General features: G+C 42.4%; 1 protein-coding gene across 1 annotated transcript; it reads right to left on the reverse strand.

Annotated features, from left to right (window-relative positions):
* Positions 1–24,617: 24,617 nt before the first annotated feature.
* On the reverse strand, positions 24,618–59,667 carry mdfi (MyoD family inhibitor). The gene is made up of 5 exons (XM_086198948.1): positions 59,272–59,667; positions 57,139–57,307; positions 40,421–40,552; positions 28,931–29,311; positions 24,618–28,175 (listed from the first exon to the last, which is right to left on the reverse strand). Exons 2-5 carry the CDS (start codon positions 57,254–57,256, stop codon positions 27,922–27,924), a joined length of 885 nt encoding a protein of 294 aa, XP_086055074.1. The 5' UTR covers positions 57,257–57,307; positions 59,272–59,667; the 3' UTR covers positions 24,618–27,921.
* Positions 59,668–67,297: the final 7,630 nt, after the last annotated feature.

The following is a 67,297-nucleotide window of genomic DNA, read 5'->3' on the forward strand; positions in this document are numbered from 1 at the left end:
GGGATGTTAAGTGCCGTTTGACACCAAAGACGAAGGTGACTACGGGAAGGTAGCTATCTGAGAGGTTTCCCAGTGTGTGTGTGTGTGTGTGTGTGTGTGTGTGTGTGTGTGTGTGTGTGTGTGTGTGTGCGCGCGTGCGTGCATGTGTGTATGTGCACGTGTTCGCGTGTATGTGTGTGCGTGCTTGTGCCTGCGTGTGTGTCAGGATGAGGTTGTGTAATGAATTAGAGAGACGTAGGTCCGATTAAAATGACTGGTAATTTCTCCGGGGAGATGAGAGCCTGAAGCTGCATGAATCAAAGCACCGCCATGCAGGATGACTCACCAACAGCATCTCCTCTACCTGTAGATGGTGGTCTGGTTAACAGAGTGGATAGTGAGGTAAAGACAAGTGATGGGGGGTGGTGGTGGTGGAGTTGGGCTGAGGGGGGGTCAGATTACAGGACTGGAACGGATGATGCAGGATATGTGCTATCCAAAAAGAGAAATAATGATTGAAAGATTGCTATTAGTAAGGAAAAGAGCTATTATGAAGAAATATTGTAAGATAGGGGTGGGGGGTGCAGGGTGGGGTGGAGAGTGTAAGGAGAGGTCTCAAGCATCACGAGTTTCAATCTGTTCTCACCATTCCCACCCCTATCTCTGGCCTCATTGCAGGTGACAGCAGCATGGCTAAATCACCTCCCGCTGGCAGTCAAATTAAACAGGGCATATAGCCAGAGAGAGAGAGCGACAGTGAGACAGAGAGAGACAGTGTGTGTGCGTGTGTGTGTGTGTGTGTGTGTGTGTGTGTGTGTGTGTGTGTGTGTGTGTTGAGGTGGGGTTGAGGGGGCTGTGGGGGGGGGGGGGGGTGAAAAGAGTGTCCATGGTCACATTAATGCAATTTCTCTTTCGATCCCTCTGTTCCCTCAGCCCGGCCCTGGATAATGAGCTAGTGAACACCCCCCCCACCCCCCCCACTGGGCCTACCTGCTATGCACAAAAGGCTCTCGACGCTATTTTTGGAGCCCCTCTTCTCATTTATTTCCTTGATTTGGTGATGATAATAATCATTGTGGCTTGAGGTGCCATATTCAAATTAACTGCCATTCCTACGGTGCTATCGGCCCAGAATCACCCTGCCCGCAAAAAAAGTGTCTCCGCACCTCCTCTGTCTCCTCCCTCTCTCCCTCCCTCCCTTCTTTCCTTCCCTCGCCACTCCTGGAAGCAATACAATGCCCATTGAAGCAGCACCAACCCGATATGCTTTCTTGTTGAGCTTATTCAAATCAGGTGTTTGAAAACTAACCTTGTTTGCATTGTAATGTCGCGTGGCGGAGCAACGACAATTGACAACTTACTGATAGAGGCCTGTAAGAGGGCTGGGGTGCAGTTGTGCTGTGAATATACAATGAATTGGATTCCTGCCTGTAGTTATTCAGATCAGAGTGTAACATGATAGCTTACATGAGTGGGTTTGAATGGAGGTCTAACTAAATAAATTTGATTTAGAAAGGGTGTGTTTGGCAGATTGTGCCACTCACCAGGTGCTGCCACGGATAAAGCACACAGTTTATTGTACATAATGGGATGCAAGAATCTTTTTACATATACATGAATTCTATTAGGCATCACTTGCACTGGAGGGAGGCACAAAAGGCGGCAGCGAGAGGAGGTGAGGGAGCTGTTTCGCATCCATCAGTCTGATAAAGAGATTTGTATGCGTGAGTCTGTGTGTGAGTGTGTGTGTGTGTGTGTTCTGTTAAAAAAAAAGAGAGGGAAAAAAAAGGACATCATGCTGTCACTCTCACTCTCAGGCACAAAGAAAATAAAGTGTTTCTGTGAAACAAAAACACCTGGGGGATACCTGTCAGGGCTGAGATTCGTCTCAGTACAAAAACAAGTGTGTGTGCATGCATGCCGTTAAGTGCGTGCATAGCTTTAACCTGGGGTTGGCTGATATAAGAACATTTTTGTCAAAATATTTGTGTTAAGATTTGCAACAAAAAAAAAAGTTTCCAGAGTTAGTGGAAGAGCAATGATTTCTCCAATGGGTGACACATCCATATGTGGGCATCTGTGTGTTGCGCCGTCTTGAGTTTAGCAGCTGCTGTGGCTGATCTGGGCTGGTTGGAGCTAATGGCTGACTTGTTTTCTGGTCCAGCTGAGCTCTTAATTACATGATTGAGCTCATTATGGCCTAATTAAAATGGTAAAACACAGGGCAAAGTGAGCAGGGGGGGGGGGTGATTGAGAGAGTGAGCGAGATCAGCGCAGAAATTGAAGAAGAGAGACTAGCAGCACTCAATCTCTCCCTCTCTCTCTCTCTCTCTCTCTCTCTCTGTCTTAACCCAAAAAGCCCCCCCGCCCCCAGGCTATTTGGAATGGGCCACGAACCATAGCCATAATCACCAGGCCTACATTTCAATAACACATTTTATCATTTAACCTCTAGTTATACTCATCAAGGTGGCAGAGCATGTTCCATTCTGGGAATTGAGGGGGGGGGGGGGGGATTTGTGTCGATAAGAAAGTTAAACACAAAAACAAAATTACAAGCGTCTAATTACAAGAGCCTGAGGACGGGGGGGAAAAAGTTGACTAAGTTTGTATCAGAAACTAAGACACAAGAGAGAGGGAAGGAGGGGACGACGGGAGACAACGGCGAACAATGTTTTTGTTGTTCGGTTTTTAAGAGTATACTTTTGGGTCAATTAACAATAAAGATCAATTGATATCTACTTATCCTTTCTTCTGTGATTTTTAGCCTGCAGTAATGAGATAAATATTTATGAAGGCTGAAAGTCCCCTGCCTCTCCTCCTTGTGTCAAATGCTCAGTATGATCAAAGGCTAAGCCCAAAAACACGCGACACACTGAAAGCATAAAGGCTCTGTTGGCATTGTTTTTCTACTGTCCCATAGCTCAAACACAGAAAACTGAACATCACACCCCCCAAACACCCCCCCCCCCCACCCCATAAGGAAAAAAAAATCACAGTTAGGTTTGGGACCAGTGTGCTGTCGCTTTAAGATAAAATATTCTATCTTCTACATCATAATTATCTCCTTAAGGTAGAAATATTAGCATATCCACCAATCTTATTATCTGAGAAATTGGCTCATTAAGTCAGCTGCCTCCCCTTGCGCCCACCTTGTTCTCCATTGTCCATACTTCATCAGTGAGGGAGGCTGCTGAGGGGCATTCTGACTGACAGGAGGCACAGCGCACTCGGAGCGGCCCTCTGTGGGGACCAGGCCGGGCCAGGACACACTGATGGGACAGCACTCATAATGTTCTGTGAGAGAAGAAGAAGAAGAAGAAGAAGAAGAAGAAGAAGAAGAAGAAGAAGGAGAAGAAGAAGAAGAAGAAGGCATCTTTGCTGCTGGTGAAGTCACATCTCAGAACAAACTCTCCCTGGAGACCAGGAGGGGCCTGACGGCTGCTTCTGGGCTTCAGTGATGCTTTGTGGAAACAGAAGTTCAGAGCGTTTTGGTTGGCAATTTAGTGAAAAACTGATCAGCACTGCTTTCAGAAAGATAAAAGTTGCTGACATACTCCTGACCTTCAGGAGTTGTGCTTCATGTGGTTTGCTGTGAGAGAGAGTGTGACCCTGCCAGGCGATGGCAGCTAAACCCTGGACAGACACACTGTTCAAAGCCCAATTTATGGTCTTAAATGGCAAAGCATACATTTGCTTAGTAATCAGAAAGACAAGCTTTCCAAATTACATTTCCTGTGCTATTAGATATTAATGAGATGCTGGAGAATAGCCTTGGCCTCTAATCTGCAGGATTTAATCCCTAGAATGAAACCTGACACCCGTGGAGGCTAATGAAATCATCCTTTTAATCCAGGGAAATGTCCCCCATAAGCCCTCAGCTTTAGAGAACCACGGGACGCACAGCGAACTGTACAGCGGACAACACGGCCCGGGATAAGTTTGAGCTGTTTGGAGAAAAAGCTGGAGGTTGCAAAAGTATAGTGTAGCTGTGGTCTGTGATTAAAGACGAACCAATCTTTCTGACATTTCTCCAGAACAGAGATGGTTCATACAGCTCTCTCTCTCTCTCTCTCTCTCTTGCTCTCTTACTCTCTCTCTCTCTCTTGCTCTCTCTCTCTCTCTCTCTCTCTTGCTCTCTCTCTCTCTCTCTCTGTGGCTGTGTGGGATTGAGTTGTTAATTAGAATCGTGGCCAGGCCAAATGAATTCAGACCTTCTTCCTTCTGTAATGGTGCTGCAGACCCCAAGCTGTGGGCTTTAATTCTCCTCTCATCAGTCTGATGGAAAAATCACCTCACTGCCATTCAGTGCTGGCACTCATTAACCAAGCCAAAGAAAGGGTGATTGGCACAATGGACACTTTTATAATGTTTTTTCTTTTTCTTTCCTTCCCTTTTTTTAATGGAGCGCGCATACACACACACACACACACACACACACACACACACACACACACACACACACACACACACACACACACACACACACAGACACGTTCATGTAAACCTATTCTGCAACCAAAATGTGTGCATACTTTATCCCCCCCTTTTGTGCAAGAGTCCATTGTGTATGCTCCTTTTTTTTTTTCTAAATAAATGGATTTAAAAATAAAAACACAGGATCAATAGGCATTTATATAAACTGTGAGAGAGCGTGTGTGTGTGTGTGTGTGAGAGTGCCTAAATTCTTACCAGGGTGTGGTTGATCGGCTTGTGTGTATTAACAGGCCATGTGTGAGAGCACAGGGGTTGAGTTGCGATATGCTTAACAGCCAATTTACAAAGGTCAGGTGAGTGGGATCAAACGGGTGGGAAGATCACGCCTCACACTCCTAAATGAGAAACAATCATCGCTCCAAAGGTCACCCAGACACAACCAAGGATTAGAATAATAGAGTGGGCCTTCTGCTCCTCTTCCTGCTTCTTCGTCGTCACCCTGCTCTCCACAGGAGGCACAGTAGAATAAGACGCCTCCCTTCAGCTAATTCTCATTGTTGTCTCATCCTCATTTTTCCACGTTGCATCTCAGCCTCGGTCTGAAAAGGGATGAAGATAGAGACCTGCGAACAGATTTTATCATTAGTCAAGGAAAATTAATGTTTAATTTTTTTTTTTAAACAAAATGTGATTATTATTTGCTAGATGTATTACTGAAAGATCCATCAAAAAAGTGGAACAAATGTTTTGATCCATCAAAAAAGTGGAACAAATGTTCTGTATGTGTATGTCCTATGTATGTTCCACATATGCACCGAATTGTTTTTTGTTCGATTTATATAATGTTGCCTAATGTTTATGAAGATAAACATCCAGGAACATATACACATCATATCAAGGCTTGAAAAAAATGCATTTTATTGATTGATTTAAAAATTACGTCGAATCCATGCAATAAATCAGTTCTTTACATCAACTATTCATGAAAAATGTAAAAGGAATTAACCGCAGCAGGAAAAAGCTGCAGCAACATTGTCCAGCCTGCAGACAGGAGCTAAGACCCACATCGATGAAACAACAGGGGGCAGTATTGGGTCACACTAAACCCCCCAGCAGTATGTCCACCTTCCTCTCTCTCTGGCCACAGTCCAGTCTCTTCACCTCTCAGGATTAATTACACTTTTTCAATTAATGTTCTAATGAGAGCTGCTGGTGCAGAAGTCTGATAAGGCAGTTAGGAAGTGAATGAGACACACACACACACACACACACACACACACACACACACACTGAAGCTACAATGAATGATGAGACATAACAGACGCTGATGGAGTTGATACAGTGTCGACGGAACGCAGATGAACTTGAAAAAACGGAGGGATGGACGTACCAAAACAGTATAGCAGCGAGGAGGTGGGCTTTTATAGGATTGGAGTTAACTCTCCAGTAGTGTGTTTTGAAAAGGGTACTTGCTCTGGTGACACACACATCTGCAAACTGGGTTTCCATGGTAATGAACTGTTGCAGAACGGAGGACCTCACACACGAACTTTCCCGGCACGCACCAGGGGAGCTGTCAAGTATAAATTAGTGCCGTTGATGTGTCACAAGATGCCCCGAAGGTCATTAATTGGTCAGTGATTGGAGGTTGGCATGTCATTTATAGGAAGATAATTTGCATAAGGCAAGCAGAGTACTTCCCCTCAAAAGCGGTTTACAGATTCTATATGGTGAAGCCTATACTAACTAGGGCTTCTTCTTCTTCTTCATCTCCCAGCTTCTCTTTCTGATTGGCTGCAGCTTCAACACTGCAAGAGAAAGCATCTTATCTACTGCTGAAAAATGGAATACATTCAATTATTTTATCATTCATAGCCATAATGTCTTCAAGGGCAAATAGCTGACAACAATCCAATATAATATGTCACAATTTTATTTTATCCAAATGAAAATATCTGCATGCGTGAGAATCATTGTAATCCCTTCAAAAAAGAAACCGTGTTGAATATGCATGTTATCCTGGTAAGCACAAAACATTCATATTATCATCATAAAATAAGCCATACTTACGGAATAGGCCCATTTTGAATGGATGAAAAATGAAAATCAATGGAGATCTGATGAATCATAAAAGCGGGCATTGTTCAAGAACCAGAACCAGATTGAAGGTCAAGGAATAAAATGGACTTCTTGACAGGGTCCTTTTGAAAGTGTGGAGGCTGACTGTTGGTAGAGGATAAAGGAGAAGATACTGCGTGGTAGATGTGTGTGTGTGTGTGTGTGTGTGTGTGTGTGACACACACTCTCTCTTACACACACACACACACACACACACACACACACACACACACACACACACATATATATATGTATGTATATATGTATACATATACATATATAGATTGTTGTCAGCTATTTGCCCTTGAAGACATTATGGCTATGAATGATATATGAGTGAGAGGAACATTGGAGAATGTAGATTCTTTTTTAATAATAATAAAAACATTCTTAGTCTCACTAATCCCAGCAAAGCGTGACAATACGTTTTTTCACTCTTAAGAATAATAAGAATTAATAGTGTCTTGTCTGTGTGTGCATTACTTAGGAGTTTGTTAAATTAGAACACCATTTTCTCTCATGTACGCACATACTCCTCACCAAAGGAGGCTGTTGGAGATTGCTTTTCTCTTTACTGCTGCTGCCCCCCCACCCCTGTGCGCGCGCGCGCACACACACACACACACACACACACACACACACACACACACACACACACACACACACACACTTATTCAATCACTTTCTTTCTCCCTCTGTTTCATGTTCTTTCTCACTTTTACTCTCTCTGTCTCCGTCTCATTGCCCCATAACCACAGAGAGATGAGTTCAAGCCACCATTAAAGCGTTAAAAATTTAAATATATATATAAAAAAATCTTAACGCTCTTTTTAATTAAAAAGGATCCTAATAATCCACATCATATTATACGTCGCAGATTCATCGGTCAATTTAATAACAGTGAGGCTTTTGGATCTTAATATCTCTGCTACCAGGTTTCCTTCATAACTGAGAGCCCGTGTTAATTACAGCAGAGCCTAATGGTGGGGAATATTCAGGGCCTCTCCATGTTTTGATAAATGGCTTTCCACTAAGATTTATTCCTAATTATCTCATTTGTCTTTCTCCATTACTTTTTATAGCTTAAATTTATGAAGTCATTAAGATGTTAGTGGGCCTGATAATGATTAGGAGAAGGAATTGTATGAAAGTGAATTATATGAAAATGATTATGGCTAAAGGAGTGTTTAAAATGAGGGCTGCGGAAGCCTGGACTTGTGTGCGTATGAGGCTTTGTGTGTGTGTGTGTGTGTGTGTGTGTGTGTGTGTGTGTGTGTGTGTGTGAGAGAGAGAGAGAGAGAGAGAGAGAGAGAGAGAGAGAGAGAGGGAGAGAGGTACACGGCTTTGTTTGAAGGTGGTGCACACCATCACCATCCCCTCTCCCTACCACCACCACCACCACCACCACCGCTCCCTGTCCTGCTCGCCCGAATCTTCCACCTTACACCAGCAGAAATAACCACAATGAAGCGCCTTTGTCAGTCCTCTCTCTCTCTGCTGTGTCTCTCTTCCTCACAGGCCCCCATCAGCTCATATCTTGGCTCCATCCATCTGTCTGGTCTGTTAACACAGCCCAATGTTCTCTGAAAGTAATGAGAAATGATCTGTCTCGGACAGAGTCCCACAGAGAAAGAAGGAGAGACAGAGACGGACAGAGCGAGATGGGGAAGAAGTTTTTCTTCAACTAGCTTTTGTTTCATTTCATCTCATATCAACATAGAAGCCCACATGTGTCTTTGGGGGATTTTTTTTTTGGGAGCTATGATCATTTAGCGAGAACTCCCTGGTCTAATCTGTTTGATGATTCAGCTCAAACACAATGGGGATGTATAGCAGTCCGTTTCTCTGCCATCACGCACACACGCAAACGCACGCACATGCACACGCAAGCACACGCACAAACACACCATTTGGTCTAAAATATACCTGCCAGATGCCGTTCGGGTTGAAAAGACACCTTTACGGCAGACCTGCTGGGTTCTCCTCCTCTATAGCAGGCTGTTCTCTCACCCTCGTGTACCTCCTCTCCCTGACAGGCTGTGTGCCAGAGATCATAAGAGGCTGTGCAAGCCCTCTGCTTAATGAATAAGTTATTTGATTATTTAATCACCCAGATGAAGAGCGTCTTTAACATTGGTGTTAATTAGCCAACATCTGGGCCAGTCAGTGCGCCAGCCACACAGAAACACACACAGCAACATCAACACACACTCTCTTTTAGTTGTCACAATCTGCATCTTGTTATCGGCTGCCTTCCTGCCAGAGATGAGGGAGACCTGACCTAACATCTGCAGCTCTCCTTTGGTCTTCAATGCATGGATGTTTGCAATTACATTAATAACAATAATAAATGGGATATCAAGTGTAGGTATTGATGCTGAAGAACCATCCTAACTGGTAAAACCTATCCTCCTGCTCCACGCTTCCTCTTGGCTTTATACTCGTCTTACCCTTGTGCAATGCTGCCTCTTGCCATTAGGAGGAGCAATGTCTTCTCTTTTGACTTTGACACGCTTTAATTCCAGAGGTGCCTCATAGAAGTCCACGATGTTCTACCTTCACTCAACAACAGCTGCAGGGCACACAGCACCTGTTTCATCACCTGCCTGGGCAACAATATGGAATATAAAAGAGTCGGCCTCTTATTCTGACCTATGGAGACACGTCTTATAGTGTATCCTACATGGATTTCCATCAATAGATTTCATATGTAAAGCAAACTTGAAGGCTTGCTCTTGCTGTGTGTTTGTGAGGCAGGAAACAGGGGGTGAACCGATGAAAGACAGAAGACAGTGAAAGAGGGATGAAGAAGGAGGAGGAGAGAGTCTGATTAAGACCACTCCAGTGTTTGGGTGGTGCTGCTGCTTCACACCAGCAACAGCATTCATTGAACAAGGACTGGAGGTGCGTGTGTGTGTGTGTGTGTGTGTGTGTGTGTGTGTGTGTGTGTGTGTGTGTGTGTGTGTAAAGTGGTGGTGGGGGGGCTGAGAGAGGGATTTCCTTTAATTGCAATCATTCTGGCAGCACTGCAGGGATCTACATGCCATGCATACGAGAGGAGAGGAGGGGAGAAGAGAGGAGAGGGAAGGAAGGAAGAGCATCCTACTGGGTCTATACATTCTTTCATGGCTACCTATAGTATTAGATTAACTCAGAATACACACATTCATTCACACGTACATTTGAATAAGTATGGATAGTTTTGGAGGCCTGTTATTTTCTGAGTTGCCGCCTGGACCTGGTGTCTGTGTGACGCACATCACACACAAAAATCTGCAAGTCCAGCAAGATGTTTGGGCGTTATGAAGCAAATAATAATAATAATGACAACATACATGTAAGAGGAAGAAGAGCTGCTTTGTCTTTTTAGCACTTAATTAAAGTGACAAATGACTTTACACAGCCTCTCAGCAAAGTTGGGCATCATTTTGTTGTCCTGCATCCCACAGGCACTCAGGTACTCTGTGTGTACTCAATATCAGCACTGTGTTTGGTGGCAGCATCTTGACTTGTGTGTGTACGTGTTTGTATATATGCTTTCCGTGTGCCACCAAGGTTAATTGAGACACAAAGCTCATCTCTGCCCTGATGAGGGTCAGAGCACCGAGGCACATCTGCATTGCATTAATCTAACCCCAATTTATGCCGCCACACACTGTCAGTCAGCAACCCACACCCCCAACACGCACGCGTGCGCACACACACACACGCACACACACACACACATACAAACCCATTAATTTAGCATTTTTTTGTGTTGTCTTCGGCTGCTGTGATGCATGTCACGTAACACACACTCTTGGAGTCACCAGCAGCGACAGCACACACACACACACACACACACACACACACACACACACACACACACACACACACACACACACACATACATGCATGAAAAAAAACTTCTTCCTCTGTGTACTCAGAAAGGCAGCAACATTTCATACGGACTTGATGTCATTTACTGTGCAATCCGTATAAAATGAAATCAGGTACACTTCCCCAAACAACACACACACACACACACACACACACACACACACACATGGCACATCCATGTGGCCTCTATTATTCATGCATAAGTTTTTTGCAGAAGGTTGGCTTGACAGAAGCTAAACCCTGCAGCACCCGCAGAAGGAAGGCAAATTAACCAGCTTCACTCCAACACTGAGGGACCATTAAAGTCGAAATGCCTGATCTCCCTCGCCGGTTTTCCTCTCCATCCTCCCCCCTTGTTCCTCCCTCATTTCCTCACTCTCCAGCTAGAAAAGGTTAACCGTGAGAGGCTCTCAGAGACACTCCAGCAGACGCACAAGTGATCTTTCCTTTAATTGGCTTTTCCACTCACCTTCTCCTCCTCTCATCTCCTTAGCGGGTCGGCACTGTCCACCGCAAGGCCAGTTGGAGGAAACACACACACACACACACACACACACACACACACACACACACACACACACACACACACACATACACACACATACACACATCACGACAGAGAGGCAGACAGGCTGAACTGAGAACTTGATGCACAGGGTAAGGTGTGTGTGTGTGTGTGTGTGTGTGTGTGTGTGTGTGTGTGTGTGTGTGTGTGTGTGTGTGTGTGTGTGTGTGTGTGTGGACACCTTAAAATATTTCCATCCGACCAATCAAACTGCTGTTAGTAGTACAACAGTAGTAGTCCTGTGTAATTGAGCGATCTGTCTCTCAGGCCTCCATGATGTCCTCATCCAAGAAGGCGCTCTGCTGCCTGCTGACACATCTGGCTTACATGAAGAACAATGCTGGTATACAATTGCTGAAGCTTGACTACTTCAGATGCAATCCTCCACCTTTTACATGTTTTGGGCACTGCCATTTTCAAAGTCACCCCACTATATGAAGTAACAACAAACTCCGAGCTAACAAGCCTGTAGCAATGAAAATGGCAAAAATAAGGCAGGTCTGTTGGGTTCCTTCAGTCAGTAGTTGTAAAAAAACACACATCAAATCCGAACATATGAACAAGTTTTTCAAGACATCGCTGCATCCTGGGTTAGTATCACCCATGATGATTTTGATTGTCTTACAGGAATAGAAACAGATTGTTTTTTTCTACAATAGCAGTGATGTGATGACGGTTGGAGCCAATAGGTCTCCTGCATGATGAGTTGCCACAAAAACCGGCCATAGCAAGGACATTCATAAAATGAACATGGCGCTTTTCTTGTTTTTCTCTTAAATTCAATCTACAAACCACTGTTGTTTAAGCTGTACATGGAGGAGTATTGAGTATCTTTCAGGGAGACATCAAACCGGGTCAGAGTGATAAAAGAAAAGCATGTTACATTATTTTGGCACAAAGAATGCAATTGTTCAGAGAAGGGATTTGAGGTTACACTGAGCTACTGCCATTGAAAACAGAAATCAGAAATCTTCTCATCACATCTGGAAAAAGCATTTTAATTTGCTCTTCGAAACTCAACCTGTCAGCTATCAGATATTAATGGAAGAAAGAGAAGAACGCTGCCATGGCTGAAACATTCTTGCCTAAAATCAGAAGATGACTAGCCAAGATTTACACCATGGACTGACTTGTGCCAATTATTCTGATTCATCTTACTATACGTCCTGGCCCGGCCATTATCCACAGGGTGTGGTGTGTGAGAGGACATCATTACCAGCTGTCTTCAGAGCTGCCTCCGGCCCCTGTCTCTGCTGACACCACTCGATCTAACAGACCAGCCTGAAGAGATCCACAGCAACTGAGAACAGCCTCTTTATAACTGCAGACCACAAGTGGATTTCTACTCTCTGTCAGGCTGATAATGGAGTCGAGCCTGTGACTTGAGTCAGAAGTGCAAATGTCGAATCGCCATCTCAGTTGGAGGATGTACTGAGATGCTTTTAATCACAGTTGTGTTGAGACTGTGTGTAGGAGAGACCATACCAGAGTGAACTCTTAACTTTTGTGTTTTTGTTTCACTTACCGATCGTCTCAGTACCAGAACATGCAAGTCTATAGTCATAAAAGAAGGTTACTCTGAGCTAATGCTAGCATTGGCATGCTAATGTTTTCATAGTGACATTGTTTGGAGGGTTTCAGGCTTAACTGTCCATGTGCTCCTGTACTACTTGAAATACTTGTCGTACTTGCCTATTACAAGTTCCAGATTTTAATTGAGAATCATACTGCTTTAATTGTTGCACAGAGCACATCAAAGTTGTGTGGCAGTCATGATGATGCGTGGGTACAACAAAATGGAGTGATGAAACGTATTCACCGGGCATCAACAACAAGCTGCTCAAAAACAGCTCAGTCCTCAAGTATATCCGCACATATGAGTCTGACACATATGGACCGATAAATCTTTTGGAAAATAAACTACAGGTAACTCTAACTCGTCTAGATGGTTTACTGGTATTGAATTTTGTGGCTTTTTTCACTAGTTTGACATTTTCCCAAACGCAATCCTGCACCTGGTGCTGTGTTATCTCATGGGGATGAGCTGTTGCCTCCAAACCAGGAGGCTGTGAGTTTCACACTCACACACCTGTTGGTTTGCAGGTAAGAGTCACATCTTGGAGTCTGTGCATTTTAACAGTTAAGAAGGTGGTCAGTCACATATGTGGCAGCATAAAAGCCCTGCTTCTCTCCTTAGTCAATTACTGCCCGTAGATCATTGACATGAGCTGGGTAGATGCTCATAGCAACCCTAGCTCTGACTGCTGTGTGTTACATTCTCCTTCTGTTTGCATAGGAGTATCAAAACAGTCTTTTTGTCTTTAAATGAATTATTTCTGAGTATAGCACACCTGGGACTCAACTCAGTGTACCTCCACTGTGGAGCCCATGTTTTCATCCACACCACTTTATAGCAGGGGGATGGCCAGACAGTTATGAATGGTTGTATGTGGGGTTTGATTAAATTAGGGGACTGTGGGGCCTCGGCGTAGGTATGAGTTCTAGTGTCTCACTAGTTTCAGTTTTGCAGCTATATTGTCCTGAATTTGAGCCATAAAAATTTGTAATATCTCATAACAGTAAAATGAAAATGTTCTGTGTGTACAAGTTAAGAAATGAATGAATATATATGTACATACAGGGGCGGACTTACCATCAGGCAAAAATAGGTGGTTGCCTAGAGCCCCAAGTTCCTGAGGGCTCCATAAAACTCCTCGAACACTTATGGTTAGTACAGTTATTACTTACTTGCGCAAATCAGTTATGTTTTTGATTAAAATTCTTTTGCTAAAATGCCAGCAGAATGCTTATCGTATATCGTGTGCCCCTCCTTCAGTCTCCACTATATTGGATCAGTCCATCTTACTGCGCAGCAAAAAACGTATGAAAACAAACAGTGCGAAGAGGCAAGAAGAGAAGAGAAGAGAAAAAGAAGATGAAAAGAAGCTTCCCCAGTGGTGCTGAAAAGACGAAAAGAAGGAGGAAAGCAGAAAGCTGCTCTTAGAGTTACAGAAAGTAACTACCTTCTTCACTGCAGCAGCGGCTAGCAGCAGCGGCTAGCAGCAGCGGCTAGCAGCAGCGGCTAGCAGCAGCGGCTAGCAGCAGCGGCTAGCAGCAGCCCACAACCGGCAGCAAGTGCAACTACGACATGTTGGAGACGGTCCATAGTGTGGAGATGAACAACGAGTGAGGATCTTCTTTCCCCCTATATTGATAAGTATTCATTTATCCCAATGAACAGAGGACAGGGAACAGGGACAAAAGAAGAAAAAAGACAAGTACAAATGGGAGAGAAATGCAAAGACGATGAGAAAAAGACAGGAAGAGAAAAAGAAGAAGAAAGAAAAAAGGGGGAGAAAGACAAGTAAAAGGAGCAGAAGTAAAAAGGGCAGAGTGTGAAAAAGGGACAGGAAGAGAGGGACAAAAGGTAAAACAAATAATACATGTGTTGTATTCAGCTAAAATGTATGTAAATGTATAACTGACCTGTTGTTTTGAGTGTTGTCTTCTCATTTCAGTGGGCCCCATGCCTGACTTTGCCTCGGGCCCCAAATTTCTTAAATCCGCCGCTGCGCGCGCGCACGCACACACACACACACACACACACACACACACACACACACACACACACACACACACACACACATATATTTAATTATTATTATTAAGTTATGGCAACATGAAGTACATGTAGAAAGATGTAGCAGAACTACATGAAGTGTTTTGTTTCTTTCTCCCATATGAGCAGCAAAGACATTAGAGAGGTTTCACCTTTTCAAAGAGCAATGGTGGTGTTTCTGATGTGCTGCAGTTTGACAGCCGTCTCTTTTCGGGGGTGGACATGTTGCAGCAGGTGGGCAACGACACAAGAGCAACAAGCACTGGAGGGAAATGGGTTTTGAGGTTGTCATGGTAATGAGAGCGTTGTGACCCAAATAGTCTTTGGGCTATTACCCCAACCTACACGGCTGGCCGTCTCCTGACCCCTCCTCCCTCCACCCTCTCTGAGGTGTGGGTCGAGCATTTAGATCAACTGGACCAGATTTTTAATTATTTACTATCAGATCCAACCACTGTGCCGTTGTCAGATCCTTTTTTTATTCAGACACACACGCACAGACAATAGTCCGGCGCTCAGTCTGACATAGGACAGGAAATAAGTGTTTATGTGGACGAGGCACCCCTTCCTGTGAGTTCCCGGAGGTCCGCCAGCCCCCACCCCCACCCTATCCCGCTTCTATATGTGTTTTCAGGATTTCCCCCTCCCTCAATAGCTACAATTCCTTCTTCTTTTTCTCAGTTCATGCTTCTCTGACATTTTTGTCATCCTCTCCTGTTTTTTAATCCTCTCCATGTCACTCCCTCAATCTCTGTGCGTTTATTGGCTGTGGAAAACAATGGAGTTTTGTTAGTGGATTTCACCTTTATGGCTACTTTCACATTGGTGTTTTTTTCTTTCTCCGGATGACCCAATAAATGTGTTCACACTGTGTTTTTCACTGGCAGCACAGAGTCAAGTTCTACACTAGGTCATTGGTGAAGGAGACAGAACTGTGTTTATCAAAGCCGAATTGAGACGTAGAAGAAACTGGAGAGGTTGTTTAGAGCTTCGAGATGTTGACTTGTTACTGTGTGTGTGTGTGTGTGTGTGTGTGTGTGTGTGTGTGTGTGTGTGTGTGTGTGTGTGTGTGTGTGTGTGTGTGTGTGTGTGTGTGTGCGCGCATCAGGACAAGGCTCTGGTCTGTGTTCCCTGTTTGCTTAAGGTGGCATGAGTCAGCTTGACTAAAAAACAGGAGCCTGTTTTCGTGTGGCCTGCCAACTGCCTGTCTGACATTTAGCTAGTTTCTCTCTCTCTCTCTCTCACACACACACACACACACACACACACACACACACACACACTGCCACAAGTCAACATCACTCTGTGGTGCTAAACTGCCCCTCGGTTCTCTGTTGACCAAATTTTTGCTTCTTTTGCCTCTGTGATTTTCTGAGCTCATGTTTCCACCAAAAGTAATAACAAGTAAATACATTCTGTCTATATAAATATTTCATATGGAACCAGGTTTTTCAAGTAACACAAGAAATACCAGGTTATTAGGTCAGAATGAGACTCACTGTGAGATGTTATAAAGAGCTGGATGGATGCTGGGCGTGGAGAAAAGCAGTGATACTTGACATGCTGAGGCCATATTGATGGCTGCTGCTGTATGGTCGTGAGTTTGGTCTCATGGGGGGTTCTGGGATCAAGGGTGGGAGGATATGAGCTACACTGGCAGCATGAACTGCCCATGCCCCCCCAGACACGTTGCTTCAGTTGTGAGCAGCCAAAGGGGTAGGGCTGAACGTCAGAGATTGCATAATCAGACCCTTAAACCAGTGGGGGGCCATTACTCTCCTCTCAGTTCTGTCTGTCTGTTCTTTTTAGTTTATTTATCAGCTCAGCTCATCTTGTAGCACCAATCACTCCACTGGAACAACCTTGTTCCTCTATCAAACATTATTCAGTTATATCTCGAGATTTCTCTCATTTTTAAAATGAAACAGTGCCATCAAACAATATCAACAGACTGTCAAAAGGGCAAATTCTATTATGCCCAACAGGAATTTAGCATCACCATAAATTTCCCCCCAAAAATTTGTATTCTGGATTTAGGATTATTGCAGAAAATAATCTCAGTGGTAACGAAAAAAGCTATGAGATTTTCAAAGCAAATGCAATCCTAGGAAGCACAAACTGCGTGCTGCTACAAACAAACTACACCACTTGACTTCCACATCACCACAATTAGCTTTGTGCCTTCCTCCAATGCTCACAACAGTATCTTTATCCACTTGTTAGCAACGAAAGGCAAAAATAATGCGTGTATTTATGGACGTATGTTACACTGTAGAATAGAGCATTGAAACAAGTTAGTCTATCACCCAAAAACTCATCCAAAAAACCTCACTGATACTGAAATGACAGATCAGACTCTGAACAATGCTAATTCCTGGGTTTGGGATTAATTTCCACGTTGCTTTGTGGATTAAAACAAAACAAATGTGATCCTACAAACAAGTAGACTTCCATTGATGAAAAACTGATATAAATTCTGAGCAAATGTTATTTTATCACAACAACCATATATCTCACTGTGTTTCGTCAGTCAGTACACACACCATACATCATATATACTCCTGCACCATCAAGGAATCCACAGAAAGTCGTCTTTGAAAAACATAGTTTACGACTGCTTTGCTCTCCATGATTCACTTTACAGTATCCTGTTTTTTTAAACCTCTCTGAGAGCTAAACTTTACATTTGTGGATATCTACGGTATATATTCGTAAACTATGGCGTCATTAGGAACAAATGGGCTCGTTTCCTTGGTAATGGTTTGGGAGTTAGAAAACACTGAGATTGAAATCTTGGTGGTTTTGGTCTTTGATGACAAGGAGAAAACAGCTTTGTTGTGAAACGGTGGAGCTCGACGTGATCTAATGGTCGATCTTGATGAGAAACTTGATCTTGTTAGCAAATTAGAATTCTACATTCATGAGCCAAGACGGTTAAGCTGCGGCGCAAATTATTCTTCTCCCTGATGCATAAGACAGAACAGAACGGTTGTTTGAACGTTGTGCAATTTTATTGTCAGCGTTGTGCAACTTTTACTCCCTGCAGGATATAAGCGTCGTCCTTAAACGACTTCCTCCTCTTCATGCAGTATGTACCATTTTGGCCGCGGGCTATCAACACGTTATTCTGATGAATGTGAAAACAAGTTGAGAAAATTGCACTGATTAATTATCCATTATTACAATAAATTATAATGTCAGTTCTATGAGTTCTCCTGTTTTTATAAAGCTTTGTGTGAGTCATCAGCCTCAAAATATAAGACTTACAGCCAAAGTAGAGGAATACTCCGAATGGAGAGCTAGTGTTTCGGCAGTTGTAGTGCCAGCATTGGGTATCTGGCATCTCCCACCCACACAGATGAAAGCCAACTCTTAAGTGGCAGTGTCTGCTCTGTGTGCACCTCCCCTGTCTGACACAGGAGCTCCATTCTGAGAGAAAGAGAAGCGCCAACTGTGATTGAGCTGATGTGTGTGTGTATGTGTGTGTGTGTGTGCGTGTGTGTGTTTGCTAACATGGCATTCATTATGTATTCAGTTAGCAGATATATCTCCACCATCTTTCAATTTCTGCCTTTTTATTGTTTGCCTTTCTCTCCCTTTATACTGAATTCACAAGCAGCTGGGATGGATAAAGCATTTTAATGATCTCTTCTGCATTTGCTTTAAATTTGCCTTCAACTTGAGGTCAGGGTAAAGTTACCAGTGTGACCAGTGGAGTGGGAATGGCTTTTTACCCCAAATCATCCGCTTCAGTTATGTTCATCATTCCTGAACCAGAACACTGGAGTCTTTTTCACTCAATATTCCATGGCCTGGTTTCCAAAACTCTCTGGTGAGATAAATAATTGTCGTAATCCAACTAATATAGATAACTGTTATCCACTCTGGTCAAAGATGCAGAATAATCTCTCCTTTATTGGATTTTCATACAATATGAGATACTGATAAAGAAACAAATGAACCTCTGCGGGGAAATGACCAGGCTGACCCTAGATCAGCTTCTCAGATTGGTCAGGAAAACCTGCGACAGTGTCCGAGGTATGCATCGGTGACTTTACTCTGTGTTAGAGTGAGATCTTTAAGGTGATTCATTATCTAACAGATGCTCTCGTAGCACAGGGATCTAGCTGGCTAGATTAATCTATCTGTCATTGTCTTCTAAGGAAGATGTATGGTCATTGTTCAACAGAGCAGGAATGAAGTGGGGGGTGTACGAGCACTGGACATAGATATTAGTAATGAGAACATTAGTTGGAGCACATATCGGCAGTGAGGAGTTAGTCTGTCCTATATGGAGACGTTTAGTGCAAATCCTCCTTTTAAGACTAGACAGCAAAGCTTTAGCAGCTGCAGAAAGCTTCCCCCTAGTCTCTGCTCTCTCACACTAACTGACGTCAAACCGCACATCAGATGGTATGGGATACTTTTTTTTTAAGACTCACACTCGCAAATGGTCATCTATCCTCCGCCAAAGCTGTGTTCCACCCACTCTTACTGCTCAGGCCTACTGCTCTGCTTCCGTGAGACCAAAGCAGAAACAAACGTCTCAATTCTGCCAACTCTGCGTGTATATATGAGTGCGTGTGTGTGTGTGTGTGTGTGTGTGTGTGGGTGTGCGTATGCGCACATGTGTTTGTGTGTGTATGTCATGAAAGCCCATTGGGTTGTGGTTCGCTCAGTAGTCCTGCAGCAGCAGTAACTTGATACAGTAAACACACATTTTTGTTGCTGATCCAAGCTTGTGTGCTTGCCATGATTTTGGTTCAGTTCAACTTGTAAAAAGCTGCTGTGCACTGTTAAAGAGGGGAATGTGTAAATAGCATCTAATGAACAGAGTTCTATGATGGCTGTTTGCACTATAATGTTGCTGCTGAGTTCTGTATTTGTTGAACTTTCTCATGGAATCAAATCATAAATTCATGTAGTGCGTTTCAGAATTTTTATAGCTGAAAAATATTATCTGGACATCAGTTAATCTCTGTAACTGTAGACTCCAAAGTTTACAGCGCATTTGATGCCAAAGTAAAGTTTCTTAAACTCCTGCGTTCTTACTTTTATGTGACCTTGGAAGAAGAAACATTGTTTCTTAGAGGGATTCGCAGGAGCTGAATCATTCCCAGATGACACTGGACAAGAGGACCTGGACCAGGTCAACAGTCAGTCCTCGGATTACTGAGAAGGAAGAGTGGTAACTTGGTAGTCGTAAATAACGGCATTGGTACCACTTCCTTAAGTAGATTTGACAGCAATATCAGCTAACTTCCATTGTCTTCTTGTATTCAGTACCTACACAGACCTGCACGACAGCTCCAAAGACTTTCGTAGGTTGTTTTTTTTATGGTCAATTAGGTGGTGGCCCACTTTCTAACAAAGTCTTATTAATTGAGTTGCAGTAAAATCCAGCACATAAACACCTGAGTCTGTAATTCCATGTAAGTCGATGATGCGAGTGACAATGAAGCTATTGAGGTGTCACGTTCATACAAGTGGGACTTTACATCCACATTCACGTTCAACTTTGTCCATCGGCGAGACGGTAAATCAAAGACTAATTCTGAACAGGCGCGTGAATCAGGACATGCCTCCAGAGAGGGAACGCTTTTTATCTGCTAGAAGAGATCAAGTAATTAAAGATATGTTTACTTGTTGCTTCATTAGTCCTGATGAAGCTTTAAAGGTCCAAAGATAGAGCTGGAGATTACAACCCTCCCATGCGGACCTCCTTCGGCAAACACATGGGAGCGTGCAGGGTCATACTGAATCTGTATGTAAAAAAAAATAAAAAAAATAAAAAAAAAACGTTTGCCAGAAGCAGCAACCAGTTATTGGAATCAGAAGAACCACATCACTTCATTAGCCTACGACTGTTCAAACATGAAGGATGAAATAATTGGAAAGTCGTACATGAGTGAAGACAGCAGAGATTAAAAAGAAAGCGAGAGGGGAGGATCACTTCACACACGCATACCAGCCAGTAATCAACCAGGGAATATTCACCCGTCTCATCTGAAGGATGGGCACATCCATCTGCAGGGAAACTACTTCTTATCTGCTTGTTTTCTGAATAGACTTGGAATCAAAAGCCTCCTAACCTCTGATCAGCGCCTGATTTTGTGACCCGCCGTTTTTCCCTCGTCGGTTTGTTCCACGTTTACATCCTCTGTGTGCCCGCATAAATTGGAGGGGTATCACTTACTGTGGTCACCACTCTGGCCGGCCAGCTTCCACAGTCAGCTGATTCCTGGTGTAAACAATGTGACGACAGAATCGCTTTAATAAGCAAAAAAAAAAAAAAAAAAAAAAAAGTAGTTGTTTCAAGAAGTAAAACCACCGTGAAAACCGAATGAATCACTCCGAGCTTGTTTACAATAATTCACATTGGGGTGGGGGTGGGGGTGGGGGGGTCCTACCCCACCCTACCTTCAGGCTGAGCATCAGCAGGTCCTCCTTACGGAGCAGCTGATGCTCAGACTGCTGCGGACAGTAAATTCTCTACTAAATATTCCTTTCCATGTTGACTATATTAACAATGTAATCCTCCACGGTAGTACTGTGATTCAAACAGCTGAGTTGTGGTGCTGTAGGAATACAGTGCCTGGCATGTGTAGGAATACAAGAACGCTCTAGTTGAAAAATGTGGAGCCAAAAAAAAAAAAAGAGTCTGTCGGGGGGGCAGAAGTGCAGCAGTGAAATTACGGCACATAGATGTCTGAGTGTACGTTGACTTATCTCGCGGAGCATTTATTTCATGGACGAAATACATTTTTCTGCTGACGCCTCCAACAGAAGAAGGGCTGACCCACATCTACTAGAGTCACCACTTGTGCTGTTGATGAGCGCCTCATACAGACCAGCTTCTAATACATATCTGAAAAACATCCCTTTAAATAGATTTGAACAAACACGAGGATATTTGCCAAAGCATGAAAGTGAGAAAGAAAGAAAGAAAGAAAGAAAGCTGGAACAAAGTAAAATGGGAAGATATTAGCTTGTGCGTTGTGTGAAGAGGATGTTATTTGTGTTCATATAAAGGGCTCATTCTAGTGATTTTAGAATTATGAAAACATAGACGTGATGATGACATTAAATTCACGCCAAACGACACCTTGGACCAGTAAACATTGCTGGTGTTTCATCGTGCTTTGAGGAGGACGGTGTCGTGACAGATTAAGGAACGTTCTTGACTCTGTATCTGGTCGATTTTCACCATCCATCATGTGACCGACACGTTTATTTATGCTAAAACTGTCGTTCGGTCATCGTTTCAAAAAAATGTTGCATGAAGAAGCAACGAAAGTATAATGATAAGAATAGTGAAGGGATGAATTACCGAGGTTGCAGAGTGGTTGACATCGTAATGGAGGTCCCTGAAGAACGCTTAGAATAACCCCTGTAGATGTAGCTTCGCATGAATGTTACATGGTTGTCATCTCATACAACAGTCACATCAGAAAAGTATCAGGCATATTGTATGAGTTCTGTGTCTGTTGTGGCATTCCTTTGACCCGATATTAATAATAAATCGAGTATTTCCTTCTCTAGGTGTCTTTTTGACTTCACTGGAGGAGGAGAGAGCTGAGAGCCAAGGGCGAGTGGCTTGTCATGAGAGGAGTATTAATTTATGATTTCCATCCCAGCTTCTGACCTCATCACCTTCATTAGAATTCAGCCTTTGTAATTTCATGGTTAATATTCAATAGCCACTTGTCCCATATGTCCGCTTTGTGCATGTGAAATTTCTGGAGGGGGGGGGGGGGTATCATTTTGATTTGTTGACTTGGAGTACTGTATGTTTGTGTGTGTGTGTGTGTGTGTGTGTGTGTGTGTGTGTACGTACATGAGAAAGGAAATGAGGGCTGACTGCAGCATGGCTTCCTGCAAAACACTTGCAGATGTCCAGAGATGTCGTCTGTGTCTGTACTTCCATTGTGGAGCTTGAATTGGCTTTGTGTTTGACACACACACGCACGCACGCACGCACGCACGCACACACACATTTTTCATTTTTGTGTATTTACATAGACTTACATTAGTTTCCTGAAGACTTACACTAACCACTACTTGCCTAACCCTAACCCTAACCACTGACCCAAAAATCACAGCTTTTTGTCCCTGTTTGCACGTAACGTCCCCACTGAACTGGTACAAACACACAGACACACACACACACAGACACACACACACACACACAGTAGCTGACCTCGTTACAGATGCAAGCCTCGGGGTTTGGACCTCTCACCAGTGAACTCTACACCGAGTCAACTAGAAGCGACGGTGGCCAACATTTGAAACCCAGCGGACAGCAAACACACCAAACCACACACACAAATATGCATGTTCAAAAATACTGCAACACAACTACTGACTACTTAGAAGATACACTCGAGGATGAAAATGAAGGAAAGATAAGAGCAGATGAAAATTTCTCCCAGTAAAAGTCCACTGCATCACTCCACCACCACCACGCATTGATGTATTGGCCTGAACACACATTCCTACCGAACGACTCTGGCAAGCCTTTAAAAAAACACATTAAAGGGCTCTGTTCTGCATGAGCCCAGTTGTTGCTGTTTTCTTCCATTTCTCACAGTTTTTTTCTCTGCTCCTCTCAGCTCAGAGACAACTAATCTGGTGGTTATGGGAAAACCTCCAGCCCACTTTCTCTCTCCAGATGCTAGAAGATGATTTTGTGGGGAAAAAAGATAAGCAACACTGTTAAAAATGAGAGAAAATTACTATTCATGTACTGGATTTCCACCGTCCCTACTTTTCCACCAATGTATGTGCATTTTGAAGTATCGCATCAGAAAAGGTTAATGAAAAACTGCAAAATTTCTTTCGTTTTCAAGTTTTTCATGCTCACTTGAAAATGTATTAAAGCTGTTCATGAGAGTATGTTCTGATGAAGCTAACATTTCATTCCCGTATCTCTGCTGCGGGAGAAGAAGATATATCAAATATTCCCATATGCAAAAGCTTTGACAAATTCTGAGAATGAAGTTGAAGAGTTTGAAACTCTACATGAGTGAGAAGCGTTAGACTTCTGTTGGGGGGCAAAGCTAGAGCCCCTCTCGTTGGGCCTCTCCTTCTGCAGCAGTTCACCTGACTCCTGCTTCAGTGCAGCTCATCTCCACGAACCAAAAACCTAATATTGGCAACAGTAACAGCGGCTATGCAAAGAGTCCCACATTCTTTGACGGATTTTTGTTCAAAATCTGAGATATATTTGAATGGAACTCTGACAGAACTTTATTAACCATTTTCATTTGTTGGATATTGACAGCTGTTTCAGAATCTTTTGTCTTTGTTCTGTAACCGTATGCTGCTTTTTTTTTTTTTTTTAGCTCATCTTATACGGCCGTACAAGAATAGAAATATCAGAAAAAAGAGAAAGATGCAGCAGCAAAACAGTGCCGCGAAGCTCAAAGCCCCTTCGAGATGCTGCCTCCTTTTCCTGCATCAGAAGGATCCAAAAGGTGACTCCTCCACTGCCTAACCAGCCGTGTCCGATCTGACACTGTGTTTGTGACAATAGGACGTTTCTCAAAGAGAAAATTGGCTAAACATCCAAACTGACACAGCGGCTGAGCCTCAAACCCACAAGCAAAAAAACTCACGTAATCGTCCAAACTAGAATTTTCTGTTGTCTTAATTCACCAAGGTTGTTTTTTTTTTGTTACACCTCTGACGTGTGTGGTTCAGACCCATAAGAATATCACACTTTACATTAAGAAGGTGACACAAAGTGCGGAAATTTCAAGAAAGGCTGGAAAGAAAGTGCTTTTTGTTTGTTTTGAATATGAATAAATATGTGTTAAGGAGAGGAGCCAGATGGATTCAGGTGTCTGGTAAACGAACATGAGAACAAACCTTAGCTTAAACATCGCTGGAGAAAGTACATTCCTTGTTGTTAGATGGACTGCAGTGCAACAGGAGAAGACGTTAGTGACCGTGATGTAATAAAGCCACACTGGCAAAGGAACGATAATAAAGGATACATGTAGCCTGGAGTTCACATTGTTTATTCAGTATTACACAAAGAGATTTGAATGTGACTTCCAGGACAGCAATTGCAATGGACATTAAATGAAGGTAATGTAAACAAAATGACATTATAGTGGACTACAGTCAAGTAACAATTCAGCTGGGCTATGATAAATTTAAGACTAGTAGCAGAGCTGGCCAGCCCTTATAAACCAATATCCAAAGGTAAGACATTTCTGTGGCCAAGGTAATCAAAACAAAACAATTAAAAAAATATCCCCAAAGACCATACAGAGATGGAAATCACTGCAAGTAAACTTTTTTTTTTTTTTTCCCAGTATCAGTGTAACATCACAAATATCAGGGAAATAATTCGAAATGATGACATGCTGGTACAGAAACGTCAAATTCACGCTTCCAAATCAGAGGATTATTCAAATGCATGTTCAGTCTGGGACAAACGGCGTTTTCTCTCTCCAGACCAACCGGCCAGTTCTTATTTCATCTTTGTTCTCCACATTTATTGATGCAGAATAGATTTACAAAATAACTTAAACCTACACATGTTCACTGAATTCACCAGAATGTAGTAGAATGTTTCACATAATTTTGTACTGCGTAGCACAAACTCACTGAAGGCACTGCAAAGTAGGTAATAGCAAGTTAAGCTACTGGACACGGTTGTTAACCCCTGATTTATCAGCTTCAGTAGGGTTTTTCAAACTAACATCCATCCATCCATCCATCCATTTTCTTCTGCTTATCCTGTTAAGGGTCGCGGGGGGGCTGGAGCCTATCAAACTAACACACTTCAGCTAAAAAAAGAGTACGTTTGAGACCATATCTGTTGAGCAGCTGCACATCTGGGTTTCAGATTTAAACAAACCAGTGAGAATGTGAGGCTGTAAAAACTTTAAAAACATCATATTTAGCTGGTTCTAATAATAGTGAACCTATTATTCGAGCAAAAAAAAGGAGCCTTCAGGAAATGTCAGCTAAAATGTGTCAATTAAGTAGATTGTGATATAACAAGGTTTTTTTTTTCATATGAACCCTGCTAGCAAACAGGCACAGCCCTGCTATCGTCAACAGTGAAGATGCTAACGTTTGCTATTATGCTAACATTAGCCTTTTAGCTGTGTCGCTAATATTTTCTCACCCTCACCAAGGAGTACATGTCATCACCGGAGTGGGTCTGTTTGATTTTTAGCAGGACATAGAACTAATTGGTATTACGTTCGATGGAAACAGAGGTAATATTACAAGGAACGATGGAATAACTAAGGATTCACGTCTCAGCTTCAGGAAGCCACCTTGAGAGAATGATGTGGATCGGATTCTGCGGGAATCCTGTTTCTGGTGGTTGTGAAGATATTTTGACCACTAATAAACTAATCAGTGTTGTTAAGAGATAATTGTCATTGCGATATGGTTGGTCTGCTGACAGAGAACGTGTTCCCAGGTGAAGCGCCATTTTCTCCACAAATCCCACCTGTAAAATGACATTGTAATCATGTCTGCCCATAACAGTTTATAATCCACATCTCCTTTCATGAAAACAAAACAAACAAACAAAAAAAAAAAACATGGCTCTGCAGCCTACTGAGAAGAATTGCATTGTTTTCCAGGGCTTTCCAGGATTTCGAGTTTGAACACGTCCTTAAATATGAAATGTGCTCAGTCTAATATAAACAGTCATAAAATCTTCTTAAAGTTGCATTAGTTGAATTCCTAGTAAAGTATTCTGCTTGGGTGTTATCAGGTATTAATGTATATTTATAAACAACGATGTTAGATTTTTCAGCCCTTAAAATAGGGTTTTAATCAACCACAGCCACATTAGCATAGCAAAAACCCTTCTATGTACAAACAATTACAGGTCTACAAACTACGGTCCAGTAAGAGTTTCTTTCCAAGGAAAAAAAAAAAAAAAAAAGATTGCACAAACAGCATTTGATCAAAGAAGAAAGAGATTTGTATCAAGTAATTTTAAAAATGCACAACAGATCCAGGTGAGGAGGTATTGGTTTGGAGAAGGCATTCGGGCCTGTTATCAAAAGCGTACCATTCATACTACAAGCGTACGGATCTATCTTAGCATAATTTCAGGAGATTTTCACTCAAGGAATTAAATTAGATGGAGAGCGATGTCTGCTTTACAGCAAGCCCAGCGAAACCTGATAACACAGAAATGTGATTTTCACATTCAAGGAGAAATGTAAAATATCTTAACTAAAAAATCTACAAAATAAGGATTAATAGAGATTTGGTAAAGGCGAGGAATCTACTTAAAAATTCAGGCATTGAGCTAAGACAAGGCCATTTGTTCACATAGCAAGAGGATAAAAATGAAATTTTTTTTTTTTAAAAGAGAGAGCGATGCTGCTTTCCAGTCCTCTACCAGGCCTTTACCATTTCTAGCCATTCAGATGAGGAAGACTTCACTAAAAACAGTTGAAGCCCCTCAATACAAGTAAACAAGATGTGAAATATTAAACAGGGGGAGCTTTTAAATAAGAACTCTCCCTTCACATGTTAAATAGTGAATATGTCCATTGTTCTGCCTCTCCAGGGTGATGAATGACACTCATGATTCTTCTCTGAGTCCATTAATGCTTATTAAGACCAGAAATGTGTCTACAATATTGCCACAAGCCACCATTAGTATTTCCTCTGTTTTAAACATTGCAACATGGACAAAGACTCGGGTGGATTCATTCACTTGCATGTGTGTCGCAGAGGCCACTGAACTCAATCAGACTGAAAGACTTTAACCTTGCCAAGGACAGGAGGACAGGCAGAGACATTTCTACTGAGATCTGGGCTTCACTTTTTCCATTATGCGGCTGCTCTTATCAACAGAAACACTAAAATCCGGTTAAATGGAGCCATTTTCTCATTTGCCTTTAGAGGTCATTTTTCATGCTTGAAGAACTCCACTCACTTAGACGACACAAGGGGCTCCATTGTAATAATCCAGAGGCCCAGTCTTGCACAGGCTGGTAGACACTCGAGGACCAACTCTGCGACGTACACCCAGCTGTGCAGCATCGACGGCAGAGACAAAGCCGAGGAGGCGACTGTCTCATGGTTTGATCGATAAAAGGAATGAAGGATTGACCACTGACTGCTCTCATCGTTTGGTCGCACCTTTGCTTAGCAAACCATGTAAGAGACAAAGCGTGGAGCCACTAGGCGAGCCGATATGGTGTGAACCACAGAGCCCTGGCAAAAATAGAAGACTGGGTGTAGCTTTGATAAGACGCTGGTCCAAGTTGCTCTGGGGCTCGTAAGTGATGTGACTCACATTTGTGTCGCCCTCTTTGTGACGGCCGCTGCCTCAAGAGGAGAAACAAAGGCTGCAGCACTCCATGCAGATCTCCAGGCAGTCGGCAGACTCACAGCAGGCATCGATGATGCCACAATCCATGTCACACGGCAGGTCACAGTCGCCGCACTCCTCCGACGCACAGCAGCAGCAGAAACACGAGTCATCACCCGCGCAGGAGCCGCAGGTGGCGCAGTCCAGCACGATGTTACACAGCGTCAGGAACTCACAGAAGAGGCAGGCGAGAATACAGTGAACACAGCAGTCTGGAGGGAGGGACAGGAGACAAGTAGAGAGCCTTCATAATTATTGTATACGTTTCTTTTGAAGGGAGCATTTTCACATGAAATTCCAGTGAAACAAATTAAAAAGTGACACTGGACTGGAGGTGGAAACAGTTTTGTTTTGGACATGATCAGAGTAATATGAACAAACCCCACGTCAGTGAGCACGTCAGGACAAACCAGCACTTCAAAGCACAAAGAGGTAATTAAAGGTCTGACAGTGCTAATAAATTGAGATCGGGCTTTCACCCGGAAAGAGACACTCTGGTCCAAGAACAGCTCAATCCAATACCGGTGCAAATCCTGATCAAAGGGCAGATTAGTGAGTTAGTTGTGACATTTGCATTAATTTCTCAGGGAAATATTTCATGGACCTCCAAGCAACAACTCAAGCATATTCTTATTACTTTTGGAAAAGTATCCAGACATATTTGATGGCTTCAGTGGTGGATTTGCACATAACAGGGGAGGGGGTCTATTGGTCTTGGAGGAAGTTTGGAATCTCTGAGCCCTTTTAGTTTTCAAAGTGATCATTTTCGTCTGCTTCTGGTGTTTGAATAATTAATTCTACGATGGCATTTGCACTTGGTCAAGTTTTAAAAAGTCATTTATGTTACAAACTTTCAGCCAGAAATACACCTTGTCAGTCCACAGCGCGTGTACCCATAGTTGGTACAGTGAGGCGTGAGTGGTTGGAGAAAGAATCGCAGCTTGCTGCCGCCATTTGTGCATCTTACCATCCTGCGCCTCTGTGGGAATCTGGGAGCTGTTACTCTTGGAGCTGCTCTTGGAGCTGCTTTTGCTCCTCTTGCTGCTCTGGGAGGTGATGGACGGGTTGGACTGCAATTTCTTGGTGTGTCTGGGTCCTGCTGAGGAGGAAGAGGACGTGGACGAGCCGCCTTTCGGGATGGAGCCCAGTTTAGGATGCTCATGAGGACCGCCGTTCCTCTCCCCGTTGGACTGGAGTGCGTGCGTGTGAGGCGCGTGATGATGCGGACACTGCGTGTGAGGAGAGTGTGTGTGTGCATGGTGCTTGGTTCCGTTGCGTAGTTGGCTGCTGGGCTGTGTCCGACATGGCTGGGTGTGGTGGATGGGTGTGGATCTGGCAGCCGGCTGACCTGCAGAGACACCAAGGTGTTGTTGTTATTGTCCTCACATTAGATAAACAAACAAGTCAACAACAAGCAGCCAATCCTCCCCTTTTGAGTTGCTGGACCAACCAATGGTGACCTTCACAATTAATCTTCTGATCATTTTCCCGACTAATTGATGAATCATTTAGTAAAAAAAAAAAAAATGTCATGAAAATTAAAAAAAAAATAATAATTAAAATATCCCCTCATCTGTCAGTCTTCATTTTCTGTCATAAAAGACAAATCCTCATATTCAAGAACCTGGAAGCAGGAAATATTTCACAGTTTTGCTTGAAAAAAATAGACGCCATCTTCCAAAATAGTTGACAATACATTTTCTTTCTTCCCACCATCAATCATCAAAGTGGTTGATTTTTTTGTGGGAAAAAAATTGTGAATTGAAATGCTTCACTGATGATGTGATTTCAGTGGTTATATTTTATTTGTGTGAGAATGCACCAGATGTGTGTGTGTGTGTGTGTGTGTGGGGGGGGGGGGGCTATGGGAAGTTCAATTAAATGACCTTCCCCAAAAGACACAAAGCTGAAGGTAAGAACTTGATGTTTACTGAGCTGACCCTTGATCCGACTTGTCTAGACTCTTGCACCACGAGAAAGAGGAGCAGAGAACTTCCTCCGTCTTGGAAAACTCATCCCTTCATTACCTGCAACTTCATGAGCATCCAGTTTTGATAGAAAATCCACGTTCCCACTGTCACAAACGCACATTTGTTCATCTTGGCTGCGTATTTAGCGTTAGCGAGTGCTTACTTAAGTTAGAGAGAATGAGGCAGAGAAGCACACCTTTGCTGCCAAGGCAAACACACACCCTGAAAAGAAGAATAAAACTGAAGTCTGTTTTTTATTATGGTAGCATTTAATACCATCCTTTTGAGGCCCTAAATATTTTCTTGACCTGAAAGCATGTGGTGTCGAAAGGTGCGGTGAGACTTGACAGGCAGGCCAGAGTATGACAGACCCACAAAAAAAAATAAATAAATAAAATAAAATTATCTGAGTAGAAACCATGTACACACAGACACACACACACTTGGACTGGGAGTGTGGTCCTTAGCTCGAGCTATGAAACATGACTGGCAATAAAAGCGTCTGTTCGATAACCGCTCCGAGACAGATAACCCAACTAGGCCTGTTTTGATTGGCCGATAGCCCTGCTCACACAACCAATCCAGTGTTATTTAAGATTCTTTCATTCAGCGTTTTCTAACTTTGCTCCAGATGTTTGGCAGGCAGCAGGGCCAGTGTGTGTGTATGTATGCGTCTATGTGTGTGTGTGTGTAGGCATATGCAAAGGTAGAGAAGGAGCCATAGTTTCTCTTCTAAAGTTAGTCAGAAGTCAATACATGCTGCTCCCTGTGTTATGTCTACGTCTCTCTCCACCTCCTTTACTCCCTTGCTTCATCACCTCCCTTTAAGAATTTTGCACAATAGTGTATTTTATTACTATGAGCTGGCCACAGTGTAGCTTTTGGTAAGAGAAGAAGGGGATTACAGAGAAGAGAGGCATGGTGAGCACATTTTTTTTTAGTAGTCCATCTAGGTTTGTATTGTCCTCCAAGGGACTATGAGTTGTTGAGAAATTAGTACTTCTTCTGACTTTGTGGTATGTGTGTGTGTGTGTGTGAGTGTGTGTGTGTGTGCACGCGTGTTCATGAATATAGGACGATCTGGCACGCAGACAGACAAACAGTAAGAGACTGAGAGTCGGGACTGGCTCCAAACAGAGCCTGAGGTTAGACCCGCTCATACACACAAATATATGCATGCAAGAACACACACACACACACACACACACACACACACACACACACACACACACACACACACACACTCGGGCACATGAACACACACACACACACACACTCGGGCACATGAACACACACACACACACACACACACAGAAAAAAAACACAAAGTCCCTTTGTCTAAAACGTAAGAGAGAAAGAGAGAGAGAGAGATGAAGTGAGAAAGAGAGAGAAAAAAATGGGTTGCTGCTTGCAGATATTTGGAGCGGGCGGATGTGCATGGATGTGACTCATAAACACAGTGATTCAGCAGTTGGAGCTGGGTAAAAATAACAGCAAATACAGAGCCAAATGACTGTGGGATTAGCATGATGAGGCTGGGAAGCAATGGCTACCGCGGCGATGTTGCTCTGCCATGTATCTGTACATGTTAAGCGCGTGAGGCCAGAGAGACACGAACGTGAGTGACTCACAAATGACAAAAGCACACCTTCCCCATTTCACACACCTCGCCTTCCTCTCCTGGCGTCAGTGCAACCTCTACTTACACACCTCCCTCCCACCAGAGAACCATTGTTCCTCTCTCTCTACTTATCCTCTGTTGGAATGAGCCACCAGGATGATGACGAACGCATCTGTCCCTGCTCCAGCTGCTTCATCCCGCCGTCCCCTCTGGTGCATTTGGTCTCACTATGTAGGTCAGAGCTTCTCAAATAGTGGGGGGGCGCGGCGAGGTGTCAGGGGGCGTGAGAGGCGGGGGCGGGGGGGGCTTTCAGTATTAGTGTCTTCATTCGTGATTGAACGATAAACAAGCCTCCACTCACTCGGTGGCATGACAGGAAATAACTGAGAACCACTGATGTAGGTTAGTGTGTTGGAGGGATTGAATAGACAATGGTGTTGTGCTAACTATGAATATTAATGTTTGATCATTTGATCATTGATATTGCCACTGCTTGTTTGGCACAAAAATGATTCTTACAAGTTTCATTTTCATTTCACTGAACATTTTACAGCGCCAGTAAAATATCGAATCGACTAATCTCTCAGGAACATCTAAGTCTGCCTTTATTTCATGCTCAATTTGCAACTATGTTGAGCACGAATGGGACAAAGTAAGCTGGTGTTGTGAAATGCTGTTTTTTAAAACACTCTCTTAGCGAATCCTTAACTCCAGCCTCGATAAAAAAATGCATTTTTTTTGGCTTTCCAGTTCAGATCCTCAGTCTTACTGTTCACCTATTCAACAGGATAGCTTATAAAATTATGACTTGCTTTGGATACGCCCACTTTCCTGTCTTCCAATTGAATTCCTGCATTTAGATTTGTCACGACGGCTTGTTTGCCAAAGTCGTGGAGGACCCTTCTCTCATGTACTGTACAAGACTGTTGTTTCACAGTTAAATCATGACTCATCATTGGAGAGAAATGTTTATGGTCCCTTACATTTCAGAAATAATTAGCATCTTAGTACTTTACATACACAAATAGCAGCTCGCTCAAATAAACAGATTTTAGCACGGATAAATACTTTGCCTCTTAGAATGTGGAAGCATGAACTTGAAGTTTGTCAGATAAGTTCTTGCTCCCTTTATACTTGTGGATTTAGGCATCAGTGTGGCTAAAAATGGTAATGTGTTAGGTTACCGACATTAGTGGTTTAGTGAACTTTACTACATTTTTCTGTTACTTGTAATAACAGGTTTGTACAGTGAAGGAGGATTAGTGGGTTGTTGAGGTAATTTTAAGTTTAACTCTGGTTTAAACCTGAAATTTCCTCAATAACAGGTTTAACCCCGGGTTTTCGCTCTCCCAAAGATTGTTCGTGTTGCAGATGTACTTTGCTCCACGCCAAGTTGTGTTGAGCTGACCTTCTGATGACATCACTGCTGCATTGCTTGAAAGATACAGAATTTGTTTGTTTTTTTTCCGCACAGTTGAGAAGTTGTCAACCAGCAATTTAATGCAAAGTCAGCAGCTATGTGAATCTTTTGTCGTGCTGATACATTTTTAAAAATCAAAATATAACAGCGAACCTACAGAACGTACAACATGATGTGCACACAGTGCGTGACGGTAACTTTAGTGACAGGCTTAAAACCAATCATGTCATTCACATGTTAATCAGATGGTAAACTTCATTAAAAGTATAACTAGGGTTACAGAAAAGTAAATATAATTGTATATATGTATATTATAATTGTCTGATGTAAGAAACCAGTGTGCAAATAGAGAGCGGGTCAGCGTCCTAATAAGCTCATTTTGTCTCATAATGCTCTACCATATGCTCCCTGACTGTCTCCATGTTACGCAACGAGCAAATGTTTTCAGTTTAGTTTAGGCAGGCTCACTATAATCTTTATTCAATAGACAAATGTAATATGGAGATACAGCGGCCATGTCCAATTTCATTGTGCTTGTTATTGTATTAGAGACACGTATTTAGGATCAGTTGCTGGAGCTTGTTTTGGCCCCCGAGGGTGCACTCCAGCACAGCACTTCTAGTAAAGTGGCAGCTACCAGGACACTCAAACTGATGGTGTAGCTGTGTCAGTTTAATACAGATGCCTTTAGATGACCTACATACTCAGACGACATCATCCCCCAGCTGATCCATCTTCTCCATGAAGCAAAACTGGATGAAACTAATTACAGTTTCGAATCAATTCAGCTGTTGTGATCTTTTCTTGCATGTAATGTCACTACTGTTGACAAAGTTGCACACATGTCACCGTTACCATCGTAGGTATTTTATCTACAGACAAATGACCTCATCACTAAGCGTCCTGCGAACTTAATCTGGTCAAAACAAATACATGTGATCCAACTAGCCTGAAGCGGGCAGATCAACATCTCTACCTCGGTGGCACTTACGAAAAAAAAGAAAAAAGCCTTCATTTTGTTAAACACTGCCGCTTTTGGCCAGAGGCGCCAAAACAAACTGAGGAGTTCATAGTGGCTCCTTTCAGTGTGAAAATGTGAAACCAAACATTGGTGATATTTTCAAGAAGAGTTGCACAATTAATCGGCATTTAATTGCAATTTGGCCGACAGTAACTCTCAAATAGCAGGACGTCAAAATATTGGTAAAAGGCTAATTGCGTGTAAAAATATCATGAAAGACAATATCACGGTGCTGCAGAGACGTCCCGAATACACATCACATCCTACAGAATTAACAAGACATCTTTGTTTGTTCCACAAAAATCACGTATTTAAAGTCTGTTACTCGTTTTTCTTTCAAATGTATTTAGCTGGTAATTTATGTGTTTTTTGTTAAAAAGTTAAAAAAAAAAGTTCTTGAACACGTTCAAAATGGAGAGTCACCTTTTATCTCTTAGCCAGAATAATCTCATTTTTATTTAAAGATCAAAAATGAAGAAGATCCCAGATACTCAACTTGTACCCCTTTAAGCGTTTACACGTCATAAACTAACAAGATTTAAACACCGGAGGACTAAAAGTCCATTGACAAGTTTGAGCCTGCACATGTTGACGACACTTTATTTTGATATGACAAAGAACATGGATGAGTATAAATACTGATGAAATTTCATAAATAGCAAAGTAACTTGTGTTTGGGTTTTAAAAAGTATGACATACACACTATACATTTACACAAAGGAACAACTTTCTCAATAGCCGTAACTCTGAGAGGTCTTCAATTTAGTTTGAGGCTTTTTTTTCTTTTTGGACAGTCAAAACTCTATTTGTTCATTTCAACACAACTGTCGGTTCATTGTTTTGCAACATTTGACTCACTTTGTCTGAATTTCACTCGGCAGATGAATGGTAAGAGTGTGCAAATATTCGGGATAGAGATCTGTATTTTGAAGAAAAGAGTGAGAGACGTTGGACGCGCAGGAACAACGTGACGCACAGCAACATTATCCTTCAACCTGGAAATCACCCAAGCAGACATGAACCCTGGCACCAGTGCCGTGACATCACTACCCCCCACAGCTGGACTTTCCATCACTCAACTCTTGAACATAGTTATCTAACTGACAGTAAATAGTAAGTATGTGTTTATATGAGGAAGAGAGGCAGTCAGATATAAAAGAAAGATTGAGAGAAAACAGATGGAAAACAGCTTCAGCACAGTGACTGCGCTTTAAAATAAAATACAACCAGAATACAACAGATAGCCAAGTTCTGATTGAAAGCCAAAGTTGCATTTATTGTATGTATTTGCATTATAATAAAAAAAAAAACAGGAAGTCACAAAAAAGACATTTAGAAAATGCTCAAATTAGCACCTCATGCCTCACCGCTATAAATATTACTCCGCCATCGATTGGAACTCAGTGTAAAGTTTTTTCTTCTGTGCTTATTTTATAAACTGTGTGGCTTTTTTAGCGTATTTGGTTTGGGTGGTTTGTCTTTTGAGTCATCTTTCCTCTATGTCTGTAAAACTGGATTGAATTGAGCTCATTTGTGGGTAAAACAAAACAGGCTTTAAGGCTGTGTTCAGACCTGGCACCAAGACGCATCCTGAGCGATCTGATCACAAGTGGACAGCTCTGAGCACAGGTGTGTGCATTCAGGATGCATTCAGATCACTGTTGCCACGTGTGACCTCATTTCTTTAGCAATGTGAACACAAACTGTGTCCTGGGCCACACTGAAGGGCTCATCAGATAATGTCCTCTGTCTAAATGGAAACATGTTGATTTGCGCAAATGGCAGCATATTATTATCATTACAGAACGTCCGATCATGTGAAAAGCCCATAGAAATATATTACCAGTGTGTCAAACATCTAGGGCGGATCGGTTTGCCAGGAACACGTCAAGGAACAGAACCAGTCTGTATTGTTTTGATTTCTCCGTCTTCTGCTTTTAATTTCCGAATTAATAGACACGGGAAAAGCATCGCTGCGCCACATTCACTCTCTTTGTCAAAAGTCAATGCAGCTCTCCCATCAGCTCTCCTTAATCAACTTAAACAAATAAATCAAACGCCACATCAACCAAAACTAGACAGTAATTCTTTAAGTAGAAATTAAAATGTCAGGGAGCTACACATGTGGATGTGTTACTCGACACCATCCACAGCAGAACATATTGATGATGCATATTGTTCTTTGCACAATTGGAGCCACATACACCAATTGTAATCAATACAAAGATAGATGTGCCAATTAAAATCTTTGTACGTGGAGGTCGTATGGTGTTTATTTGCATCTGGGATCTGATCACAAGTGGAGACATATTTTTAGGTTACTCAGAGCTGTAAACTTGTGACTGGTCACTCAGGGTGTATGTTAATGCTAGGGGTGAACAGGGCCTGAGGCTTTAGGAAGATCTGACATACACAAGCACAAATACACACATGCGCACGCACGCACACACACACACACACACGCGCGCGCGCACGCCTACTCCTGTATTGTCACCTAGCAACCCTGTACACAAGAGTATAATTTTCTCTAACTCACTTTAAAAGCTTAATGTAGCTTAACTGTGTTCCTTCACAAGATGTCACAACACATCTGAGCTAGCAAGGCAGTTTTGCGTTTGTTTTTGGTATTTAGCAGTTGGTAAATGCACAGTCTCTTGAAAACATTAGCACAAAACTAGCTTGCTAGCTCAAAACACACTAGCTAACGTCCCTGTTGCTGAGGCGTCAGTAACTAAGCGTCAGCCAACTTGCTGGACTAGTTAACTGGGTTTAATTACATGAGTGTGTCTCATGGCCAAGTGTCAGTCAGACCATACGTCATATTCTTTCTATTTTCTTTTTTTTTTGTGGAAGCGTCATAACTTTTCATGATAGGGGCATTGCTAGCTGTCATAGTGGTCATGAATAAGCATCATTAAATTGAAGCAAATATATTCTTGAAATAATATTAGATTTGCTATCAACAGTTCACATGCTTCGCTGCACTGATGACAAGACATCCAACAGCTCCTCTCAGCACTGACAAATCTACTCGTGCACAAACAAAGAACACTGGCACCATGGTAAGCATTTTTCAAACTGAGAAACAGAGTCAGACTGGAAATGTCGTAAACACTTCGGTGAACCTGTAAGTGTTGAATTACATGTGCCGTTGTTGAGTCAAAGTACTTCAACATCTGTGAACATGTGTATCCTGCTGTGAGTGTGACGTCAAAGGCAGCAGTGTGTTTGTGACATCACTGGCAAGAAGTGTGTCTCCGCATCTGACTCAGGCCGTAACACACATTCACATATGTTACCAGCTATGTCTGCTCTCTCTCCCTCCCTCTCTCTCTGACACACACACACACACACACACACACACACACACACACACATCGGCCCAGGGCCAGACATACTACCACTCTGATGTCATCACTGCAAGACAGAACATACGGGCTGAGGAATTTTCTGTTTTTGCTTCTGTTTCTTCACCCTTTCACTCACAATCAACTCCCAGCTCTCCTCCCCTCCATAGATTTCACACATGACCTCACCACCAGCTTGAGTCACTCATATATGATCACTCTTTATGCAGACGAGCAGGGATCAGTGCTGAAGAACAGTGAGGGGCTACAGATGATGAGAGAGGGGTCCATGAATGTAAATGGGGAGGCAGAAAGAGAGTAAGGCAGTGTACATTGTCTGAGCCTACTATAGTTGCATAACCTTCTCTGCACAGCATATGGAACTGGTGGGTTTCATAGATTTTTATTGGGATGTAAAATGACGCAGAGAGAGAATGAAAGAGTCTATTGCATCTTCTAGCGTGAGCCTGAAAATAGGCACATGCAGCAGACAGGACAGGTAGAGGCCAAACCACAGACGGAGAAAGCAGACGTTCACACACCTACTCACACGTAGCACCAAACACACTCCATTCACCTACTTATCCATTTCCTGGCTGAACTGACGGTCATTCAGTTACCACAAACCAGCTATTACGACAATGCAGGTTTGTTATGTTTGTGCCTGGATTCCAGGAAAATGCTCATAGTTTTCTGACATACATGTTAGTTTATCCAACCTTCCTCTCACCTCTCTGTTCTTCCTTTCATTCATCAGTCACTCACCCTCCCGTCTTTCAGTGACAGTAAGGACGGACTTAGACACATTTTGATATTTTTTGACAGCCTAAGGAGGCAACCCTAGCTCAAGAGTTGTGGGTGTTATTATTGTTGAGCTGAGTCCTGTGAGTGAGTAAATGACAGAGTAGAACTAGGCTGAGAATTGGGTTGAGATTCTACTTATTTCAATCTGGAGTGAAAGCAAGAAAAATATATGTCTGCATAATGACAGCATACTTGCGTAAGCATTGGCTTTGATACAGAAGGTGCAGTCAAGCTCCTGCAGACAAGAAGAGTGAAAGAGTCTCTCTCACTCTCTCTCTCTCTCTCTCCCCCTGTCTTTGGCTGAGATAGAATCATAGGACTGTTAATAAAAGGGGGGGAAATGGGCTGTGGCGGCCGGTGATCTCAGGAAGGAGGACTTCCAGGTGTTGTGCTCCTCCACACTAGCGAAGTAGGGCAGAGAGGTGCTGATAGAGCCAGTGAGAGTAATGAACAATTCGACAACTTTTTTTTGAGGAAGTAGTTTAGACTTGGGGAGCAGAGAGTTAATGGATAACCAAGGATGTGAGGCACCTTCATCTCTTCTCAAGCAATTTTACAATGTAAGTTAAAACAAGTAGTGCCAATATTGCAAGATGGAATCCAAGTTCTAGGTTATGTCACAGCCCAGCCCACATGTTCTGTGGTTTCCTCTATTGTCTACTGTGGATCAGGAGTAAGTTTTAACTTAAACATACTTTAATACGCATGATTTAAGCAGCCCATAAAAATGATTTCCCATAAATCCAGGCCCTTAGCAGATTGAATAATAAGTCTATTTTTATGAATATTTCTGGCATTATTCATTGATAGTGGCCAAAACTGAACCAACAAAACCAAATGAAAGAGGGTGCCATGAAATGTCCCCTGTAGGAATCGAACCAACGATGCTGTGATGTAAAATGGCCACCACATTAAATATGACACAGATTAATTTCAGTTAAAGAGATGGAGAGAAAAGTGACAGTGGATGTAGAGGTTTGGCGTGGGGGCAACAATGATATAAGCCAGACTAAAATATCTCAGCATGAATCTCCTAACAGTGGTGACGATGTTAAACCCTGGGTTTCTAACCAGCCACTCTGACTCCGTTTGTTCTGGCCGTAGATATAATACATACAGTGTGTGTGTCTATGGTTCTGGCACAAATGGTGTGGTTTCTATGGCGATGCTGTCATTGTGAATGCCTGGAGCAGTATGTCGTCATGGGATGTGAAAAAAATAGACCTGCGACCCGTGTTGCGTGTTGACGGACGTGTTTAAATGGTTATAAGGATTATGGACTGCAGCATCTGCCATTACGCTGACATGAGGACGAACCAGGTGCATTTCAGGCCTTCTGCTGCTGACGACGTTGATACAGGGACAGAAGAGACGTGGAGACAAAGGAGAGAGAAGCAGACAGCATAAAAACAAACAGTTTAGGACGGATACTGACCCAACAATCAACAGACAGTCAACTGTTTTTAATTGTAAAAGGGCTCGAAGGCCTGACCACGGCCCTACTGAACCACAACGTGTGTGTATGATGGACCAGGAACGCTAGTTAGCATCAATAAGAAACAAACGGCTATAACAACATGTAACAAGAGCCATGCTTGGCTGGAAAAATAAGAGCTGTCGTTTTATTATTGCAACAAAAATACACGGCTTTTATTCTTTGTAAATGAACACTAATCCCAGACACTCACTTTACTTTTTAGAAAGATTGACGTGAGAAACTTTGACTAAGAGACTGCGGTTAGTTTTAGAAGCTGGAGGGAGCTAAGTGACATCAGGACTGTGGCTTCCTGTTGAGTAAAGCTAAGATTTAATTGGGACTTATTTCAAGCTCAGTGATACCAAGATGTCCCTTAAACTCTGAATAATTAAAGGAGACTTACATAAATGGAAGTAAAAATCCACAGTCCGCCAGTCTCGCTCACCTACCGTTGTCATGGTAATACCCTAACAATACCAGCTTCAACAAAGCAGACCAAGAATAAAATGCAGAGAAGCCGAAAGGAAGTGGAAGAGAGGAGGAGAGGTGTTTCATTTCAAGTGTGGAGATTTGGGTGGAGACTTTTTTGTGTTCGCAAATCGAGAACTTAACCTACTTTAGCTGACAATGTGGATATTTCCGTCTGTGAGTGTGCATATGTATTTGTTAAAGGTCAGGACAATGTGACTCATCAGACCAGTGATCGGCAATGGAAATACAACTCTCACCAGTCTCTCTCCATTTGTGTCTCTCTATGTGTGAATGTGCATGTGTGTGAAAGTGGGCTATTTACTCACATGTGATTCTCTTGCTTGGTGTCGTGAGCTCCGAATGTGGGAGGCTTCTTTTGCTTCCATTGTCGCCTGGCAACCTTTCTGGGGGGACATTTGACCTCAATATGAGGGGCTCAGTGTAGGTGTTGGCCACATCTAAAAAAAAACCACACACACACACAAAAAATGCACAATTTAAACCAAACACTACGTTGATGGTGATGATGAGTTCATTTTGAAGGTGACTCACACTCCCGGTTTTCTTTCCTGTAAGCTGCGTTTCACGTGGATATTACAGATATCAAATACAAGCTGTTTTCCTGCTTCTAGTAAACATGTCAACTCACCGTCATCCACATCTACTGGCACTTCATTTATTTAAACAGAGTTGTTCTGCTGACTTCAACAAAGCAGAAGATTTTGTGTGTGTGTGAGTGTGTGTCTATGTGTTGATCTGTCCTGAACGTGCATCTGGAAGTAGTTAAATCCAACCCCTTGGGACTGTTTAGGGGTCTCTGTGCACGCTTGTGAAACCTGAAATCTTGTGTGTGTGTGTGTGTGTGTGTGTGCGCACGCACGTGTGTGTGCGCACACACGTGTGTGGGGGTTTGAGTGTGTTTTAGAGTGGACGTATGTGTGTTTAAATGCATATATGAGAGGACGTACATATAACATACATACAGTAAATATGTGTCTGGGTGTTTTATGTGTTTGCCGGTGCCATGGAGTCTTTTAATGAAGCTGTTATTATGCACGCGCGCACACACACACACACACACATACATACACACACACATACATACATACACACACATGCACTACACAGAGGCCTTCAAAGCAGAGCAAGCTTGGGCCTCTGAGAGGTGCAGACTCATTCCTAGCCAAATGGGTGCCAGCTGGGTTTGATAAACACACACACACACACACACACACACACACACACACACACACACACACACACACACACAAACCAAACCACGTCCTGTGTATGGACTCAACACTTCCCGGCTATGTTTATTTACTCTATCCACTCCGGCTCACTTCTCTATCTGTGCTCTCATTTCTGTCCTCTGCCTCTGACAGTCACATTCCGTCCTTGCTATAGATAAATGTATTCAAATTATTTGGTAGAACTCCACAGATAAAGTCACGCTTTTACTTTTACAAACATAGTATCTACACAAAAAGGTATAAATTCTCAAAGTAAAAATTGACTTTGTTTCAAGAAAAAGACAACACTGAGTGATAGAGAGAACAATGTGACCCAGTACAAGGTGAGTAACTGGGAGAATCCCCTTCTGCTTTTTCCCCAAATACAACAACTGCACTGATACTACGGCGAATGTACACTAGTCGTGTACCTTACGAAGGAAGGAATCATGGTACATATGGTGGTCCGGGCAACAACATGAAACCATTATCACCCCCAAAACGAAAGCTGATCATCAGCTGATGATGATCCAAGTTTGTCATGTGAATATGATTGCATTTTCATTTGGAGCTCAGCTGATCATCATTATCACCGTCATCATTAATTTTCGGACGTCCCATGATTTGCACGATGCGGAAAACAAAAACAGATTCACAAAATTTAATCATAAAAATGGAATGGATTGTGGAATTTGCCAAAATAGGAATGAAAATGAGGGCACCACCTAAGTGTTTTTTGTTACATTGCCTTGGAAAAATTATGCTATTAGTTCCATTGGTGTCAGTTACGTGTGCTGCTGTCTGTGGGCGGGGCTCCGCTCTTCCTCCTCCACACACAGACACACACGGACGAGTCAAAGAGACCCTCGGAGGCGACTGCACTTCCTACAAATGTAAAGCAACATTTGGTCGCCCTTGGACATTTAAGCCAACGGTTATCACACGGTCACTCGGGGCAGCAGCTAGTCTGTGCCGCTAACAAACCGCCTACTATGAGTCAGGCAAGACATGATGTCATAAAAGGATTGATTTGTCAGACATTAATGTGCTCAAATTTGAATCAAAACTTATTGATTAATTGCAGGACTTAGCGGGTCAAAGTTGAATGGTTAAAAAAACAAAACAAAAAAACAATACAACTGCAACTAACAACAGTCTAACAATATCTGAGATTATTTATGGTGCCACACCAGACTTAACTGGTAATTGTAAATGAAGCAATGTGCTGTAGAGGGATGTCTTTGCTCCACTACTGATTGAACAACAAACTGAACTGTTTTATTAAAGTCTTAAAGTAGTGCATCTTTTTATTGAGGAGGAGGAGGAGGAGGAGCAGGAGCAGACAACTGAAATAAACAACAAACAAAGATAACCTTCATCATCTACTCATGAGTTCACTCATCTTGAGGTCTCCCATGACTATACAAAATCATGACTGTAATTACATCTAAATGATTAATACTAACAACATTATTTCATTCTTATGTCTCTGGTTTACATTTAACACGGTCGCAAGCACACTTTCATGTGACGGAACTGACTTGCAGCTCTTCTGACCTTTCATTCCAATATAAATACAGCATTTGATGACTTCTAGTTCGCATTTTTGTGTTGTGTTTTATTAAACTCGGATCTCTTTCGAAAAATCTTTATCAGTGTTGATGTAGAAAAACAAATGTCATCGTGTTCCATGTTCATGTCAGAGGAGCTTGTAGTTTGCAATGGTTTATGGACCACCTTTGCCATGCCAGCACACTTGGTGCATACTTTGCAATAAATAACAACTCAAATCAATTCTATCATTGATTAGATTTTGTTCATATTGCTAATGAAGAAACCTTTGCTACTTCTAGTTGGAACTGTGAACTCTGCAACTCTGCAAGCACCATCAGTCTGAATGGAGTAGCTCCATCTCTGTTGTCCAGAATTATAAAGGAAGTCTATATCAAAGCTACTGGTCTGAATCACTGGGTTATATAAGGTGTTCTACGCTTCCAGGAGTCTGTCTGTTTGTGAGCATTTTTGTGTGTGGTGGGATTTCAGAGCGTGTGAAGTTGGATGAGATGTAAACAGGACCTGAAGGGAGCTTCCTACTCTTCCGCTCCGTTAAGACAGTGGCACTTAAATCCTACTCATTTAGACTACCTGTAAACACACACACACATGCAAGCAAGTGCGCACACACACTTACACACACAGACGTAACTCATACTCAAGCGCTACCCTTGAACATCTAGTTCTTGCTTTATCTGTGTGATTGTCTCCTGCATGTGGAAGCCATTTCTAAGGCCTTGTCTTCCATGTTGGATCCATTAGTCTCAATCAGCCTGCTTCAGATACAAAAGCCACAAGTGAGAGCTGCTGCCTTCCACACTGCCAGATTTCTAGTCTGGATACGTGTGTGCATACAAGACTATGTATGTCACTGACAAGCAGTATACATCTTTATCTGTAATTACATCCATTCCTCTTCATATCTCTGCTATATCTGCTTATTTCATTGGACTTTGAACACCACTGTACACCATTTCAAATCTCACAAGTTAATATGTGTACAATTCATCATTCGCCCCCCCCAGCCCCCACAACTCTAATTACCAATCTATATTTGATGTTAAATATCAATTAGCACATCAGAAATCATTTCGCTTCCATTATTCTATGCAGCTGTTCTCCATTTTGTCCCAAAAAATGTGGAGAACTGATCATTAAAAACATATATTTCATTTAAATGCCAGCAGGCTACTATTGACTTTAATGAATGCAGACATTTGGCAGGTTTTTTAAGAATATAGAGAACAGAAACATAATCGCAACAAAAAACTGCTTTAGGTGCCATTTATTGGCTATACTGGAGTTTTATTCTCATTCAGTGGAAGCTGCTTCCCGAGGCCATTATGCCATTATCAAAGCCACACGAATGGCGTGCGTAAGCATACTTTGTGAAAGGAAAAGGCAGTTTTCCTCAATGTAGGATTCCATGACTCCACAACAATAATTTGAAGAGAAATCTGTTGTGAGAAATGCAGTTTTAGCTAAAGTAGCACTACTTTGTGTTGAAGTTAAAGGGAGCATCTCTGCTATTGTTTGGGAAATTCTGATGTGCAATAATAATGTGTCATCAGAATATCTATATGTGCAGTCATCTAAGCTGAAGTCTCTTTCGGTGGAGTGCTATGAGTTAAACGTGTGCAGGTCCTGACTCAGTCAATGCTTTCCCTCTGTAAACGTTCTTAACCACGATTGTTGGAGCTAAACACATCCCCACCAAACCCCTAGTGCCATCCAAGCAGGCCTTCAACCAATTGTGCGTTGGCATCAGCATCAAACCACCAAACCGCTCGAGCTCAGAGCCATTTCTGAGATCTGAGAAAGATGAGCCTCTAATTCAAATCAGACCAGAGCAATCAAGAAACACTGAGGAGACCTGGCTGTGTGTTTACATGTGTGGCTGAGTATGTGTGTTTGTTTGTTCATGTATATTTTAGTTCATGTGTGTGTGTGTCTTCAGTTTCGGTGTATGTACACGTGTCAGTGGGGCGATCCGGAGGATTTTGCTCTCTTAGTAAACAGAAACCATAACTAATAAAGCAAAATCATATGGATAACATAGGTGAGTGTAAACTCAGTCTGCCTTCCCTCCAGGCATCACCTCTGCCTATTAATCCACCTCCCCCTCATCTCTACTGTTTTGCTAATTCTTCTGCAGGAGCCCAGACTTCTACAATGCAAACGCTGAGTTGATTGTGACACATTCTGCAGACGAAGTCAGGGGGGCCAACTTGCATTAGTAATTACCAACATGATAAAAAGATAAAATTTCAGGTGGGAAATGTCTTTGGCAACATGTTGGATTTGAAGATGATGTGAGTTAAAGTGCTGCTGCTCTTCTACTGTCTGTGCTCACCTATTTACTCTATTTCCATCAACAGCAAAATCTCCTACAGAGCGATTCTTTATACACATTTTCTGTCTGTTACAAGACTGAATGACCATAATACAGAGACTGAATTACGGCCAACTGACTGATCAGCTGCTAAAATTCAGATTTCTTCTGACAAATCGGCCTGATAGCTTTGTTTTGAGGGATACCAGGAGATCAGACGAACCATCCTGGACCTTGTAGACCGCCGCCCTTAGGGCCACCACTGTCCCATCTTGCCTTCCATGAAGATTTTCCCACTTGAGCATTCTAGTAATGAGTTCCACAGTTCAACTAAGTGATAAGGAGTTATAATCCCTCACTGACATTCCATTTGAATGCATTGGCATGGGTTTCATCTGACTGTTTTTGGTAGTCCTACTACACACTGCGGTACCCCAAGGGAGAGCCCCTGAGCACCATCTCTCCAAAGAAGTTGCACAGGCACTGTTTCAGGTCCTCTCTGGATCCAAAAAGAGATCCTGACTCACTGAGGTACCTTGTTTATGATACAAACACGGATTAAACTATACAGGCTACTGGGAATGAAGTCAGTTACAACTAGCATGTATCACACGTATCAATATAAGCAAGAAGTCAGTGATTCACAGTTTCGTTCACAAAGATGATCAGAACTGGGACAGGTGGCTCAGTGTGCTGGTGTTTGCAGTGCGGGAGGTGCCCCGGGTCTCATTTTATCCCTTTGAAATGTTTTTTGGCAGGATATCATGCTGGGTTCTGGACCTCGTTAAAGAAAGCTGGAAGGGAGGTCCAAGCCTAGAGAATTTGCTCAAGGCTCAGGAGCGTCAATGGCGCCTGTACAACAGAGGAACTAGATTAAGACAATTTTCAGCACCAGACAAAGTATTTGTATTGCTTCCCTCTTCCAGCTCTAAGTGACTTGCCAAGCAAGTGGTTTGCAGGTACTAGCAGTCAGCTTATATTTCTCAGTCCAGGAATCATGACACATGTAAAAAGAAGAAGATATGGAGCAAGCTATGAAAAGATAAGGAAAAAAACCAACCCCTTACTGTACCTGCTGCAAACATATTTCCATACTTTCTGTCATAGTCAAAATCAATACCACCTTCAATGCTGTAGGAGGAGAGACATGGCTGGAGCTCATGAAGAGATTTTTCCCTCTTGTATCACTTCTTAGTAACACCATAACACAGAAAGAACCAGCCACGTATATTTAGCTTGAATAATATAGTGACCCTCTCAACCAACTACTAAGAAAAACAAAATTTTCCCCCTAAAATTATACCAGATGATGTCCTTGAATTTATAATTGGACATTTTTTTGGACAGTTTTGCTGGTGTTGGTTGAGAGGGATGCTAATAGCTTCAAGCTAAATATACGTGGTGGCTCTTTCCACATTATGGAGTCAAAAAGAAGTGATGCAGGAGGGACAAAATGCAAAATACACTTTTTGAGTCAAGTGCTGTTTTGGGGGTTTGGAAATGTTTATTGGGTCCATCCACCAGGTTTAGATATCACTAACTGAGACGTATTGCACATAAGCAACCTCCTCTGACATTATGGGATTATTATTATTATCAAAATATGTTCACGTGCAAGTCTCTTGGCAAGTGCAATGAAATAATGGACAGTCACAGTCAGTGAAACAAACATGAATTAGTAGATGGGTCATTGACTAGTTGCGGCCCTTGATTTTTTTGAATCAGCATTTCAGGATGTTTCTTATTTACTTGATTGCACATTGAATATTTTAGGGTTCTACATCATTTAAAAACATAAGCATGCAAATGCTGGGTTAGGATAAGCTTTTTTTTATTATATTTGGACCTTTTAAAGACCAATGACCAACTGATTCGCATTTGCAGTCCTGTACAGTCAAATGGGAGAGAGAGCACATTTACGCCCTCCTGACTGATCTGTAAAACCTAAAAGGATAAGAGCCGAGAGAACCTGGAGGGAAGCCACAACGAGATGAGGTGGAATAATGTTTAGCAATGCAAAGTTGGAGGAGACAACTGTGTAGTAACTCTCCAGCCAGCGGTAATGACTGGAACTGATTGAAACCACACACACCACGAGTGTCCTGACCAGGACAAAAGATGATACAAAGAGAGAACACACAACCACAGCAACAGTGTGGGTTTTTAGATCTGTATTCTTCATCAAACATGCATGAACACACACACACACACACACACACACACACACACACACACACACACACACACACACACACACACACAAAGAAAAGAAAGGAAGAAACAACTGTTTAGCTGCGGTCCAGCAAAAAAGATGAACTCAAGCATCCCTCAACACACACACACACACACACACACACACACTAGGGGCTGTAAGAGTGCAGCACTGGAATATGTCCAAGATCAGAGATTATAACTGCTGAGAGAATGAAGCAGTGTAAGCTCATTAAAGACAAAAACTGTCTGCTGTTGAACAGGCTTAAGGGCTATTTAATTGTGTTGCTTAGTCTTTGAGATTCCTCTGGTTCCTGGGAAAATACAGCTAACTGAGCATCACACTGGCGTGTCTAACACAAGGAGCTCAAGCTTGCATTGACATTCACCCTCACTGAAAATGTATACGAAAATGCACACATCAGCAGCCTGACATGAGGTTATCAATTCTGCACATTAGCCTTGAGGTTGTTTGAGAGGAAATTCCTCTGTATTAGAGTTTCAAAGTGGGAGGGATATTCCGGGCATCCATGTTTGAGACCTAAAAGCTCCATTCATTTGCTCCACAGACAATTTAACATGATTCACCATGAAAATGTAAAGTGAGAAGTTCAATTTATTTTCCATCCACCTCTGACATTGGACAGATGTTGAAGTTTACACTGCTGAGAAAACTTATTTTACACTCTTAGCTCAAATTAATTCACTCTCAGATTCTAGGTCACTTGTGGATGAATTTGGCTGTGGAACCGAACAAGTCATTTTGACCCACTAAACCTCTGATTTGTGCCTCTGCCTGGATTCCTCTTAATAGCATGTGGCATCTGAGCTTACTATGATATCCAACACCTAACACATGGACAAAACATAATGTTTAAGAAAATAAGTGAAGGCATAGAATCAGCATACAGGATTGGAATGATAGGAGTGCAAAAAAAAATTCAGGTCAATACGTCCATAAAGACCAGATTAGCCTAGCTTTCTAGTAAGCTTCTGTTTTATTACCTCATTTCATGCCGTTTCTTTGACAGGTAAACAAAATAAATTGTAACACAACAAAATGTGTAACTGGAATAAGCTAACATTGTGTTTATAGTAGGGCCGGCGTGGTTCAGAGGTAGAGTGACCCTCAAGCAACCAAAGGGTCGCTGGTTCAATCCTCACTTCCCCAAGTGACCATGTCCTTGAGCAAGATACTGAACCCTTTATTGCTCCTGATGGCCCTGTAACGGACTGGTGACCCATCCAGGGTGAATCCTGCCTCTCATCCAATGTCAGCTGGGATAGGCTGGCTACAGACATGTTTGTTCAAAGACGATGAAGATGTTTTTCTCCAACTTGGTGACCCAAGGTAGTAACCAATGAATTTGGGTCACATTAATCATGGTGTTTTTTTGTTGATATTAAAGTACAAGTAAAAGTATTAAAGTAAAGGGCAGCAAGCATGATGGACAGAGGAGCTGAGTTACAGGTGAGGAAAACCCTAGGATGCAAATAAAAATGACACAACAAAGGTCGTAATTGGTCCCAGTTACTGGGGACCATTTCCATATTTTCCACACTATAAGGAGCGGATTATAAGGCGCACCCCCAACAAATTGCCTATTTTAAAACTTTTTCACGTATACGGCGCATCGCATTATAAGGCGCATACTGTAGAATATAAACGACTGTCGTGGCTGGGGCTGCGTTATGCATCCACTAGATGGAGCTGCGCTAAAGGGAACGTCAACAAAACAGTCAGATAAGTCAGTCGGTCAAACTTCATTAGAATACAAACCAACGTTCTGACAACTCCGTTCACTCCCAAAACAAGTTAGTGCATTCACAAACGTGAAGGGGAACTTTTCCCTGATTCAGTAAACACGTAAATAAACAGTCTGATACCGCTACGGTAAAAAAAACAAAAAAACAAAACGTTAGTGCAATCACAATATAGTAACTCTCGGAACAGTGCAAAGCAATAATAAAAATAACAATAACTAAACAACTCAACGTTGTTCAAACGTTAATGTCCATATTCACAATATCTCCCAGCCTCGTTCAGTTGTAAACACGTGAAAGAAACACGTAAAGCTCACTCTTTCAGTTCATTCCTCATCCACGAATCCATCGAATTCTTCCTCTTCCGTGTCCGAGTTGAACAGCTGGGCTAGTACGGCATCCAACGTGCCCGGTTCCGTCTCGTCAAAGTCGTCATTATCCGAGTCAGTGTTGCTGTTGTTGTCTGGCAGTTCAGTGACTATTCCGTTTTTACCGCCGTTACTTCGGCGACGCCCCCTGACTACGGTAGCCATAATTAACCAATATTTATCAATACATAAGGCGCATCGGGTTATAAGGCGCACTGTCGGTTTTTGTGAAAATTCAAGGTTTTTGGGTGCGCCTTACATTGCGGAAAATACGGTATTATTGACAGTCAGGCAGATGAAATGCTGCTTTTATAAAACTTGTAATAGTTCATAACTAGTTAACAACACAACTGTTAGTTAGGTTTGATATGAAGTTAATCCTGTTGACAGGATGAGTGACATCTGCTAAATTCCCAAATTCCTGCTTGACATTAAATAATTATAAAATAAATAATGAAATCCAATTCTTTGGAAAAACAATCACTTTACTTCCATTCAGTAGCTGATTAAAGATCTGATCACCAATTGAAACAAGTCTAATATGTATGTATCACATATCGCTATCACTTTTCAAATTTTTGATTATTAAACAAAACTAAAAACATACATGTTTGTTACTGCCTTGTTAAAAAAAAAAAAAAACCCCTCTGCATTATTGGAAGGCGTCAATCCCTAAAGATGCTTTGTTCTACATAGGCTAACGCCTCAGGGACAACTGTGGACTTGAGGCAACAAGTACACACACGCAGAGCTTAGCATTGGCTTTGTCACTGTGGCTACAAACGTGGCTCGAGTGTTTTAACAAGACAGTCTGCCCGCTCGCTCTCCCACTATCACATCACGTTGACATGACCCATCAAGAGTTTATGAGGAGGATTAGCAGACAAGTAAGGAACGGAAGGTACTCCTCAAAAGTTTGCGAGCTGGTAAAGTAAAAGAAAAGAAAGCAGGTTCGGTTTTGTAGTTCAAATACATTGTTAAAATGCCTCAAATCCCTCTGAGTTTATTTCTCTGACAACTCTTGTCACATACAGCACACAAATGTTATTATCATGAGAGCATTTGAACCTGAAGTGGAGAAGTGTGTACTTGGTATTATATACTTGTCTTGTCTCCACAAAAAGACAACAAACCTTATGAAATTGAAGACAGAATAGGCGCAGTATTCACTGATAATGGCTGCATCCTCACCTTGAAGAGTGAAGGCCTTGATCCTGACTAAGGTTTATGAAATGTTGACATCCAAATCATGTGTGAAGTTTAACTAGAAAATGGCTGCCACTACTCGGTGGTTAAAACTCCTGACAGTTACATTCTAAGATTTTAATTATCATGAAAACTGAATGTGACTGCAGCACTTTACCATCGTCCATAATTAATCAAAGTTGACGACAGAGCCCCAGCACACACGCAACATGTAACACGCATCAATGAAAACACGGGATTCTTCATCCTTGTATATTTTACACAGCAGGATGTAAGAGTGAGACAAAAAGTCCTGACTGTCTCTGGTGTGATTTTTGTTTTGTTTTGTTTGGGAAAACAAAGTAGGGAAAAGTCAATTTTTCCAAAGTCCATTTTCACTCGCCTCTATACGCAAATTATTTTATTAATCATTTTCTCGTGATCCTGCTGCACATGTGCAACTCTCAGTAGAGATGAGACAGAAGAGAGACGCCTCACTCCTGAGCTGCTTTCATCAGCAGCAGCTCCGCGAAACGAAAAAAAAAAAAAACCTCAAAAAACAATGACTTTCATTCTTCTCACCACGTGCTGGATAAAGTGAGTGAGTCGCTACATTTACTAGCCTGACAGTTGAACCCTGGAAAGCAACAGCAGGCTCTTGCCCTTCAAAAAAATTGACCAAAGTTACAGTTCAGGCGCAAAGCAGATCCGGGAGAAAATGTAGCTTTGAAAATGTGGGCTGCAAGCAGCAGGAGCAGAGCAGCAGAAAGAAAGAAAGAAAGAAAGAAAGAAAGAGGGCAACACTTCAAATCTTATGAGTCATCTTCATGTTTATTCAAAAAAGGTTTTATTTGTGGTTTTTCAAGATGAAAACTGGTGTAATTATTTCAGTCTATCAGTACTTCTTGAATATTTTCAGCCCATTTGAACAATGCCGTGATATTATTGTAATTTTCTACACTGTAATCACAGGTAAAAAGGAAAAGCCATCATTTGCACTTGTTTACAAAAGCTGACTGCAAGCTACCTGAAAATGATGATTCACTATGGCTCTCTCCTTCTCTGTTTTAAGAAAAACTCCCTGAAATAGTGTAAGAGAGATGCCAGTAGTGAAAAAAACAAAACAAAACAACAAAAAAACCAAGGAGAGCGGTCAGTATGTGCGGTTCCTACATAAACAGACAGCCTCATTGCATCTTCATGCCAGAGTGAGAGCAACAGCCTCAACAGCGAGGAGCGCACATCTGTCAACACACAGCAGCGTTCAGTGGCCTTGAACTGACTGAGCAGGGCTTGATTCATGTGCAGCAGAATAGACAGCTACCACACTAAAGGAGGACAAGTTGGCTAAAAGCTCCACACTCGTGTTGTGCATTGTGATTGGCCGCTAAAGAGTTAAACTGTGGCTTAAAAAGCACCAGAGAAATTAATCAATGAGACTTTAATGTGGTCTGATCCAAACCCAAGAAAAGTTTCACCAAGTCTGTTGCATCAGATTGATTTTGATATAACAGAGGACAAGGATATTGCCAATTTATCCCAGTGGCTACAACTACTGAGGACACTTTGGGGATGAAGCCCAAATGACATCACCGATCGGTTTGGAGGCTTGAGTTTTGGTCGTAATCGGCTTTCTGCAACTGACGTGACCACATTTGGACAAGATAGAGGAGCTGAGGAGGAGCGATGGGTGACTGACGTGCACAGGTCGGCGGGTCAGCTAACGATAAGGTATCCACAACAGCCCAGAGCGTGAGGTAAGGATAATTTACAATATGAATTAAATACAATAATCATGGTTAATACGGTTTAATCAATCAATTTCCATGCAAGTGAGGCCAGTTTTCATACATATACACACGAGAAAAAAGATTTAAAAAAAAACTCACTTCCCCTTAAATACAAATTTGTTTAGTAGGTTAAGCTTAACCATCATTTTTTTCTTCTTTTTTTCATTTAACAACATATTCCATGTATTTGTGGAGCGGATTTCCATGATTTTTCCCAAACTCTGAGAAGTGAAAAACTTGCAAAATCTGTGAGGAGTTGAACCAAGCGCCAATACATGGAAAGCTACAGCGCAGTAGCTGAAAATTTTGGGATGTTCTATGGAAATATGGTGTATCTCGTGCTTAATTACCATGAGGACTTCTACAGCTGGCAGCTCGGATAAAGTTCATCAGCACAGTGAGCTGTCACCGCTTGCAGGGCTTCACCTCTCCAACAATATCTAGTACTTAATCCATCCAAGCCATTGATACGGCGATCTAAGCCTGCCCCATGGACCAGCAGCACCATCTTCCCACTCTCAGAGAGGCTGAGCACCAGTGACTCACTCCATTAGCATGCCAAGTTAGCATGGCACAGTGCCTACAGTGCCACCCAAACTCTACAAATCATCCTGAATTCTAAAAATGATACATAACTGTCACGTGCAATTCTCCAAGGCAGCTCTGGGTGGCCACATACTGATCAGCTTGTCATTTGTTCTCTCCTTCTTGGGTGCCAACTGGTTTTTAAGGTGTATTACAGCCACCTACAATGCTGCAGCCCGCACCTGCAATTTCCCTAAATATCATAGAGATATTGACTTCTAACCACAGCTAATAACTAAGCTCTGCAGTATGAATTTCTAGAACGTATTCTTGAGTGTTCAGCTCTAGTGAGACACCACTTTTTGTTTCATGAGAAGAAAGGAAGATGTACCTTTCAAGGGAGAAAGGGAGACTGAAAGTCAAGAGCGGGACTGCACGTCAGTGAGTGAGTGACTGAGTAAAAAGAAAAAAGGAGATGCCTGTTTCTGATTACTTGTCACTTTTAGAAAGAAACATTGGCACTTTTAATAAATAAATGTAGAAGTGGCAAGTGTTTGCAAGAACCTCTTGTTTTCTTTCTTTCAAGTTAATATTTTTCTCGTTAGGGACTTGGATTCCCTGCACTAGCAAAGACAGATATCAAGCAAGTGGTGTGCACGTTTTCTCCTACTCATCTTCGTTGACTCACTCAGTGAATGGCCTTAATTTGCGGTCTCCTGGCCCCAACCTTGGGCTCCGTGGCAAAAAGGGACACTGTTATGAGCTGTACAACATCCAAGCAAACCAGGAAGAGCGAAAGCACAGAGCACACTGTGTTTGAAAGACATTATCTATAACTAACAATATATTCAAGAATTCCATGGTTTGAGTCAAGCTCAGTTAGATATTTGTTTGTTTGTGTGTGTGTGTGTGTGTGTGTGTGTGTGTGTGTGTGCGCATGCACGCGCATGTGTGTGTTTTCACTGTGGTTATGTTTGTTGTGTTGTCCCAAAGCCCTGCCGGCAGAGGAATGGGTGGGGGATGAAGCTGAGCACTGAAAGCAGGGCCTTGTTGCCCTCACTGGTAGCCTGACCAATCTTCTCCTCCCCACCCTGGCTCACCTACTTACCCTCAGAACACACACACACACACACACACACACACACACACACACACACACACACACACACACACACACACACACAAGATCAGTCAGCCAGACTAGCAGTCTAACTTCAGTAGGAGAGGTCTTGGTTTGTGATGGCCTCCGGAGGGTAAAGTCTACACAGCTACAAGAGCGTGTTCAGGCACAAACCTGCTTTTTAATATCTCAGAAATGTTTCACCGAGGTATTATCATTAAATACGATGCTGTACTTGCACTCCGACACCACGATGTTGCAGACAGCAGCGATGAGTGTGAGTGTGTGTGGAGTTTCTATCATAACAGACTGGGTTGAGACTTGCAGTTAAAAAGAGAACGACAAGAAAAAGAAAACTTTATCAATCAACAAAGATATTTTGTGCCAGGGTTCCCAGGGCAACAAGTCACTTAAATTGCTGCACAACTCTCTAACTGTTAACCACACCTGCCCCAGTTACCCGAAAAGACCTGCTGATCTACAGGCACAGATTTCTCACTTCAGCTTCAGGGAAGCAGATTCATTTCTGCCCAGTCCTGGATGAGTCATTCAAGCACCCTGTTGCTCAGAAGTGATCCGAGCCCTCCAGCCCACACCCCACTGTCACTCAACCCTCACTACCATGACCAACCACACAAAGGAGAACGGTCATGGGTTCATTCCCAAATTCCCAGGAGTCCAGTTGGTGATTCTGACTGTTCCACTGGACTGGATTTGTCCTGACCCCTCAGATCTTCCAAGTCGGTTCAACCCCCCCCAGCCAAATCTCCAAATACTTGAATACACTGTTGTATGAGTCACTGATAAGGCGTCTGGACACGTGAGTCAATACTCCTACAAGGGAAGTCAGAACCACAATTATTTCATCATTACAAGTCCTTAACAGCTGCAGCTACCACACCTGGCCAACTAGGTTTCACTTGCTAATGATCCAAACACTGCAGGCATTTCAGATTATACCGTAAATTAGGATGAAAAAGTTATAAAAGACAAAAAAAATGCAAGTCAACTTGAAGACATATACTGATTTTGAGTCAAAACGTATTGCGCAACAACTGAAGCGTTATGGTGCTACTGAGATGTCACGTCGTACAAATGTGACACGACAGCATGACGTTTCACACGAACTGACACAAATGACATCATTGTCATCGTCATTTTTCAGTTTTTCAGTGAGATGAAAAGCAAACATTACTATTCCTTCTAGAAGCATGAGTCATGTCGCACTCTCATTTATTTTCAGCCCGTTCAGCCCTATTTATAAGATTTAATCACTGTTTCACTCTGTTGGCTTTTTGTTGGAACTAAAAAATACACACACACACACACACACGCAGAGAAGAGAGAGAGAGAGAGAGAGAGAGAGAGAGAGAGAGAGAGAGAGTTACCCAGCAATGTAAAAGAGTGAAGGTTCTTCACTCACAAACTATCTTTGGCTGAGTGCAGACTTTGGCTGCACATCACACAAGTTGACTTTGGGCCTGAATTCACACTAATTCTCAAAAGTGTCAGATGATGTGATCTGAAACTTTTATTATTTTAACTTGTACAAAAAAAAAAAAGCAACTGACTGAATCCAGCGGCTACCTGGATGATTTCTACTTAATATTCAATTAAAGCCATTCTGTGACTACTCGCTAAATCACTCACTGTTGCCCGTGTACAGTAATTTCCACATTCAGCAGCTAATTTTCACCCTCTTGTTTTCTGCAGCAGAGCACGTGTGGAGGCTAAAGGAGAGCAGCGCTAGCAGGCTGAGACTGACACAACAAAGAACAGAGGAGTGAAGACGGGATCGGCGTTAAAGTAGCAGCACCAAACTATAGAATCTATGTATTCTTGACTCTCTCGTCCTTAGGGACTCATCTCTTACAGCCACCCAAACAGGTTTTTGCTTGGCTGAAATCGTATCCTGGCAATTCGACTCGATTTTCAGGGGAAATCATCTTTTCTTTTTGTATTTCAGGGTGATAAATGTTACAACGGTGACTTGATTTGTCTTTATATCAAACAGGTTTGTTCCCTCACGTCTGGTTAGGGGCATCTTTGCTCGCCATCGAATCATCTCTGATTGGGGTCCTGTAATCGGGCCGGGCAAATTGCAATTATGATCATATCAGTCAATTAATCAGTTGATTGGTCTGTTCATGTTTTGCAGAAAAGGAACGGGGACGAAGGTTAATATCGGCACACCGTCGGTAGGGGTAGAAATCGGTCATTTTTTAAAAACATGTCTGTGTCTCAGTGGGTTCATACATGATCTATAGACTATCAATAAAGTTTTGTACCACCTATCAAAGTTCAAAGCTCTACATGTATTTTCAGTATATACAAAATCTAAGTATCATACTTGCTTTTATACATAGGTAGTATTTGGTATTGTGTATGTTGCACTGCGTCAATTATATTTGAATAATTGAATAATAATTGAATCCGATCCACCCATCTTTGTATTCCTTGCAAGTAAGTAATGTATGGGTGCACTTTTCTAAATTAAATAAAAAAATATCACTAAATCAAAGATTGGCCAAAGAGAAAAAAATCCATGATCGTGCATCCCTGGGTAGGTCTCCTTTAATTTGCAAAAAAGAAGAAAGAAAAAGGAAAATAAGTTCCAAAGAACTTTATTCTGGTGTGGACTGGAGTCATTTCAGATTCACGGGACATGACGGAACATATAAAGGTCTTTTCTTCACCATAATCTACTTGCTCCTCTTTCTCAAAATAATAATAAAAAAAAATCCTCATCACCGCAGCCAGCAGCGCTCAGGTTTACTCAGGCTTACACACCCCAGAACAACAAAGGAGGTCTTGCTGAGCTCGACGTTAGCAGTTAGGAGTACTGGCCTCTTCGAGACATGTTCTGACCCATCACATAACTTTTGCAGCGTGTTTTTTTCCCTCCTCTCACACAAACACACGTCGAAAGTGGAGCAGTTCTTCTGCTGCCACGTGTGTCTTACCTCTACTGGGACACGTCTTTTGGTTCAGGCTGCTGTTTGGACTCTCTGTGGTGGGGTTTGGGTCCCCATCATCAGGTGGCTCTGGGGAGATGGTAGGGACATTCCTCTCCTCATCCATGGGCGTAGGCCTGGCTCCTATGGGAGGAGGTGGAGGGGCCAAGGAGCGAGCCTGACAGAAGAAATATCCACAATGTTACTACTCAAATTAGTGGATGACATGAAAGATTTCTCACTGTCCTGGACGTGCTTCATAGCGAGAGGTGTAGTCACACCCAGCTTGACCCAGGATGAATCCCTAGAAACTGCCTCCCTGTCTCCAGCAGAAAGGCCTAATCGCTCACTTAGAATGACTCATGCTTATCTCTTGAGAGCTATGTTGTACAAGTAATTCAAGAAAAAAACATCAAATTGCAATTGCAGTATGACTCACCAAATATCGCAAAACCCTACATCCTGCCAGTGGCCTTGGCTTGTCCCCAAAAGTGCATCATTGCTCGAGCATTAATAATTTTTACTGCTAATTTGATCAAAACCCATCCATTATTTTGTGAGTGATCGTGCTTCACTAAGGCTTGATCACATGGCTTCCTTTTCAGAGACAATGTGACAGCAGCAACGATGAGAAGACAAATTATGATAACACTCATTGCAACGTATGAAACACAGCACTTGGAGAACAGAGTGCAGCAGGTGTATTTTTGTAGTCCGACCCATAAGTTAGCATCTACATGGATTCCCTCAGCCAACAGCCAAGGGGATGTTAGCATAGGCAAAAGGCAGTAAAGCTAACGTTGTGCTACAAGTGGATTAGGCTGCGGGCAGCTAACGAGCTAACTTTTGCTTCGTCTGTGTTTGGCTCGATGATGTTCAATGTCTATGACCATGTTTTTAGTCTCTAATCCTAAACCAATGGTGGGAAATGAAGGAGTGTGATATTTACTAGCATGTTTCACACCATAGAACAAAACAATATAATAACATGTTATTAAAAAGACAGTCCAAATAAGTCTAAGTGCAAGAGAGAACTGCACGTTCCTAATTTCCCTCAAAGCTATGTGCACTTTTAACTATATTTTATTCATAGAACAAAATGTTACAAACTCTTGAGCTTATGGGAACCACAGAGTGTATTTGGGGTATGAGACAAAAATACAAAAAACGTAAATTAATTTTCAGATGATGGAAGCACTCATTTCCAGGTTTTAGTACACCTAAACGTTTGCCTTTCTACAAAATAAAACCTTTTTCACATTTGTATTATTTTATTGCCTCATGCTAATTGCGGAACTCTGATGGCAAATGAAATGTCACGCTGGATCACGAAGAAATTTTCACGAAAAAACGCATTTATATCCTAAAGTTTGTTCAACGGTTAAAATGACACATCAATGAAGCGCAGAGAACCAAGAGTGCAGGTCCACTACAGGAAGAGCGTCGAAAACCGATGAAACCACGACTGTGCCTTGACGAGTTTAACAATTTCAATTATTGACTGATTAATTTAAGGCGGTTCGGCACGTTTTAACAGGAGCAAAACAAAAGTCTGGCTCGGGTCCCTCCTCCAGACTTCTATCAGACAGCTGAGTTGTGTGTCACGTGCCAACGTGTGTTTGGCGCGCGCCTGCCCTGCCAAAGCTGCACAGCTGGGCAGCTGTTTGCGCGCTCCCGCGGTCTAATCCCGCACTCGCTGCCCTTAAAAATCTCGACAGCTTTGATAAATATTTCTTAAAACACAACGTGAAGTTCGGTGAGCCGCTACTCGCTGTGTAAGAAGTGTCGCTGCTGAATAATTTATGGACTCGGGGAAGTTTGGAGAAGTTTGGGGAAAGAGTCACAACTTCAACAGTTGCCGAACTTTTTTTTTTTTTATCTTACAAACACATGTTTTAAAAGAGAATATGCGGCTTTTCAAACGCTTGTTCCGTCCTCGAGTTGGGTGTAATCACGGCAAGCGTTGGTGTGGGAGGAATAACGGGCGGATTGTGTTTACTTTGACTGCGACCTGCTTTCGCAGACGAGTCCGTGCATGCTGAGCGCGAGCGAGCTCCGTGTGGGGATCCTTCATCTGGCTGCGTTTATACTGCACAACAACTCGCCTTCATCCACAACAACAGCCCAGGAAAGCCAGCTTACCTTCTCTCTGGCTGGGACGCGGTGCAGCCGAGCCTGGCTAATTCATTCTCTGACGCTCCAGGTGGACTTCTGGCTCTCCGGGACCTTTGCCCTCCTCTTACCCTCCACTCTTGTCACTTCACACGACCATGAATTGTCTCATCGGTTCATGTAGATGCCCCCAAAAACTCCCGATTCAATGCATATTTCACTAGCGGAGATACTTTTCTCTCCGCCTCCCAAACTTTCTCCGGCTCGCCCCGTCCTCCTCCACGAGACCAGATGTTTGGGAAGCTCTGCAGGCGGTTCGCTGATCACTCTTTGTGTCTGGACTGCAGATTTCTCACTTCACCAAACTTGTCTCACTCTTCAAACGAGCAGTATCCGTCAGTGCGCTCGTCCTCCCTGCTCTCTTTACTCCAGTTACTTGTCTGAGTTGTGCGCTGCAACTATTGGACAGGAAACTACAGTCAGCAGTGATTGTGCTTCCTCCAGGCTACAAACTGGTTGGGCTGAACTATTCTGTCATATAATTACCCCTTAACCCGAACCAGACACTCAGCACTAGGCTGGCTCTCATAGCAGGGAATTATGAGCCCGGGAACCATATGTTTTCTTATTAATAATAATAGACTTTGTGAAGAGGGCAACAATGCAAGTAACGAGAAAATCACTGTAAAACTGTCAGAGTATTGATTATCAGTCGTGCAGTACGTTTTGAATATGGATATGCTGCTGATATATTAAAAAAACAAACAGCTGTACAGAATATTTCAGGTTTCTTTTAGCAGCCAGATGTACGGAAGCTAAGAAAGGCTGGAACTTTGAATTATATTTTTTTCTAACCCTGATATTATTTCTTTATCAAGACATAATAAAACTTACTACTTCGTGATAATGAGATAAGTTGCTTTAACAAGATACTTGAAATTGTGAGACAGCTGACTTGAGATAAAGAATAATTATACTGTTACCATGAGCTTTATTGACTTACACGATATGAAATGGGGGGGGGGGGTGGCATTAATCTATGGAAGCGTGGCCTTCTAGAAACCGTGGGGTCGCTGGTTCAATCCTCACTTCCCCCGGTGACCATGTCCAAGTGTCCTTGAGCAAGATACTGAACCCCTAATTGCTCCTGATGGCCGTGCGACCGGTGAGGGTCCAGGGTGAACCCCGCCTCTCACCCAATGTCAGCTGAGAGACTCCACCCCCCCTTGACCCTCAACGGAGAAGCGGGATAGAAAACGGATGGATTCATGGATGGCTGATATGAACCGTTTTCACAAGGATATGGCAAAACAATATAACAAGTATGGTTGCAGCTGGATCTGATAGCCAGTTCGTCACAGATGATGAACAAAGAATCCTACGATATTCCCATGAATCTTTGCTCTGGCTTGTTAGCCCCGCCCACTTTACACTGCTCACAGAGACATTTGCGGAGCCTCAGCAGAGAACATTAGAAGAAAGTGAGACACTCCCACTCCTTTCAAACCCACATATCAAAGCTTCAGACTGGTAGCTTTTACTCGTTTTGACCGAAAAGCTACTCAACGAAAGATGTGTGTTCTTCCAGTTTTTCATTCATTTCATTTCTCAAAGAATCTTTAAGTTAAAGAAAGTCTTTGCAAGCGTCTTTGAAAGAACAGCAAAAATATACTGGGCGAAACCGAAACAGTATCACAATAACTAGTTTCATTTACAATGAGAAAGAAAGTTTTTCTAATCAGTAAAAGCGGTTTATTTGCAGTCAAACATTTCCTCCAGAACACCGCGACTCAGTGATCACATAAATTAATCCAAAGTCGGCACATTTTCAACATTCCCACAACGTGACTTCTGTGACGCGGCGTGACACGTCATCACCTTGCGCGCACCTTCATTACCTGCAACCTCACTAAACTTCTTGTTCACATAAATTGTTTTAAACTCATTCAGACGCAAAAATACAAAACCTTTTTTTTTTCAACAAATCCCAAATTTCTCACCAAATCCTAAATTTTGCCTTTTTCCAATATCACGCACGCGAAATCCCACAAATGTCCATGCAACATTTTAAGAAAAGTAGCTGCAAAATCCAGCACTTTTACGTAACAATCACAAAACAAGACCGCAGCAAAAAAACAAAAACAACAACTCTGCAGAATGCGGGAGAGACTGATAGAGAGAGAAAGAGGGACAGATTTTTTCTGGTTGTGAAATGTCCCACGGTTAAAAGGGGCGGAGGTGGGTTCAGGGTTTGTTTACTGTCTATAGGCCACGCCTACTTCCAGTTTACTCTCTGGAAACAGATGAGTTTTGGGATTGAACAGAAACAGATGATTTGGTCTCTTTACACCCTTAATTGTGACCTTTCTGGGCTTCTGTACGGATGTCCTTGTTTGATTTAATCACTTCATCCCTCACATCAGAAAACCACTAAATATCCATTCTGGAAGTTACTGTGAGATCGTTCACAGTCCTTTGTGTGATAAGATGCCAGATGGTGTTGACATGAAGGAGTGACTGAGGTTTTGGCTCCCCCGGTGCAGGGTTGCTGTTTTTAGTTTACGTCTTCTCATGATTCACTTGGGGAATTTTCTGTGCTCATTCTGGTTGGAGGCCATATAAGGTGGCAGGTCACGGAAAACGACCACGCTAGGCGATACTGACATGATTCATCACATTCACGCTACTAATAAGCAGTGGAGGTAAAAGTGGTGACAAGAAACGCTCCTGAACGTATGGACGTGTCTTGCATACGCGATGGATGTCAGCTGTTTAGAAGAGGAAACTCATCAACTGCTTCCCTCTTATGAAAGAAGTGGAAATGTGGAACTCTGACTGCAATGACCTTCCTGAACCTTTTTGTGTCATTTGCTACATTCTACTTTTGGACGCATCAAGCCGTCACAGTGATAACAGCAGTACAACGATACGTCCAGTCGCCCTCTTATTCACATAATCACCATCAGAATGTGTGATCCTTCTGCTTTGCGCGAGTGTAATCATCAGTTTTCGTATCGATTTTACTATTTTGAATGCCTTTATTCAAACTATTTTATTCATTTTATAATTGTATTCAAACTGATTCTGTATTACTGTCATTTACCACTTGAAATACTTCTCAAATCACTTTCCCTACTCTCGCAGCTGCCCTGGGATGGTGTCACCACGGGGTGCCAAAGAATATCTGTCTTTTCTGTTTGTAGTAAATACCTTTCTGTTTCAAATGTCCGTCCCGATTGAAATAATTTCACATTTTCGACAGCATGTCGCTTGGCAACTTCTTCTGTCTAATATCATCCAAATGGTCCGTTAGAACGTTTCTGACTTCAATTTTGCTTCCGCGAGAAAAATAATGCACGGTTTTGACTGATTGTTGATTTAACGCCGTGTTACTGAGGTTGACAGCATTATATTGAGGTGTTCCTAATATTTTGAAAGCCCTATTTACATCCACGAGAGAAGCGCATTATCAATACAAATTTAGATATGATATTCAACACCTCCGCCACCGGCGAGGAACTCAATAACAAATGCGAACTTTAACTCTCGACTGTTTTTTCTTCTTCTTTGCTGCACTTAGTCTTGAGGAGAGTTCACGTGCCAGTGGAAGACGCTTGATGTGCTTTATGTACTGCGCCTTTGTTATCTCAGCCCTGGATCAGACTTGTTACCATTCACCATTAGTAATGGCATCGGCCCCAAAGATCCTGAAACAGATCCCAAACCAGTCGCCATTTGAAATAGACGAGATGACCTCACTATGACAAATCAGTCACTTAGAAATGAGAGGGAGGCGAGTCTGCCCAGAGAAATCACAACCACCTTTGCAACGGATTTCCCAAAACCAGAATCCTGGATTGGAGTTTTATCACTCAATAATATCCCAGTTTGGTTGAGAACTCTTGGTGTTACTTCCTGTAGGTTTGCACGAGACATTAAATAAAAGATCGGAAGAGAGGAAGAGGTCGTGTTCCAAGGGAGTGCACATGATGGACAGGCTATGTCTGCTCACGCCGTGTTGACACCTGGAGGTTACGGCTGATGAGAGTGTTGGAGCTGATTGATGTTTGAGGGCGTAGGTGAGGTCATTGTCAGCCTGCAAATCTATGGAGGCTTTTGAGACAGGCGTCATTTTACTAACAGCGTGATAACCTCCTCTTCAATTTGTGTGTACAGTCACTCACCTGAGCCCTCGGGGGCTTTGACACTGACGTGTCTGTAAGATTTCCGCTTGGTGGGGGCTCAGAATCTGAGGGTTAGCGTGTGTGTGTGTGCGCGTGTGTGTGGTCTAGTATTTTGTTTGGGTTTTGGATCTGGAAGAATTAAGGCTTATGATCCAATTGGTTTTTTTTACATGTAAAGATTTGACATTTGTGATGGAGTTCTGGAGGGATGAGAAAAAATGAGAGGGAGAGCATTGGGTTTTTTTTTTTTTATCATGCACTTCAAGAAAAAAGTCCAAGCGTCACAAATGAGACTAAATATGTCAAAAGTGAAAAGATTTCTTCTTTGTTTGTTTGCTCTTCGAGAGAGAAAAAAGTGCAAATGAGAAAGAATTCTAACTCATCCAGAGAAGGAAGATTGGTTTTTTTTTATGGTGCATTTCAAGAGGAAAGAAAAAAAATGTGGGAATAAACTCAATATTTCCAAATTAAAGTTGAGCATTTGAGACTATACCAAACAGCATGTATGATGATGATGATGATGATGATGACGATGATGATGGCCTTGAGGAAACAGGAAGGAGTATTAGATTAGTGTCATCACTCAGTTGTTATTAGTCCGATTCTCAAAATGCAAAATAATGAAAAAAAATCGTCCTCTTCCGAGTTTCTTCATGACATTTCACCTTTTTTTTTTTTTTTTACAAAGTGGATAATTGAGAAAAATCATCTTTGTCTTCATCCCTTCAACTCCTTTGTGGACATTGAAGACAAGTTCAACAACCAGTAACAGCATCTCTAGCCGCACAGCAGCAGCTTGTCATCTCTCTTTCTAACACGGTGGGAAAGAAACACTCCTGATTTGTATCAAATTTGAAATTCAAGCTTCATTTCATCTAATTCACAGGATCAAAGTGCGTTCACATGTGTTAATGGGAAAGTTGCCTGATATGGACTCATCAGACAAACATGATCGTGTGCAATTATGCAGGACTCACATAAATAAGGCAAACGCTGTCATGAAAAGACCCTGAAGATTGTCATTGACATTTGGCTTTATTAAAGTCATGAATGTTTCAACAATTACCCCCCCCACACACACACACACACACACACACACACTCTTCACTCTTCCCGCAGTGAACAATGAGAGTGCAGAAATGTTCTTGTCATCAGCTTCCTGAGAAACTTCTATCCTCTTACTTCTGTTCATGACTCACAGCTCACTTCACAATTCACAACAGCCGCACAGAACGTGACTGCTTTCCTTTATGCGGCTGTTTTTTGTTGTTGTTGTTGTTGTTGTTGTTGTTGTTTTTTGTAAATCCCCTCCGGAAGTGTATTAACGTAACAAAAATAGCCTCAACAAGGGTGTGACTGTCAGCGTGTGGGGAGGAAAACAACTACAACAGGAATATGGAAACATGTTTGACATTCCACACGCTTGACGGCTGACGTCAAGGTTTCTCTTTTTGTGAGGTCAGCTCTTCAAAGTTCTATACCGTACGTGTGTCTGCTGACGTTTGAACCAGGAGCAGCTTCGAAAACATTTTGTGGTCCCGCAAACTGCGCCGCCATTTTCAAAATTTATTTTGAGCATTTGCAGCGTGTATATATTTTGTTGTTTCGTCTGATTTTGACGTTACGCTACGTCATTCAGTAATTATACCGTCTGATTCTTACATGCACAACTGTGACGTTTGTGGAGATGACCTCTGAGTGTTAAAGGAGACTACAACTGGGATTAAATGACTCAACAAATACACGTTTAGGGGAAAAATTGTGGTTAAAAGACAATATCTTTGGATCCCACCGATGGCAGAGAAAATGCACATTTTCAGCAACGCAAGTGAAAACCAGCCTTTGGTCTCAAACATTCAGGAGCAAGGAGGGAAATGCATTTTTGACTTCAGGCAGTATTTGAATAATCATTTAATTTTCATGGTTCTTCCTAAACTCTGTTCCACCATCTAATCAAATCTTGAATGAAGCTCATTTAATGTTATTGAAACACATTTGTCACAGAGTTCCTTGTGTATCCGTCGGCCGACTTTGGCCTGCTTCTGGTGCACCAGGCAGACAAACATGGCAGCGTCCCTCCACATTCCTCACCTCCGACATATCAAATCAGCTCCCAATTATGGATCGGGGGCTGATGTTGATGCACACGCTGTCGCCTGGGAATTTCAGCGTGTGCACAGGAACACAAACGTCATCTGTAATACTTTGTGTCCTTTAAAGGGATAATCAGATATTCATCTTTTTGGTTGGAGTGGATTTATCTGAATGAAACCCACTTAATAGCATCTACACAGCTATAAACAAAACAGTTCTTGGCCTCAAAAAAAAAAAAAAAAAAGAACAGCTTACAGTTCCTTGTTTGTAAATGGAATCTGGTGCTTTGACAAACTGTTCCCAGTTTTACGGCAACCGGCCGCCGGCGTTCGCTTGCGTTGACTTATGACACGTATAAACAGGAGTGTGGCATCAATTTACTCGTCTGATTCACGGAAAGAGGGTGAAGCAGGTTTCCTCAAATGTCAAACTACTGCTTTCAGTTAACATAAAGAAGCCCCTCCTCCACTGTGGTTTTATGCCCTGGCAGCGAGATATAAATCTAATAATAATGTCAGGAGTTAAGTGATGTAACAATTGCTGTTGATTGTTTGTTGTGTTCATAAGGAAAGGCCAACATTACAAAAGAAAGTGAAGAAGTAAAACCACCATCACGCAATTTGATCTGATAGAAATATGTGAAATGACCACGATCTCTTAACGCCGGATCACCAGCAGCGGTGACGTCTGTTCCAGTTACGCCCCGGCACCACAGAAACAAAGCTGGAAAAGTCAATTATCTTTATTCCTGGTGGAGACATGATATCCCTGCTTCAACAGAGGAGCGCTCTGTACAGTGGTTAATGGGCTGTAGGCCTGAAAGGGTTATTTTATCTTTATTCATTAACACTGGCTTCAGGAAATGACATTCACAGTTGGAAAATAAAAGGAGAATAATTGAAAATAATGCTTACAATGAGATGCTGCCGTGTAAACAGCATTTTCTAGAGATCTTTAATGGAATAAGTTCATAGTTTTAGTCACTAATCTGATTAAGACATGGAGTTTTCTGATCCTGCTCTCACTACTGAAGTGCGCTGCAGACAAATGTACACATTAATCGTGCTTTCAAGCGAACCTGCTGAGATTTGCAGCATTTTTTTAACTTGTGGTTTTCAAACTGCTCTAGGATGCTAGGAGTGTTGCAGACTCGCCTCTGAGCGCGGAGGGTTTGTCCTTTATGTCATTAGCAAGTTAATAATCCAAAATACAAAATATTCAGAACATGTCAGCAAAGGTTCCAAGCCAAAGAAACTCCAACGAAGAACGTACAGACCTAAGGTGGGCGGCATCTTCGGTCAGCACTCTGCTCTGTAGTATGTAAACACATGTGATTGGAATATTCCGGAATCTATTATTATGAGATATAATTTGGTTCTTTTCTTATTATTTTTATATTTGCAATAGTGGGACCTCTGCTGTCCACGTCAATGCTGCCGGGCCCAGAGGTCGCACTGAATATATGAGGAGAAGTTCTTCTACATACCACGCTGAGGGCATGTTGCCCTGGCGCAGGCAGCCATGCCACGCTTTCGTGTATTTAAACCTTTCTCACAGCACGTAGACCTGCTCTTTGTTTGGCTTAGGCCTCTGAGGCTTTAGAGGCTTTCCACTCCGCTGAGAGCCAGCAGAGAAAGACCGAGTTGCTTCTTCTTGCCATCTTGCCAGGCGGAGGACGGAGGAGGAGAGCTGCACCGCTGCTCCGCGAATCCATGACCAGACTGTCTGAGATGGCACATCCAGACCAGGTCCAGCATCTGATGAGCAGACAGCGCACT

The sequence above is a fragment of the Aulostomus chinensis genome, chromosome 3, assembly GCF_037954235.1.
Source record: "Aulostomus chinensis isolate RoL2024-O1b breed Wild chromosome 3, RoL_Achi_v1.0, whole genome shotgun sequence".
NCBI lineage: Eukaryota > Metazoa > Chordata > Actinopteri > Syngnathiformes > Aulostomidae > Aulostomus > Aulostomus chinensis.

Coding starts and splice junctions, on each gene's coding strand:
- mdfi (XM_086198948.1), bottom strand. CDS start 57,256: ATGGATGAGGAGAGGAATGTCCCTACCATCTCCCCAGAGCCACCTGAT. Junction 29,312..40,420: donor ACCAAGCAAGAGAATCACAT/GTGAGTAAATAG, acceptor GTGTCTCTGCAG/GTCAGCCGGCTGCCAGATCC. Junction 28,176..28,930: donor TCCCACAGAGGCGCAGGATG/GTAAGATGCACA, acceptor CCCTCCCTCCAG/ACTGCTGTGTTCACTGTATT.